Below are 72,089 nucleotides of genomic sequence, written 5' to 3' on the forward strand. Positions count from 1 at the left end.
ACTCGTTTTAAGATTTATTTACTCATTTATATTACTAAATATTGTTTGTTTGTTTAATTTCGGTTCGTTTTGGGTTTCTTATATACTTCAATAGCAAAATATTTTTTTTCGTTTTAAACTTGATTTGCATATTCAACTTAAGCTTTACTCATTTTGAGATTTATTTATTTATTTATATTAGTACCTGTCGTATTTTTTTTGCTATGATTGTTTATTTAATTTCTGTTCGTTTTGGGGTTTCATTTATTCGTTAATGGTAATTTCTGGGTGTTTTGAGTTTGAGTTATTGTAGGTTTCAATTTCTTCTGATCTTTAGTTTAATAATTTCTTTTTCGGAAAGTTTTTTTTTTTATTAATTAATAAAAATAAAGAAAGGTAGTTAAAACAAATAAATCACATGACTATTTATCAAGAAAACAGGCAACAAAAACAAACGGTGTCAATGCTCAGGCTCAGCTACCATGGACTATTCCTCATATATTACAAATCATAATTCATATAGAATACAATGGACTCCAAGGCCTGGGTATGAGCCTATGTGTTAAGACGGGTCTGAGTGCTTTCGAGTTTGGAATATTGTTCAGACGGCAAGGACTGTATTTCCTGGTTACTGTTCGACTTTAGAGCGGTTTGGCCAACTGAAATCCTTTGTATCAATGTACGTATTTAAATGTTCAACTCGTAAGCCTCACACTAAAACAAAATGAGAAAAGGCTAGACATATCTAACATTCCCTTCTCAATGGCTATCTTGCAACATAATCAACTTTTAGAGAGAAAGTATGAAAGCACTAAGAAACTAATTACATTTTTATCATTTGGCGTTAATTTATATTCCTTTAATTCTGAAATTAAATACTAAAATAAGATTTACTTCATCTATTTATGAACTGCACTTCCTGAAGATATCAACTATGAACAGACCAAAGTTGTAGGAGTACAAGACGTTTATTACTTCTACATAATTATACAACACAGGAAGGAGTTGAAATTTAAAACGCACAAATTTAAAACGATATTTAAATTAAAACGATATCCAACAGAAATAATGAAATTTAAGACGATATCCCACAGACTTTTTTCAATAAATGAACATGCCATTTTTTTCAAAAGCCAACCTTCGTGAACCATAGAAACTCCTCCACCTATATCTGACAAGTTTTTAAACATGATGATCTGTAAATCTCATAAAAAATATTCAAACCCCCGGACTAATCTGTGGTTTTGACGGATGTGTCATCGCTCTAGGGATTTTCCTTCTTGCCCAAATCCAAGTAAAAACTAAAAAAAGAAATCCAATCTTAGGTAAAATGAAAGACTCAATAATGCAAAAAGCTGATAATAACATTAAAGGTTCTCTAAATTTTACAGTAACCTTGACATAATTGTTATTGGAATGGATCGAAATAGTCATTATCGTATTTTTTCATTTACAATATCTCACCCCAAAAATTACCAGAGTTGCAGAACAACTTTTTTTTACATCTGTCATCTCCCAAAAAATTGACTCACTGATTAATACCTGGGGTGGCATTTTTAATACGAAATGTATTCCATTACAATAACAACCAGTGCTTATTGAACTTGCATTTTATTAAAATAGACAGGAAAATAATTCTTGTCCTGTAGAGGCAAACATATTTGCTTTTTGGTGCTACCATTAGAAGCTTAAGTCATGGGTTGGCATAGCCTAATTTGCATCTAAAAGTAGCAAAAAATACAGCAAATATCCTGCATGTATACAACAAGCAATTAGAACTCATACTATTTCAAGAATAAGTGCAGTAAGGACTTTGGGAAAGCGAAGTTGGAGTAAAAGAATGATGTATGAAATACATAAGGAACATTTCATGGCACTGAGTTTAACGGATACTTAATTGCTATTTTTCCGCCAGTCATCGCTAGTTTGGATATAGTTGAAATATGAGTAGAAAAGGTACGATTTATTTAAGAGATAGTAAGCCCACAAAAATTCAGTTAGAAAAAACCTACAAACCTGTCCTTAAAACAGTCAATAAACCAATTTAAATTCAATCCGATTCACTACTTGGATCGTACTTTCAGCTTCGGCGTTCATCCAGGATCCCGATTTCCAGAAGCAAACGCCAAATGTCAACCAATTAACAGGTTTTTTTTTAAATGGGAAAGTTTTGCAAAGATTAAAATAATTAACTATAAATGATTTCTGTTTCTCATCAGAATAAAAAGTTGCAATCGCAGTGCAATTTTCGCACTAAAAAAACACACAATCTTTGCGAAACTTTATTAGGCGCACTGTGAATTTTACACATGTGATCATAATTAGATTTTCAACTTTAATCAAAGTCGATTTGCAAAATACCGAATCCCTGTTTCTCTTACAAGCATCTCACTCTGAGAGCGAAAATCCAAATAATAACCTAGCGTCATTCGAAGGCAAATTTATCTCAAATATGGAGTGAACTTGAAAATTGAGCTGTAGCAACACAGAGGAAGGCCATATAAGGTTTGAATTTCCCCCTTCTACCCACCCACCAGAAAAAATTGTCATTGGAGTGGAGACTGATTTGGATTTCCCTCATTTTTCCTCCCCTCCCTATCCAAGAAATTTGCTTTCTCCCCCTTCAAACAACATAAAATTTTGACCCCTCCCCCTCACAGAAAAATAAATCAACAACTTGTCCAGCAATGAAAGAAGACAATACAGATATTACCAAAGATTCTACATTCAAACACCTCTACTATACTGGATATCAAGATCCCGTACTTCAAATAAATGAAGGTTAAGAGAGAAAAGTAACATCCAAGCATTTTCAGTATAATCTAAGGAATCTTTTTTTTGCAAAACAAAAAAGCAAAACAAAATATATTATTAAATTTCAAAACTTAATTTATTACAAACTCAGCTTACTGAAAGTGAATGCTACTTACTCTTCTTCTACAGAGGTACTTACTTGTACTTGGATCAGGACACAAGCTATGTAGCTCTCTACAGAGGTAGAGAAAATATGAGGTAGCCTACATGAAATTTGCAGTGTTTGAGATTTCTTTTTTTTAAAGCAAAATAGATTGTTGAAAATAAAGAAAATTAAAAGTCGCTGCTTACTTCTCCTCTACTAGGGCATCCAGTTTGGGTCGGCGCAAGGGTTTATATTCAGGAATTTCTGTTCTGGGTCTTCTTATCGATTTGGGACTAGGCGATTGTGGCTGATGTAAACGCTCAAGGCAATTGTAGGATTCAGTCTCCATCAGTTCTGCTTCCACTTCATCTTTCCTGCAAGAAAAACAAATTTCTATTAATTTATTATACGTAGCGTATACGATGCAATTTTTAAAGTCATTTGTGTATTTAAGTTCATTGTGTATCAATTGCGTAGCCTTGTAGTATAATGCATTAATCTATTAAAAGGCCCCTTCAACAGCGATACCATGCCACTCCTCTCAGGCTCCTACTGACCTACAGTTCCGTATATAGCACCTCAATACGCTTTGACAGTGCCCACCGGGGTAGGCATTAGAGAGCTTTCCGAAATACCGTTTGACGCAATTGCAATCGCCTTATTTTTTTACGGTAGCCTTAAATGATGGTAGTGATGTAAAATAAGGTAATAATCTTCCGTTTTGATTTTTGGTCTCTGGACTTTTACGGTATTCTGTGTACTCACGCTATATTGCTCAAGTGTAACTTAATACTTAAGAATCTCAGTAGGGATGACCCTATTGATCCCACACGAACACCATGTATGGGCATAGAATACTGACGCGAACACATGTGCTGCCATCTACAATTTAGTCTAACTCTGACTCCACACCATATATGAGCATAGACTCCCTAGGGGAAATGGATTTCCGAGAATTTGATTGCGTAATCGAAGGGGAGAGGAATTCCGAGAAATTGACTGCGTAATCGGTGGAGGAATTTTATTGATCCGATAACGGGAAACATGATCACGTGTCTCCTTCTAAACCAATCAAGAGGGCTGGTTACATATTAGCGGGAGAGGATTGCAGAGAATATAAGGAAAGGATTTTTGCTATAGTTTTTATTAGTCTGTGAATTGAATTCAAATGAGTGAGAACAGTTTGACTTTACTCATTTGGATATATTTGTGCTGATGATGAGTGGAATGTTTACCCTATCAGAAGTTGATAGTGGAGTTGGTAGCAATAAAACATGAGCACCAAACATTGCGGTGGAAATCACGAGAGGATCACGGCTTTGTCTGGAATGGGATGAAGTATGTGCAAGATATGTGATATCCATGAGCAAATTTAAAATGGAGGATCAATTATGTTTCGCTGCAAAAGTTAATATAGCACATGTGAATAGACTTCAATGTGCTTTAAGTGCATTAGTGAAACATATCGAAGACAATAAACTGTATCGATAATTGTACATGCTTAGTATTATTGTTGTAATTATCCAATAAAATTGTTTCGAAATCGAAAATGTTTCCTTTTTTGTTGTTGTTAGAATGTTAGGCTAACTATTCATGGTCAGTCTAGAGTCAGCAGTCAGAGTGAAAGGATTGAAAAATGAATAAATTTGGGAAAGAGAAAATTAGATCGAATCTGGTGTTTATGGAAAAACATTTGATTTTGGATGACGATTTTCGCGAGTTATCTCTTCAACGCAGGATATTCTCTCGGGGAACACTTGACAATATAATGAAAACTAATTCTCCCCCATTGGACTATTGTATGAAGCTTTGTCGATGTGACTCAAATGCTTATACTCAATTTACTGATATATTAATTGGAACAAAGCAGAATAATATTGTGGATATACTTTTGAAAATATTGCCATAGATTCAATATAGATGGCTCCCCCCACCATTCGTAAGAGGTGACGTCACAGAATTACTCCTCTCCCATTCCTCCAACCCTGAATTTATTCGTCAGCAGGGACGATCAGTTTCGTTTTAGCTGTGAGAGAGAGAGTTGACATCGGAAACCGAAAAATGTTCTATACATGTCCACTATGCATGTACTCTCTTGGCAGTTGGACTCAATGTGAGAATTGTACAATTATTGATGACTATAGTGAAAAGTGCAAATTATGTAATCCATGTAAATTACATAGAGGCTATGCAGTACAAATTAAAGGATGTAATTCATGTCTTGAAGAGATTTGTGACTCTCACCTAGAGGACATCTGTGCTCCAATTGTCACTATGACAAATGTGATCAGAGGGAGAATACTTACCCCGCTATGATTGGAAAGAATCCCAAACGTGATTTTAGTTTATTTCTACGATATCGGTATCGTCGTGGAGTTCAATTATTATGGGAGGAAGAATCTGGTCTACGATTCAACTGTTGGGCTTGCAAGACAGTTTGGTTTCTACGTCATCGTTGTGACGACACTGCCTATTATGACTATAAACCAAGTGATTTTTATTTGGCAGTTACCGAATGTGATTCACCATTTGAAAACACTATGTGATATTGCTTCAAATAGACAGATTGAAACTCGTGAATTTCATAATATGAATGCAAATAGTATCATTGACAATACAAAGAGATATGACAAGAGCGAAGTTACATTATACTGTAAAAAATGTGACCCTGACTTTGCAGTTAATCAAGATCAATATACAGTGAATCCAAATGATTTACCGGCATTAGTGGTTCACGACAGTTGCCTATACATCGATGAAGAAGAAGAAATCGAAAGTGAAGATTTAAAGACATTGTTGTATATACGCATTTTATTAATAAACAAATTCACAAACATTTCTTAAGCAATCTACTCTTAGGGCACTGAAATCAATATTACAAAGGTCTGAGAGGATGTTTTCCACTAGAAAGTCGTTCAGACGTGGATTGTCTACATAATGTTGAGAAACTGCTTGTAAGTATATCCGCGACATCGGAACACAAAATATAGTAGTGCATGGAAGCCACAGCTTTTAGTCGTCAGATCCTGCACTCTCCTCCGATTTTGAATAATAATTTTCCCACTGCTCTCAATATAGTTGCTGATGTGGGGTGTGTAGAATGTATAGGGTAGACCAAGAGGATCAAAAATTTAATCGTCTTCATTGTTTGAAAGATTCGCAGCCAGTGACCCGTCAGCACAGTCGACGGACTGCCATTAACAATAACTTAGCTAATGTTGACACTTTGAATTTTTCCAAGAACGACTGAGGGCAGACACTAAGATTTGTACTGGGACATGTAGGGATCCATATTAAATACATTAATTATTTGACTGATGTTCATGGTGGTATGTCTAGAAGAACACTGCCTTCGGGAGTGATTTCCCAATAGGTTTCATATTGATTTAGTGAAATTAGTGCAATACTCTCAGCCAATGGGTTAGCAAATGTACACTCTACACGCACACTCCCCGTACGTACTTTACTCATATCCTGCGTGCCAGACAAATCTAGTACAATGATACCATGTGTTTTAGCAAACATTTCTTCGGTTATACCATTTTCAAATAGTTGCGAATCATGATCTAGGGTTTGCATGGTCAACTCATACAATGTTCTATAGGATTTATCAAAAGATAGACTGATGAGTGGGATGCCGTTTACTTTGGAGACAAGAGGTGAAAGTCCAAACATTTCAAATTTATGTGGACATCCAGTCCACGAACCTATTGCACTAGAGCTTTTTACAAATGCCAAAGCGAGCTTTGATGGAATTTCGCCATTGATAAAGGATGAGTCGGTGAAGGTGTGTGACCCCATGGTAATATGACGTTGATTGGTGATTGTATGAGGAACAAATAGTTTAATATTATTTCCACTGACTCTCAGTTTTTCCACTGCCAAAGCAACAGAACTCATGACTGTTTGCGTACATGAAGTATTGCCGAGGTGAGGGAGAGACTTACATCAGGATTGGCAGCAAGTTCTTTTCTCAATATGAAATAGGATGGTGCAAGCGTTAATTTTATATCCACTTTAACATTTGGTGGTAGCCATTGGGGTATATTAAATATTTCATGATATATTTTTGCAACTAGATGTAATTCACTAGTTGTAGCATTTTTAAGTGCATCTGTACTATTAGTATGAGTAATAAATTCATATCCATTGGAGACGACTCTTAACCCATTGTATAACTTGGGTATCATTAACATGAACGGCATATAGTTTGTATAATTTGAGATTGTTGCTTGTGCTCACCAACGTGCTATTGATGTAGACACTGATTTGACGAAATAAATTATGTAATATACAATTTTCATAGGATATTCCATCGGCAAGAATTGGCAATGTATTATCGGATTTCCGGACTTTCATTCGTAAATCTATGAATTTCGAAGACATGTCCATAAAGTAGTCTTCATTGGAAAAAATTTGAAAGTGGATATTATCGGAGAGGGGTTGTTGAGGATAAAATTGTTCATAGTATCCATGCTTGACACTCACATCAACATTTTTAGCATTGAATAGATTCAAAGAGGTGGTGATTGAAGGTTGAGAATCCTTATGCGGTAGGTAGGACATCTTAGGAAAAGAAATCTAGTTTCGATGTAATAATTCTCTTCCTGGGCCTTATTCTTCTACTGTTTACAGTCCGTGTTGTCTTTTTCTTCCTTCTCTTTGACAACGGTAATGTATTTTGTTTCTGACCTGAGTAGATACTGATGCATGGTGCACTGTTTCTTGACCTTTTTAAACCTTTTCCAGTTTGTTTTAACCTTTCGCCAAGGGTTCGCGCACTGGACCTATATTTTCCGTAGCACTTTTTGAAAAATCCTTGCCAGAGCGCCAATCGTATAGTGTAGAGGAAGCAAAATCTGTTGCAGCCGGTACAATATTTTTTCTAGCCAGTGGTAGTGAAGAGCGAAACAGCTTAGCAAACCAACTGCCAAGACCATAGCCAGACATTGTAGTACGCCCTTTGTAATACTCCATTCCATTGCCCTGTTGTCTTGGGCCAAGAGTATTAACATAGCAGTCAATATCAGGACAAATGAATACCACTTTTCTATTAGACATCTTGTTGTTGAACGATGGGTCGAAAATGGCATGTAATCACAGCCAAACCTTTTGAAATTGCTATGGGATCACCTAATAAAGTTCGCAGTTTTAGCTGAATGATTTACGTATAAAAGATAATTTTGGGACTAAATTAAAGACGCTTTATATTGTTATGACGAATATGCTCTCAATTGCTGTTTCGTTCAAGAACTCGTTGGTGGGTAACATATGAACTACCAACCATGGATGTTTCCAGAAATGAGGTGTAGAGAAATATACAAGTGTCTATGGAGAAGGCAGGCGGGTAGTCAGCAAAAATAAAATTAGTGGTTCCGGCACTTTTACCATTGATTATATTGAGCTTAAAGCCAAGAACGTTCTTTAGATTATCATTGAGAATAACCTTTTCATCGCCAATAGGTAAACTAATATAGATCTTGCCCTCCTCCTTTTAATAGTTGAAAGGAAAAGCTCCTTTTTTGCGAGCGGAAATTCTATTATTAATAGAACGAAATAAATCATTCATACAGGTGAGTTCCTCATAGGGTAATTCAATATATGGATAATCCATCCAATTGATCTTTTGAATTTGTTCTTGATCACCTGAGGGTGGTGGCGGCCAATCATAGGGTCTAATTTTTATTTCATATTTACGATCTTTTCTCAGGATGTCGTAGGTATTTTTGAGAATACAGTCGACAAGAGCCACTTCATACTTTCCGTCATCGAATTTGATGGTGGGGGAGAGTTTCGTCCAAAAATCACTTGTTCTATTCAGGTCATTGTGAAGAGGATGAGAAACATTGGACATGAAAGTCACATAGAAATCATTGGGCATTGTTAATATCTTCAGCACTGACCCAAGAATCAAAATCAGAGTTGCATCCTAGCCAGCGAACAAGCAACTGTCTCTGGCCCCTACGAGTACGACTCTTTAATATCTTTTCAATTTGATAAATTTCACTAGTGTTTCTAACTTTTTGTCATTCATATTCATAAAAACCACCAAGAATCTTATCATCTTTGGTGTCTCGCAGTCGATATGTTGTGGGTTCGGTGTCCAGGATTTGGGACACTTTAAAAATTTCAGTGCTCCATAAATAATTCCCCTTTTTAGAAATATTGGTGGTTCTATTAATTCGACCAGTATCACCAACATTGAATTTCTTCTTCACATTTTTTTCTTTTTCACCATTGGAATATTACTTTAGAAAAGCATCAAATGTATTTTCACTGCAATGAACTTCCCGATGGCTTGAGTTGGACAGAGATCGATGGGGTCGATGGTTGTATATCCGCATGATTTTATCCAAATCAAGAATAAAAGCAGATGTATTTTTCAGTGTAGAATATCTTGTAATTAATAGACGAATCGTTCTTATCAATCGTTCAGCCAATGCAGCCTTTAACGGGCTGTGACTATGATAAAGTGTTGTATTATATTTCAATAGAACCTTTTGCACATGAGGATTAAAAAATTCACTACCACGATCCGACTGAATTTTTCTATAGCAATCCTGCTCAAGAATACTTTCAATGGCCTGAGCAACTTCAACACCTCTCTTTGACCGTAATGGAATGGCATAGGCATAGCGACTAAAGACACTGGTTGCCACTAGAGTATATTTGTAGGGTGCATTGTGACGTCGTTGAATTGCGTCTAAAGTTAAAAGATCAGTTTGCATTATATGCAGAGGGAAAAAGGCTTTAGTTTGTCGATATTTTTTGGCACGAAGCCTGCGATTCCGATGCAGTGTAAATCGGTTCATTCTGTAGATACTCCTTTGCTTTTTTTAATGTGCTGTCAGAGACAACTTTAGAAAGCGTTTTGGGGGAACTTAAACTTCCTGCTTCACCAATATTTTCATAGACATGTTTCAGAACTTCAACCATTTTGAACGCAAAATCCTTGTGTAATGTCCACTACGTCTTTTAATACAGAAGGGTGAATCAATTTGTCGTCGCTTTTTACTAGATGTCATAGGTGTTAGCGCTGACGCTGCTAGTATTTTACAATATTGAATCTTCTTCTTTTTTAAATGGTGGTGTAGGCGTTGCTTGAGGACTATATTCTCTTAGTTTCTTATGAATTGGCTTATTGACAATAAGGCTTTTGGGAAAGTTTAATGCTTTTAAAGAGATGTATAGATTATTTTAAAATGATAAATGTCCTTTACAATTCGTCACCATATCACAAATTAAATCAACTAGATTATAACTTTTTCCCTGAATTATAATTCGTTTCCCTGTGCTGTTGAATTGAACTTGATCATCACCACCAGTTTTCAACATGAGATATGATAATACTCTTTTACTCTGTTCTCGATAGGTCACTGGCAATAGGTTTCCAATTTTCGATACAATTGAGTTCAATTCCTTCTCCTTTGATAGCACTGCTGCTGCTGCTGCAGAATCTTGAAATGTTTCCTGTTTAGAAGGATCTGTGACGGCGACGGTAACAGCGGGTCTCTCACGATAAGGTGTATGTTTGTCCACACGTCACAATGCATCTTGAAGTAAAAGCAGTTTTTTGTCATCAGCAATATTCTCATCATTAATGAATTTGCTTAGATTGTCTTCAAAATGTTCGACGGGCGAGAGGACAAGTTTAAATGGCGTCAATTTATAGGGTTTAGTCATTCTATAGAAAAAAAATTGTTCACAAATCCTGCAATTATTGGCATTAAAAGGGTAAAAAAGCTACCGCCCGCCTGAAGGAGACATTTTCTTTTAAAAATTTGTCCCTTGTTTTTGCAAGTCAAGGCGCATACAGTGGAAGAATGCTGCTTTGTCTGTTTTCTAACACTTTTTGACAAGTGTATATTGCCCGCAGTTAAATTGAAACATAGTTCAGATATTAGATTAATGAAATCATTGTCAACACCATGTTTGAGTATAGCCTTCCTGAGTGGAGGTCTTGAAGTGCCTAAAACAGAAAATAAATGCCGTTGTTCGTGTAGTTTCTTCAGTGTCATAATGGCAACTAATAGCCTTTTCTACTGTTCACCGGAAGATATACTGTAATTTCTTTGTCGAAAATTTCGGTGACTACACGTATATCCTCGGGTGTGCTCTGATTAAGATCGAGCAAAATGTAACCATAGGGCTTATTAGTCACCTGAGTGTACGCTGACAGCAGAAATTTAGGGACGCCTGGATATATTTGCTTATTGAGTTATTAGTGAGCTAGAATCACGAACAACTCTGTAGATGATATAGATGGGGCAATTCAAAGCAAGGGTTCGCATACATTTGCTCTGATGAAACAGATTGTGTAGAACTAGGGTTATGGAAATCTGTTCATGATGAGAGCGAACAGTGAGCAGCTGTAGCATTTCCTGTGAGAACTGTTCAATGGATTCAGCCAAATCATCAATAATCAGCCACGAGTTTGGTTCAATACTATTGAAAACATCAAGTCCCCATATGAATTGTATTGGTATGATTGTGGCAATAGCTTTTATTTGATCATATGACTCCTGCTAAATACTATAGCAATAATAAATTTTATTTCTTTTTGCTATAAATATTCTATCACAGTTTTGAATTATTTTCGTTAAAAGTGACGTTTTCCTCGACATTTAGGAACTAAACAGAAACCATCTGAAGGGTTTTTTAAATTGATAAATGCTGCTATTGCGGTTCAAAAAAGTTGGACTACAACTAACCGTTATTAATACTTTTCTAATGAATAAGTAGTAGTAATATTTTCCCGATAGCTCTATCTAGTACGTTAGCAAGAACAACATTATTCAACATGAAAACTCTATTTGTTCAACATGAACAACATAAGAAACACTTGTTCAACAAGAACAACAAAAACAGTATTTCATTCATTTATTCAACATGAAAACTCTATTTGTTCAACATGAACAACGATAACACTTTATGTACAACATTTATTATAAAAACACTTCTGTTCAAACATGAACAACAACACTTATTGTCATAAAAACACTTTTTGTTCAGCATCACTTTTTGTAGAACATCACTTTTTGTACATTAGCACTTTTTGTACAATAGAACACTTTTTGTACAACAGGACTTGAAAAAAAACACACTTGGAAAACTTGGAACATGAACTTTAAAAAATAGCACAGTTGAACATTATGAATTTAAAAGGGGCCCCCTCCACTCTCCCGGGAGCCGCGAGGCCGAAGGCCGGCCACAGGCGGGACCCCCCAACCCCCTGGAAGCTACGGGGCCGAAGGAGGGGCCGAAAGCCAGCCAAGGGCGGGACCCCCCACCCCCGGGGCGATATGGAAAAAACTGTATACAATAGTCGCCGTCACTGCTGCTGCTGCTGCTGCTACAGGTTAGGTTGGGTTGGGTTAAGGTGAGGTTAGTTAATTTATGAAAGGGACTGGTTGGGTTAGGGTTAGGTTAGGTCAATTTATCCAGACCAAGTTGATTGCGATAGTCTATGCATTCAACTCGGTCTGAAATAAGGTAGTGGCCATGTGGCAGTACACATACACCATTCTCAAGCACAAAGACTTTGTCAGATATATATGACATTGAATTCTTTTCCACTCTTACAGTATAATTTCTATACTGTAGAGAGCGAATTGCAAGCACTTGTGCTCTCGACACTAGGCTACTTTCTACAGTCTCTGTACACGCTCATGTTGAAATTGCTCTTTACAAAATGTGTAGGCACCCCTTTACACGCCTGCTTTATTTTTCTACGCAATAAACTTTAGGAACCGGGAACACCCCCCTGGATATCAAATCACTCCCCGTCTCTGATTTTAACATTAGTAGCTGGTTGGGGGCTTGACGTTTCACCAACTCGGGGTAGAGGGACGGATTCCAGTTGGTGAAATCCATCCGCGAGCTGATGTGTTCCCCATTTTCTAAGTCTCCCAATAAATCCTCGTTTTTTACATTTAACAGCAAAGAATCTGTATCCCCATAGTAAACTTAAACGTCCCCCTCCCGTGGCCATCGCACCTTGAACACATTGTAAAAAAACGACAGCAGGCGCTTTTTGGAAATTTCTAGTACTTGACTACCTCCTGCTATATTCTTGTTCAGTACCACATTTCGCTTTTTCCTGTGTAGATGAAGCAGGCCAGCCTCTCTGCTCGTGAACGTTGTAAAATTGGGGTCGGCAATAATTCGTGCATACTCTAGAGGGTCAGTCACGACATCGCAACGAGATCTGTTCCGTACGCGTTCACACATTTTGCCGAACGCTGAATTTAGAATGAGTTTGTACATTTCCTTCTCTACTTTACTGTTTGCCCGAGAGTGTTTATCAACAAAAGTGTCGATAAACATCTGCAAATAGGGTTCCTGACTGAACTCCAGGACCCTATGTATTTTGGTGATCTTGAAACCATTGTTCACTATCCAGTGCAAAAGCACATGGTGAACAACGATATTCTCCTTAGGGTCCAGATCTGCAATCAGTTTTTGCTTAGAGGGGGTCCAGTGCATCCCCATATCCTCAACCAATGATCGATTGTAGGGGCTCAGTGAGTCCCTGCTCACTGGTCGATTGATACAGGGAAAAACAAAATCTCTGACTGAATCATGAAGCGCCAATGGAATGTGCCCGTAATTTCAAAGAACCATCCTTGTGGCCCATTGTCCTCGACTGTGGTAATGTCGGGGAACTCAAAAGGATTCTCAAGCCATTTATAGTTCCCACACGGCAAAGAGTAGTGAGACATTGCCGAGGGATATAATGAGTTCATGTCCAAGAACACTGCATTTGACTTTGCACCGGTGTTGCTGTTTTGTCCGCTTGGATCGGTTGTCAAAACGCGATCCCCATGAAAAACATACCCATCCCTCATTGATCTTGATCCTCATTGAGAAAAATTAAAAGGGCATTGTCAGAAAATATCACTATGGAATATCAAGATGAATTGATGAAAAACAAAGTGCCAGCAACGTTACTACCATTAATCAAACAGTCGATGAATCAAATAATAGCAAAGATGAAACGTATATTGAACCTGTCGGTGACACACCAGTAAATATTGTGTATGACTCAAGATGGAATAATGATTATTCTACCGATTACGAGTTAAGAGAAGACAATAGCTACAATATCAAGAGAGAACATGGTGAACTATTTTATGGAACAGATTCAAAATGTCCAAAGTTGATCATTGATATTAATAATCTATCATAATATATTTTGTATTAATATTCTACATAGCGTTATTTCATTAAAAGTATGTTTTGCAATACATTGTTCCTCTTTCAATATTTTTACAGTCAGCTAGCACATCAAACGATTAGAATGTCTATCAAAACATTGGAGATGCAAGAAACGAAATTCGCATACATCTTTCGACAGACACATGGGATAACATTGTTCTATAAACGGTTCATAATAAAAAAAATAGTTTGGACAAGAAAAAAAAACAACCTAAAATAATGTCGTGAAATCATTTTCAACACTCAGAGCAGGGGGGTGTTGGGATTGAATCATAGCGAAACAACTAATTTACTTTTTTTTTAAATGCGGCCCACAGACATTTCGTTCTTTTCACTGACTTGAAATTACATACAAAAGTGCCAATCAGATGTTACAATCCTTTTGTTTGCTCAAAATTCAACAAAGCAACGAGGGTTAGGCTACTTTATTTTGCATGTTATTTCTAAAGCCGATTAAGATGAAGAAATGTCTTCAACGTCAAGGCTATAAGAAAAAAAAAGTTCTGGATATTTTTGTCAGTTTGTAGTTTATGCACTAATATCGATATCAGTAACGATTCTATTTGAGCTTTCTCCAAGTTGATCAAATTTATCTCTAAACGGTTCATGATAAAAAATAGTTTGGGACAAGAAAAAAAACTAGCGTATATTTTTAGAGTAGAAAAAAAAATTCTGGTTAGTCTGAAGTTGATTGTCTGAAAAGTATTTTTTTTGGGGGAGGGGGATACACGATCGGCTGAAACAAAAGCAGAACTTCTAAAATCACAACAACTGAAGATCAGTAAATAATTCCGTTTTTTTTTTTAAACACGATTGACTGAAATAAAAGCAGAACTTTTAAAATCACAACAACTAAAGATCAGTAAATGATTCCTTTTTTTTTTGTTAAACACAATTGGTTGAAACAAAAGTAGAACTTTTAAACTCACAACAACTGAAGGTCAGTAAATAATTCCATTGTTTTTTTTTAAACACGATTGATTGAAATAAAAGAGGAACTTTTAAAATCACAACAACTGAAGGTCAGTAAATAAAAAAAAACCTAAAATAATGTCATGAAATCAACATGGTAAATGATTCCTTTGTTTTTTGTTTTTTTTTTGTTAAACACAATTGGTTGAAACAAAAGTAGAACTATTAAAATCACAACAACTGAAGGTCAGTAAATAATTCCATTGTTTTTTTTTGTTAAACACGATTGGTTGAAATAAAAGAGGAACTTTTAAAATCACAACAACTGAATGTCAGTAAATAAAAAAAACCTAAAATAATGTCATGAAATCAACATGCAAAGTCGACATAGCTTTATTTCATTTTTTAAGGTTCATTTAGACGAGGTTACGTGCGCGCACGTAACCAGAATTTCTACTCTAAAAATATACGCTAGTTTTTTTTCTTGTCCCAAACTATTTTTTATCATGAACCATTTAGAGATAAATTTGATCAACTTGGAGAAAGTTCAAATAGAATCGTTACTGATATCGATATTAGTGCATAAACTACAAACTGACAAAAATATCCAGAACTTTTTTTTCTTATAGCCTTGACGTTGAAGACATTTCTTCATCTTAATCGGCTTTAGAAATAACATGCAAAATAAATTAGCCTAGACCCTCCTTGCTTTGTTGAATTTTGAGCAAACAACAGGATTGTAACATCTGATTGGCTCGTTTGTATGCAATTTCATGCCAGTGAAAAGAACAAAACCTCTTTGAGTCACATTTAAAAAAAAAGTAAATTCGTTGTTTCTCTACGATTCAATCCCAACACCCCCCTGCTCTGAGTGTTTAAAATGATTTCACGATATTATTTTAGTTTTTTTTTTTTTTTTTTCTTGTCCCAAATTATTTTTTTTATTATTAACCGTTTATAGAACAATGTTATACCATGTGTCTGACAAAAGATGTATGCGAATTTCTTTTCTTACATCTCCAATGTTTTGATATACATTCTAAACGTTTGATGTGCTACCGGACTCTAAAAATATTGAACACATAACAATGTATTGCATAATATACTTTTAATGAAATAACGCCATGTAGAATATTAATACAAAAATATATTATGATACATTATTAATATCAATGATCAACTTTGGACATTTTGAATCTATTCCCTAAAATAGTTCACCATGTTCTCTCTTGATATTGTAGCTATTGTCTTCTCTTAACTCGTAATCGGTAGAATAATCATTATTCCATTTTGAGTCATACACAATATTTACTGGTGTGTCATCGACAGGTTCAATATACGTTTCATCTTTGCTATTATTTTATTCATCGACTGTTTGATTTATTGTAGTAACGTTTGCTGGCACTTTGTTTTTCATCAATTCATCTTGATATTCCATAGTGATATTTTCTGGCAATTTCACTGTCTATTATTACATTATTTTTACACAGGTAACAGTTTCGGCACGTAGCCAAGATATGGTTTACGATATTCGTAGAAGAGTAGGCCTTTCTTTTATTGACCTTCCGTTGAATGCTAATACCTAAAAGATGACGCTTGGATGTATCAGTTGGTAATATGTTACCTGCAACAGTAGCAAGGAGTTGTCCTCTATCATCAACGCTTATCTTTATGTTTGCATTCTCTTTGAGTGCAATCATCTCCGGAAATCTCAATCTTGCATATCCACCATTTGTACAATGGAATCTTTTTGGTATTCCAAAGAAATTTAATTCCTTACTGTCATGACAATGCATACATACATTTCCAATAGTGCTACCAATTGTACTTGTTTCATAGTTTAAATACTTCTCCTTGTTGGCATTCAATGCTACAATAACATTGTCATGTGAACACGCTTTATTAAAATGTTCCATCTTCACTTTTTTTTTTAAGATATGAATTATGTGTTTATCGTTACAATGTGTAAAAAATAATAATTTAATGCATGCAATAAACTAGGTAGTGTCGATAACCGGCCATAGAGTACCACTGGGAAAACCGCATCGTGTCTCTGAGAAATCAGAGATTAAAATTGTTAGAACCTTAATCATATTTTGAAATTTTAAGATATGTACAAAAAAAAAATAATAAAATAAAAAAATAAAGTTGAATGATTTCGAAATTTAAAAAAAAGTATGTTTTTGTGAAAAAAAAAATATTGAATTAGAATCATCAGTCCTCATCATTATGAGTATCCAAAACTGGACTTAAGTTTCACATTTGAACTAGAGAATTGTATTTTCCATAATTTTCTTACATGAAAGTTGAATGAAATTTCGGTATTGTGTATTCAAGAGGTGGAGAAACTTTTTTATAGTTTAATTTCTGATCGCGGGGGGTTGGGCTCGGTTGAAGTTGTTTTCACGTAAAAATCAATTTTCTGTCCTTTTTTAATTTTTTATGTTGCTCCTTATTGTCCCTTGAAGAAGCTTTTTTTTATAATTTAATTTCTGATCGCGGGGGGATGAGCGCGGTTGAAGTTGTTTTCACGCAAAAATACGTTAATCATTCTACTACTCGTAATCTAATTTCTTAAACTAAATAGTTATCCCGTCCTCCTCCCTCAGAAAGTTCAGAAAAAAAACACAATAGCCTTATCTGTAGTGAAGCATTTTTCTACTCGTAAACTCAGTTCTTAAACTAAATAGTTACCCTCTCCTCCCTCAGAAAGTTCAGAAAAAAAACACAGCCTCTATTTTCTGTCCGTTTTTAAGTTTTGATGTTGCTCCTTACTTTCAGTTGAAGAAACTTTTTTTTTATAATTTAATTTCTGATAGCGTGGGGGAGTGGGCACTGTTGAATTTGTTTTCACGTAAAAATATATTTTCTGTCCGTTTTTAAGTTTTGATGTTGCTCCTTACTTTCAGTTTAAGAAACTTTTATAATTTAATTTCTGATCGTGGGGGGCTGGGCACTGTTGAAGTTGTTTTCACGTAAAAATCTATTTTCTGTCCGTTTTTAAGTTTTGATGTTGCTCCTTACTTTCAGTTGATTTGGGAGCTTGGAGGACCTTTGAGGACCGGTGGCTTCCTTCGGGGCTGGGGTGGGGGGGGGGGGTCAGAGCCCTTTGGGGTTGTGGTAGGGGACCTCACAACACTGTTCAAATGGAACTTGTGTATTATAACGACCACCGAGTTTCACCCTCAAATCTTCTTCTAAAATCATCTTTTAAAACATCTTTTAAAATGTATCTATCTGTTTCACCGAAATAATTCCTTAAAATAATAATTTGTTCTGAAAAGATATAATAAAGCCTTAAAAAGTATTATAATGGGGGCTCAGGAGCCATTGGGGAACCGGGGGCCCTTTGGGAGCCCAGAGAGCCTTTGAGGACCGTGGGGCTTCCTCGGGGGTTGGGGTGGGGGTATCGGAGCCCTTTGGGGTTGTGGTTGAGGACCTAAAAAGACTGTTCAAATGGAACTTGTGTATTATAAGGACCACCGAGTTTCACCCTCAAATCCTCTTCTAAAATCATCTATTAAATCATCTTTTAAAATGTCTCTAACTGTTTCACCGAAATAATTCCCTAAAATAATAATTTGTTCTGAAACGATATAATAAAGCCTTAAAAAGTATTATAATGGGGGATTCAGGAGCCATTGGGGCACCGGGGGCCCTTTGGGAGCCCAGAGAACCTTTGAGGACCGGGGGGTTTCCTTCGGGGTTGGGGTGGGGGGAGCGGAGCCCTTTGGGTTTGTGAGAGGGAACCTAAAAACACTGTTCAAATGGAACGTGTGTATTATAGTTAGCACCAAGTTTTACCCTCAAATCCTCTTCTAAAATCATCTTTTAAATCATCTTTTAAAATGTCTCTAGCTGTTTCACCGAAATAATTCCCTAAAATATTAATTTGTTCTGAAAAGATATAATAAAGCCTTAAAAAGTATTATAATGGGGGCTCAGGAGCCATGGGGGGGCCGGGGGCCCTTTGGCAGCTCAGAGAACCTTTGAGGACCGGGGGGCTTCCTTCGGAGTTGGGGTGGGGGGATCGGAGCCCTTTGGGGTTGTGGTAGGGGACCTCACAACACTGTTCAAATGAAACTTGTGTATTATAACGACCATCGAGTTTCACCCTCAAATCCTCTTCTAAAATCCTCAATTAAATCATCTTTTAAAATATCTCTAACTGTTTCACCGAAATAATTCCCTAAAATAATAATTTGTTCTGAAAAGATATAATAAAGCCTTAAAAAGTATTATAATGGGGGGCTCAGGAGCCATTGGGGCACCGGGGGCCTTTGAGAGCCCAGAGAACCTTTGAGGACCAGGGGGCTTCCTTCGGGGTTGGGGTGGGGGGATCGGAGCCCTTTGGGGTTGTGGTAGGGGACCTCACAACACTGTTCAAATGGAACTTGTGTATTATAACGACCACCGAGTTTCACCCTCAAATCCTCTTCTAAAATCATCTATTAAATCATCTTTTAAAATGTCTCTAACTGTTTCACCGAAATAATTTCCTAAAATAATAATTTGTTCTGAAAAGATATGATAAAGCCTTAAAAAGTATTATAATGGGGGACTCAGGAGCCTTTGGGGCACGGGGGGCCCTTTGGGAGCCCAGTGAACTTTTGAGGACGGGGGGGCTCCCTGGGGGTGGGGGGGGGGGGCATCGGAGCCCTTTGGGGTTGTGCTAGGGGACCTCACAACACTGTTCAAATGGAGCTTGAGTATTATAACGACCACAGAGTTTCACCCTCAAATCCTCTTCTAAAATCATCTTTTAAAATGACTCTAACTGTTTCACCGAAATAATTCCCTAAAATAATACTTTCTTCTGAAAAGATATAATAAGGCCTTAACAAGTATTATAATGTGGGTTCAGGAGCCATTCGGGCGCCGGGGGCCCTTTTGCAGCTCAGAGAACCTTTGAGGACCGGGGGGCTCCCTTCGGGTTGGGGGTGGGGGGATCGGAACCCTTGGGGGCTCTGGTAAGGGACCTCACAACACTCTTCAAATGTAACTTGTGTATTATAACGACCAACGATTTTCACCCTCAAGTCCTCTTCTAGAATCATCTATTAAATCATATTTTAAAATTTCTCTAACTGTTTCACTGAAATAATTCCCAAAAATAATAATTTGTTCTGAAAAGATATAATAAAGCCTTAAAAGGTATTATAATCGGGGACTCAGGAGCCATTGGGGCGCCGGGGGCCCTTTAGGAGCCCAGAGACCCTTTGAGGACGGGGGTTTTTCTTGGGGGTTGGGGTGGGGTAGCGGAGCCGTTTGGGGTTGTGGTAGGGGACCTCACAACACTGTTCAAATGGAACTTGTGTATTATAACGACCACCGAGTTTCACCCTCAAATCCTCTTCTAAAATCCTCTTTTAAAATGTCTAACTGTTTCACCAAAATAATTCCCTAAAATAATAATTTGTTCTGAAAAGATATAATAAAGCCTTAAAAAGTATTATAATGGGGGGCTCAGGAGCCATTGGGGAACCGGGGGCCCTTTGAGAGCCCAGAGAACCTTTGAGGACCGGGGGGATTCCTTCGGGTTTGGGGTGGGGGGATCGGAGCCCTCTGGGGTTGTGGTAGGGGACCTCACAACACTGTTCAAATGGAACTTGTGTATTATAACGACAACCGAGTTTCACCCTCAAATCCTCTTCTAAAATCAAGTATTAAATCATCTTTGAAAATGTCTCTAACCGTTTCACCGAAATTATTCCCTAAAATAATAATTTGTTATGAAAAGATATAATAAAGCCTTAAAAAGTATTATAATGGGGGACTCAGGAGCCATTGGGGCACCGGGGGGCCCTTTGGGAGCCCAGAAAACCTTTGCGGACCGGGGGGCGGCCTGGGGGGTTGGGGTGGGGGGATCGGAGCCCTTTGGGGTTGTGCTAGGGGACCTCCCAACAGTGTTCAAATGGAACTTGTGTATTATAGTGACCACCGAGTTTCACCCTCAAATCCTCTTTTAAAATCATCTTTTAAAATGTCTCTAACTGTTTCACCGAAATAATTCCCTAAAATAATAATTTGTTCTGAAAAGATATAATAAGGCCTTAAAAAGTATTATAATGGGGGCTCAGGAGCCATTGGGGGGCCGGGGGCCCTTTAGGAGCCCAGAGAACCTTTGAGGCCGGGGGGCTTCGTTGGGGGGGGGGGGGGGGGCGGCGGAGCCCTTTGGGGTTGTGGTAGGGGACCTCACAACACCGTTCAAATGGAACTTGTGTATTATAACGACCACAGAGTTTCACCCTCAAATCCTCTTCTAAAATCATCTTTTAACTCATCTTTTAAAATGTCTCTAACTGTTTCACCGAAATAATTCCCTAAAATAATAATTTGTTCTGAAAAGATATAATAAAGCCTTAAAAAGTATTATAATGGGGGACTCAGGAGCCATTGGGGCGCCGGGGGCCCTTTAGGAGCCCAGAGAACCTTTGAGGACCGGGGGCTTTCTTCGGGGTTGGGGTGGGAGATCGGAGCCCTTTGGGGTTGTGGTAGGGGACCTCACAACACTGTTCAAATGGAAGTTGTGTATTATAACGACCAAAGAGTTTCACCCTCAAATCCTCTTCTAAAATCCTCTTTTAAAATGTCTCTAACTGTTTCACTAAAATAATTCCCTTAAATAATAATTTGTTCTGAAAATATATAATAAATCCTTAAACAGTATTATAATGGAGGCTTAGGAGACTTTGGGGCGCCGGGTGGTCACACAAAATCAGATAAAATGTTCTATGTTCCTTTAGTACCTACGCAATTAGATTAAAAATGAAGATATTTATGTAGAGTTTCAACTAGCTATGGCTAAGTTTCCTAAAAGATCAGTTATTTTCTTGCGAAAACACACAAAATCAGAAAAAATATTCAATGTTCCTTTAGTACCTACGCAATTAGACTAAAAATGAAGATAGTTATGCAGAGTTTCAACTAGCTATGGCTAAGCTTGCTAACGCAATTAGATTAAAAATGAAGATATTTATGCAGACTTTAAAGTAGCTAAGGCTAATTTTGCTATAAGACTAGTTATTTACTTACAAAAACCCACAAAATCAGAAAAAATATTCAATGTTCCTTTAGTACCTACGCAATTAGATTAAAAATTAATATAGTTATGCAGAGTTCCAACTAGCTATGACAAAGTTTGCTAAAGAACAGCTATTTTCTTGCGAAAACACAAAATCAGAAAAAATATTCAATGTTCCTTTAGTACCTACGCAATTAGACTAAGTCATCGCCCAGTTAACACTAAGATGTAAATTGAGTAACCCTTCTCGCAATAACGAACCAAACCAGATTATACCCACCTAACCAGATCAAAAAATGGCGGTCACACTAACTTGATTAGTAATTGGATTCAGATATACTACGAACGGACTTTCAGTCCTACATTCACGGGTTTCTGCAAAGTGTTATGGGCTTCATTGAAAAAATACCAGTTTAAAAAAAATTAAAAATAAACATGTATCCATGAGTTTGACCTCCAAAAAATGAGTGTCACAATAGAAAACCTGTCTGCCAAGCCATGTGTCATAATAGAAAACCTGTCTGCCAATCCATGTAGGGTTCATAGTAATAGCTAACTGACCCTGGTAACCCAATTACTTGAAAATACACACACATATCCATGCCTCAGGCTTGTGAAAGTGCATGTGTATTCAGTGCCTTTATCCCTGTAATCTCCAATAGTGTAAATGCACCACTCATTTTTTTTTCTCCACTAATATCCTCTCAAATAAACTATTCTCTCACTGAATTCAATTCTCCTGCTAATATGAACTAAAGTGAAAATAACTTCTTTTATCTGAATCAAAAAAGCAATCAAGTAGTTAGTGTGACCATCGCTCTCTTTCTCTTTAACCCCCCCCAAAAAAATGGGTGTCACATTAGAAAACCTGTCTGGTAAGCCATGTACCGTTCATAGTAATAGGGGACTGGCCCGTGGCAAGGCATATTACGCAATCACTGGTGAAACCTTTATATGACTTACTACTTTCATCCACTTTTCGGAAGCGCCCATGCTTCAAAGCCATATTTGACCACTGTCATCACGTAGCTTCTAATATTCTAATCTTGTTTGCAGACTTATCTTCCTATTCTTCCAAACTTTTTTTAACTGTGAAAAAACACCCTGAGCATTGGCTATTCTACTTTTAAACATCTTCACTGCTCCAACCGGCTTTACTAACAATACTACCGAGGTAAGTGAAGCTGCCCACCTGATCAATCTTTTCGTTACCCAACGTCACCTTTTATCTTCACTTGTTCCTAGCCATAGTGACTTAGTCTTCTTAACATCAATTTTCAAACATATTCTTGGACCCTGAACTCGCAAAACCTCTAAACGTTCATTCATTTTGCTCACACTTTCATCTAGGATGCATAAATCTTCAGCATAATCTAGGTCCATAAGACTTTTTCCTCCCTATTTGATTGCGTGGTCTCCCATTGCCTGTCATGTGCTCCTAAAGACAAAGTCCATCAAAATAATCCATATAAAGGGGGATAGAACACAACCCTGCTTACCTCCTGATTTAATACTAAACCAGATGCAAACCTCATTTCCTACCTTAACCACAGCAGTGATATTCTCATACATAGCCCTAATCACTTTAATGTATTTGTCTGATATACCATACAAGGATAAAAGCTTTGCTAAAGCTCTTCTATCAACAGAATCGAACGCTTGCTCATAATCTATAAAACTGAGGACCAACGGTGTTTGACAACTCATGGTTCGTTTACACATTGTGGAAATCCATGCAGAAATCCGTCCGTTTCTGTTCGAATTAAATAAAAAAAAAACAAGTTTTTTTTAACTAAAAGTAAGGAACGACGTTAAAACTTAAAACGAACAGAAATTATTCCGTATATGAAAGGGGCTGTCCCCTCCTCAGCACCTCCCTCTTTACGCTAAAGTTTTTTATTGTTTAAAAAAATAAGAGTTGTGAGAAAGTCAAACTTTAACCTAAAGAGTGAGGCGCTGAGGACGGCACAGCCCCTTTCATGTACGGAATATTTTCTGATCGTTTTAAGTTTTAATGTCGCTCCTGACTTTCAGCTAAAAAAAACTTATTTGTTTTTATTTCATTTTTGAACAGTTTTTAATTAATGCAGATTTCGATTCTGGCTCACCTTACAGGAAAATTTGCATATTAATTTTACTTTTATTTGGTTAAATGGCTTTCTCAAAACTTGTTTAATTTTATTTACGAACGTTTTTATTATTAATAAATATACGTAACTTACGAATTAACTTAAGTAACGAACTTCTATGTTCATAGATATTTAATACGTATATTAGGGGGCTCGCCCCCTAGTCAATACCTAATTCTTTACGCAGTAGTTTAAATTTTGTTCCAATTCTTTAAAAATGACCCCCTTAATCACAAATGCCGTTAATTAGAATAAATAGCTCTTATGAAAGTACTAAATAATCTTTGGCTTAAAGAGTGAGATATTGACCAAAGGGTGAACTCAATCAGAAACAAAATATTTTTCTGTTATTGTTAAGTTTTGATGTTAATCGTCATTTTCAGTTGGAAAACTTGTTTTTTTTATATTTAATTTCTGATCTTTTTTTTAAATAATGCAGGGAAGTCCGACACCCCCGTCATAGCAAGGTCCCTTCCCACATGTAAACTTCCTTCATGGACAGATCTTCCCAAATACCCCCCGACCCACCCATCCCCCTACTACCAGAAAAAATCCCCCCTGAAAACGTCTGTATACTTCCTAATAACCAGTACTATATGTTAACATTGGGCAAAGTTCATAACTTTCAGCCCTTTCCCCGGGTTTTCGGGGGACTAAATAATCCTAAAGGACATAGCTATCATATTTTCAACCATGCTGAACAAAACGGCTATCTCAAAATTTTGATCAGGTGTCTTTGGGGAAAAAAATGAGCGCGGGGGGGGGCCTAGTTGCCCTCCATTTTTTTTGTCACTTAAAAAGGGCACTAGAACTTTTAATTTCCATTCCAATGAGCCCACCCACTATATTCTAGGACCACTGGGTCGATACGAACCCCCCTGAAAAAAAAAAAAAAAAAAAAAAACACGTATCCGTGATCTTTCTTCTGGCAAAAAATGCAAAATTCCGCACTTTTGTAGATAGGAGCTTCAAACCTCTACAGTAGGGTTCTCTGATACGCTGAATATGATGGTGTGATTTTCATTAAGATTCTATAACTTTTAGGGGGTCTTTCCCCCTTTTTTCGAAAATCAGTCAAATTTTCTCAGGCGCGTAACTTTTAATGGGTAGGACTAAACTTGATGGAAGTTATATATTTCAGCATTGAATTCTGATTCTTTTGATGTATCTATTGGTATCAAAAATTTTCTAGAGTTTCGGTTACCATTGAGTCGGGTCGCTCCTTACTTACAGTTCGCTACCACGAACTGTTTGACTATGGCTAAAATAACGCTGCGTTTTAAGGCAAAGATTTCAAATTATTGTAACAGCTTGACCTAGAGTCAAAGGGGTGAAAGGACTTGTTGGTAGCCATATGGTGGATATGCCCTGTAGCTATCATCAAAACATCAAGAAGGGTATTATGTTCTTACCCTGCTTCTGAAAGCTGTTGAGCAGTAGAGCCAAATGACACCGTTTTTCTTAGTTTTCTTATAGCCTGGGTGCGCAGGATCGTACAAGCTGGGGTAGCTTTGAACCAAAGTTACAAGATCGTGTAGTTTTTGATAATCTATACTCATGGTTTTACTCATTTAAAAACCTTGCCAAGATTCCGTCCTGATTTGACCAAAACGTTGGGGAAAGATAGAGATTTTTTCTAGCATGAAAACGGACGAAATTTCCGCACAGACTGCTAAATCCGCATGAATTTCCGCAATATGTAAACAAAGAATCAGGCACTTCTCAATTATTGACCTAAGTGATTTGATGAATTAATTGTTATCTAAATTCCGTTTTTTAGAGTTTGGGTTATATTGGGCCGAGTCGCTCCTTATTTAAAGTTCGTTATTACAAACTGTTTGATAAAAAGATTTTGGCTATTAAAATTTTGGAGGTTTTTCTATCTTCTTGAAAGGGATATATCAGTGATAGATTGCATTTGCTTCTCTCTTTTGTTTACGTGACTTTTTTTTAAGGGCACACAGGCTTCCAGAACAACGTTAAACTGTCTTTTTATCATCAACGCTGGTCATGTCATAATTCAAAAATTTCAAAAACGGAAGTTCCATAGAAGAACTTCCCTAATCAAAGTTTTTTCTTCATTACATTATTGGTATTACAAATGGTTCTAGGCGTTTAGCCCCCCCCCCCTCAAAAAATACCTCCAGGAAAATATATTCTCGCTGAAAAGAAATTATTCCCGAAAATTTAATCTCCACTTAAAATTCCGACCCCCTGCGGAAAACTTCACCGCGAAAAATATCCGTATGTTTCCCAATAACACTCACGCTATAACAATAACGTTAACTTTTGATTCCGAGTTGGTAATAAGGATACATGCCTGTTTTTAGAAGTCGGAAGTGACTCAAAAAAGGTGCCAGGTTTTTATGGTTATTAATTATTTTTATTGGGACGGTCTACAGTCGACAACCATTTTTTTTCAAGGGATGATGGCGGAGATATGGGGTGGGGTACACACAAATGAGAAATGATAAGGGGGTACCCACAGTCCCAGACACATTATAATTATATTGTGGTCCAAGACTCCAAAGAAGGTAAATGACCAAATATATAAAACAGGATTTTTTTTTCTTATTCGAAACAAATTCAAGCCCAAAAGTAGCGAGATTTGAATAATGATAGCCCAAAAACCCGCCCCGCGAGTTTTTGTCACTTGCCCCGCAGAACTGAAAATTTAATGGACCAGTTGACGGGAAATAGCCCAACCTGGCAACACAGATTACAGAGTGGGAGTAAGGCTCCCCCTCCTCCTCCCTAAGGGGCCTTACTCACTATTATAAACCACGCTTGTATTTAAAAAAAAAACTAGTTCAATTCTCTTTAATTACCACTGAAAAAAACAGTTCACCACTCCGTCAGTTTAATGCTTATATAATACACTTTACCCTTAAATATTTTAATAAAATATAACTTTCCTTGAAACTTGACAAATTTCTACTCACATTCTGATCAAAGCCAGTGTAAATAAACATTTAGCATAATGGAAGCGCAAAAAGACCTTTTGTATAATCAGCTGATGACAGACCAAGTATGAAAATAGATTGTATCTGTAATCCCACAGTAGACAGAATATACAGCATCGACAAAGGCTATAGTCTCCACTAAAAATATATGACACAGATTTAAAGCCACACACGATTCATATTCCGCCTTTACGCACGCGAAATGACAATTGTTTCCGATCTACACACCACGATGAGCTGGCAACTGAACTAAGGTTCTGACGTATATGCCCAGGGTCGATAAGCGCGGTATCAAATATGTGTCATGTGTGGAAAAAGAAGTCGCTACAGTTTACAGTGCTATAATCCATTAACGAGGATTCTACAAAGACTGGTTTCCTTCAAACCATCTATTATGGATATATTACCATGGCACGCGCTGAAGAGTAGGTTTTTGTCTGATAGTTAGATGCCAGTAACACTTTTGCTAGGAACTAAGTATTATTTTAAAAAGGGCGTAAATAAGAATCTTAAATCATTTGTCAAAAGAATATATATATATATATATATATATATATATATATATATATATATATATATATATATATATATATATATATATATATATATATATATATATATATATATATATATATATATATATATATATATATATATATATATATATATATATATATGGAGGGAGGGAGGGAGGGAGGGAGGGAGGAGGATGGTGATATATGAAAGAATATTAATTTGAATGGACATGAATAATTGAAAGGGAAAATTGTATAGATTTCATCGAACCACCGTCCTTCATATAAGTTTAATTAATAATATTAAATTCTTAGCTAATCAAAGCGACTAGTCATATTTGACTTGAACATGGTATAGTGTTTACTCCGCTCTATTTGAAACCGTACTGTGCATAAATAAATTCCACTCAAGGATTTTATACTTAAAAGAGAAATCACTCATTAGTTATTATGCCCCTAGGCAGGGCACCATCGTAGTTAGAGAGGCCCTAGGCAGGACACCATAGTACCTGTAATAGCTACTGGTATGAGCAACCATCAGGCCGCATTATGACTATAGATAAGATCAATGTATGCATGGGTAGGTTCGTAGCATCAATGCCTACCCTGGTAGGCACTGTCGGAGCGCATTGAGGTGCAATGTACGGAACTGTAGAAGCCCGTAGGGAGTGGCGCGGTATCGCTGTCGGAGGGCCTCTTAATAGATTGATGGATTATACTACCCATTTACCAGCAGGTAGGTATGACTACATGAAGGTTTGGAAACGACTGGCTCAAATTGGCTTTGAAAAACGGTATTTTTTAGAAACCAGCTGCTATAATGATCGAATATTTCAGGGTACATTAAAAAATTGGCTATTAGTAGTGATGTCAATCCCTATCTATCACTGTTAATCCGGGCCGAGCCTAGCCTATCACTTGGCTTGTTTAAAAATCATATCGTAGCTGAAGGAACTGAGAAAAACTGTTATTGCACCTAACTCCAATTTGATTTATCAATCAAGAATCCTGGCAATACATAATGTAACTGGCTTAAAAAGCCGCAATCTCCTTCTTTCCTTTTTCTAGGTAATCACAAAAGAGTATTTTCGATTCCTTATTTTGAAAAAACCCTCGATTTTCAACATCTAAATAACTTGATCGAGTTCAGATTTGTCGATGAGTTTAGATTTTGATCATCTCTACGCCATTTTGCAGCCTAGTTGAAGGAGCAGCATATTCAATATTTGATCAGTTCACTATAAACTGGAGATTGTAGCTATTAATCTCAATCGATCCAAACAATAAAATATTGCCAGATAGATAATTACTATAAATTCTTGAGGAAAATAATCACTAGATTTTGACTGTTAACCTAATGTGTAATAGTACAAACCTTCCAAAGTCAGACTACTGGGGAAAGGTCAAGGGTCGGTGGAATTGCCAAACACAACGAACGAAGAACATTACACAAGTTAAGATTAATCTAAAATGTTACCCCCTTTAACATCAACAGTAAAGACAAAAATTTCACATAAAAATCTAAAATTTGGCAGTGGTTTTAACAGATATTTTATTTTTTCCAGCAGAGAAAAACCTGCCTTGTTGTTCTCATTTATGGGATGTCTGTAGATGGTGCTATTTTCTAATTTCAGAGGTACGATTCCTGAAATATGGCAGGCAGGGTGTTCGAAGAAAGGAGCACTCGACACTCCGAATATTTTACATTCTACCCAGTAATTTTCACAATATGCCTTTTTTGCTATTTTGATGAATATGCCTAGCCCCTTCTACCACTGACAGCACTTTCTTTAATACTTTATCAACTTCATGTAGCAAACCAAAGAAAACAAATAAGGAATTTTTGAAATACCATTTAGAAATATTGCCTGTAATATTCGCTATAATGACGCAATGTTCAACTCCAAGACTTTAAGCCAATTAAACCACCCTTGAAATTATCAACAATTGGCAAATGCTTTAGCGGCTCCTATCGACTAAATAGAATGCAACCAAAAATCGATACAATCATAGTGCAATAGCGTGGCCTAAGTAAAGAGGGATGTGGGCACAATGCATTATTTATTTATTTGTTTGAGGGCACTTCGTATAGAAGTTGTCGTATAAACTTCGAAAGGGGCTCATTCAATTGGGAAATGAGTGCAATTTTTAATATTCGAAAGTGATTGGGGGGCAACCAGCCGCCCCCACGCCCATCATTTCTCCAAAACACATCCAATAAAAATTTTGAGGCCATTTTTTTCAGCACAGTTGAAAGGTCTGGAAATTCTGTCTTTGAGGAAGACACCCCCCCCCCACAGCCTTCAAGGCTAGGGTTGTAAGTTGTGCCCTAGGGAGATATAAGGTTTTTATGGAAAATGGTGGTCGTATAAATTTCGAAAGGCACTTATTCGATTGGATATTGAAAGTTCTAGTGCGCTTTTTCGAAAGGACTGGAAATTATATTTTTGAGGATGACCTCCCCACCCACAGTCCTCAGGGCAAGGGTCGAAAGTTATACCCTGGGGGCACATAAGATTTTTACGGAGTGTGGATGTATAAACTTCAAAGTGGGATAATTGGATTGTAAATAAAAAGTTTTAGTGGCGTTATAAGAGTCAAAGTGATCGGAGGCCAACTAGCCCCCCCCCCCGTCCTCTTTTCCCCAAATAAACCTGATATAAATTTTGAGAGAGGCATTTTATTCAAAATAGTCTCAAAATCATATAACAAGGCCTTCAGGGTCGAAACAGCCCCTCAGAACGTGTGGTTAAGGGTTGTCAGTTATACCCCTGGGGCATTTTTTATTTTGGAAGGGTGTTTGTATACAGTTTAGAGGAAGCTATTTTAATCGGAAATTGAAACTTCTACCTCCCTCTTCAGGAAAAATAATGGGATAGGGCGATTAGCACCCCCCCCCCCCCAGAAACCCTCTTTTACACAAAATCATCTGATAAAAATTTTGACATGGCCATCTCGTTCAAAATAGTCCAAAGGACATACTATTGATATACTGTCATACTGGTTAATGCATTTAAAATGTTTTCACTTTTTTTACTTTGATAAATGAAAAAATATTAAAACTTTAAGGAATAAATATCACTTAATGAATATCAGACTGACAATCCACGGTTATTTGATTTTTTCAGTAAATTTCACATCATGTTCTGGTCCTGAGATGGCGTGGGGTTTGTTATCCCTACTCATTGTAATTTTTACTTGTTTTGAGTTTGACGTAGTGATTTATTGTAATTTCTGTTCGTGCTTCAGTTTTACTTATTCATTGATGGGAAATTCTTGGTAGTTTTACACTTGGAAGGCTATTTAAGGTTATTTTGGCTTAGTGAAACTCTTTACTTTCCTTTGAGAAACTTGTTTTGAGGATTTTTTTTTTTAATTAATCCTAAAAATATCAATGCTCAACAGTATTAGATAAGTGGAAGGATAGTCTTGAAATGTATCAATATTTCTTATATATAAATTTACTCCTTTGTCTGCCATTGCATGAACTGCAACCACGTCAATAAGCAAAGCCATCAAAATCCAAGTTTATGATCATACCAGTTTTTGGAATGGGGTCACGTCCAAAATGCAAATATTTACTCTAAGAGGCAGAAGGCTAAGGAAGCTTGGATAGAAAAGACATTAAAACCATTATAGTCGAGAAATATCAGTAAATACGTGCAGATCAAATTATAATAATATAATTGTAAACAACTGCCGAGGCCGTACCCAGGATTTTTTTTGGGGGGGGGGGGATACACAAAAAAACTCAAAAAACGCATAAAGAATTTGTTTATATCCATTTTTGGTACGTTTTTAAAAGTCAGACAAAAATTTAAGGGGGGGTCAAAACCCCCTTACCCCCCCCCCTCCTCTGGGTACGGCCTTGCCTACTGTACAATGTACATAAACAGTGGAGTAAAATAATGTGTCACAGAATCTTGAGAATGGTTGTAGATAGCCGTTGTTTTTTTTTTCTCTCTTTTGTTTTACTAAGTAATATACTATTATATACTACTATTATTATTACATACTATTATATACTATTTTTTTTAGTAAGGCATAATATACTATGTACTATACCTTTGCTTTTCTTTTGGCTCTAATAAAGTAGCATGTAGGACTTTGTCACCACGCCTTTCTTGTGCAGATTCCACAAGCGATGTTTTAGAAGCCCCATCATTCTGTATAATTAATATATTACTTGGTCCAGGAATATTTTTTAGACTCGAGAGATTTTTAATAGGTATATTTTCATGAATTATCTCGATATCGTCACTCGTCACTGCGGTTTGGTTCATCGATTTCGGACTCACTTCATCCATTGAAGGTGCTGGTAGATGTGACTCAACTGCAAGTGTTTCATGAGGTGATTCTTGTTTATCTAAAGTTGCTTTTATAATATAGGGTTTAAAGTGTTCATCAAGACCAAGAACATATTTTATTCGTTTCCGGGAAAAGACTGACTGTACCGGGAAAAGATTTGAACATGCTTTCGTTCCAATAGTCAGCATTTCAGCTTTTAGTTCAAGCCAAACAGGTTGGTTGTCAATAATAAAATGAACTTTTGCGATTTTGTCACTCACAAGTACAAAACCAAGTGAATAAAAGGAATTTTTTGCATAAACAATTCTGGTAGATGTCAGCGTCTGCGGTTTTTTACCAATCCAACCAAACTGAACGGTTTCTATGACTTCGTCTCCTTTTTTACATGAAAGCAACATGCAATGAATATTCCCAATTGCTTGCGTTGGGAATGACAACCATTGCATGCAATAGACTTTATCAACTGGTAACAGCAATGTTTTTCTGCATCGGCCAATCTTGCCAAATACTTGGAATTCTGTATCGGATAGGATCTTGTATTTAAAATCTTGTACTAAAAATTTACCTGCATTCTTTTTGGAAAAAGTTTCCTCCATTTTCTTCAAGTAAATTGAAAACCTTGCAGGAGAAATTGAACTTTTAGTCAGCTGATTTCTTGTTGCTGCATTGCGTTCTGCCTGGATTTGACGCCGATCTTGCTTCTTCCACCTTTTCTTCTTTCCTCCTTCAACTGGAAGGTCATTTGCTTTTCTTTTCACTGTTTTGACGAAATTTTCCGCATCTTCACCTGCAGGCGGATTTCCATTAGTTTTTACCATTTTGACAGCCTTCTCTGATTCGCTAGTGGTAGTCTCATTTGCTTTGTTTTCTACAATTTTGAGAACGCTCTCCGGTTTCACAGCTACGAGTTCATTGACTTTTCTATCAAGTAGTTTGCCAATCCTTTCGGATGGCGCCTCTGCAGTTCTCTCAGGCAGCTCCTCTTGTGCTCCTATGCTTTCTTTAGAAAAGTTGTTTGCATCGTTGATTAACGGTTTTTCCCTCCACCGCTTGCTCTCATCAAAGTAGCTTTCAATAAGTGCAAATTTTTTGGAAAAAGTTTCTTCCATTTTCTTCAAGTAAATTGAAAACCTTTCAGGAGAAGTTGATCTTTTAGTACGGTGGTCCACTGTAGAGAGCTTAGTCATTCTTTTCTCCAATTCGTAAAATGCTTCAAGCTTTTTATCGAGAGATTCCCGTGACGAATAGATGTCACGTGAAGCAAGATCCACGTCCGCCTTAAGCTTTGACATTGTTTCAAACTTCGACACCATTCTAGCTTCCATAGCCTTGTATGATTCAAACTTTTTCTCAAGTCCAATAAAGTCCTCATGTACAGCATTCATAGATTTTGTATCCGCCCACAAAGCTTTGAAATCCTTACCAAGGCCCTTCAGGCTTTCTTTCATACTTTCGAATTCCTTATCTAGAAATCTGATTTCTTTTTTTAGCTGATCATGTTTTTCAGAATATTTTTCAAGTATTTTTTCAAAACGATCTTCTTTTCCCGATACTTCACTCATCCCAGCAATGAGCATTTGCATTTCACCTTGCAAGGTCGAAACATCTTTTCTCAAACTATTCACTGCCTCTTGACTTTCATTTTGTTGCTTTACAGCCTATAAAAACAAAAATGTAAGTCTTTAAACAGTTTAAACTATTCATGCAAAATACAAAAACAACAATTAAAACAATAATTAATTCTGCAGTTATTTGCAAATTTTCTTGATTTTTCGTCTTAGCATATTGTAAAAACGCATCACTAATGATACACTTGTCATCCATAAGTAACATAACAGCTTTTACACAACACAAATTTTTACACAACTTTCTTGCGACATTTTTTAACCTTTACCAAGCAAACTAAAAAGAAAAATAAGGCAAACAATATATCCTTAAATATTGCATAAGATCTTTACCAATTAACAAAGAAATATGTTTGTTACGATTGCCAGTCTTTTCTTTCAGTTTTATGAGCCTCAATAGTATCAATATAAAAATATCACATCACTTATAATGAATCGCATCCTTTCACGAGGAAATATAAACTACATAATTATGCGACATGTTAAGCTGATCGGTATTGTGTTTTGTCAAGAAGAAGTAAGAATACAGTAGAAAATTAAGTAATAGAAGTCGAACAATAAGAGACACATTAAGGAACAATCGGAAGTTACTTTTAGTATTGGTTCTTCCGATCATACAGTTCCAAAATAAAAATTTTAAAGGAGAACAAGCATATGAAAAAAAAAAAAAAAAAAAAAAGCTCACCAGCAGTTCAACAGAAACACGACTCATTTCCTTTTTGAGCAGAAAAATTTCCTGCAATATTCGGTCTTCATTTATTCTTTCTTCTGTCTGACCTATACTTATTCTTTTTTCTCGCTGATACGGTCTTTCTTCTTGTTGATCTGAATTTCTTTGGACAAGAGCCACCATTCCCTTACTTCTATTCTTATAGAAGTCCTCTGTGTCTGCTCTGTAAGGTACGTTTTGCCTTCCAGTTGCACTTAGAGAAGGAGGAGGTGGAGGTACAAGGTCATCAGGGTTTATGTAAATTTCTCTATGAGAAGCAGTAGTATATTGAGAACTTCCAGGTGTTTCTAAAAGAGAAATTTTTTTTTAGGAGCTTCGAAATTAGCATATATTTCAAAACTAGATATCAAGAAGGTTTGAGGTTAAAATTTATTGTATAATATGGTGGATCACAACTTACAACAGAGTGAGCAGTCATTGTGACAAAAAACAACAATAGAGGCAAAGCAAGATTAGCAAATCTTAGTCTATTATATTCAGGGTTATTCAAGACACGAGGGGGCTGCCATTACACTCAACTCCTCACTCTTCGAACCAAAGTTTAACTTTTGAACAATAATACTTAGAAAATGATAATTAGCCTGAAAAAATAAAACCTCTAAACATTTAATGAGACACAAATAGAGTTTCTGTGAAAAATATAGATTTGCATTTGTTTTTTATATTTAGCCCCTCATCCCTCCCCAAAAATAGAAAGAAAAAATTCCGTCGTAAATACTTACACTTACTCAAAATTTTGGGCACCCTACTCAACCTTTTTTTTCAAAACTATAAAGAAGTGATTGTTTCTTGACAGTTGCCTGGTCTTTTTTTTGTTCCTGGTATCGATTAAAAAAAAGTTCCAAAGAGAAGTTGGTTGAATGTCTATATACAAACAAGCTGTCTTTCGCGTGCAAATAGTCCAAGTTCCATTAGAACTTGTTTTTCATGTCCCCAATATTTGATTGAGTATCGTCATTTATGTTGTCAAAAGAATCATAGGTTGAATATCGTGTCGTCTCGACCTTAAATGTAGGTCATATCGCATTACTACTACTACTACTACTACTACTACTAACAATTCAACGCAGCACCAAGCAGCCTGAGGCCATCACAACTACGCACGCTCCTCCTCCCACCAATCTCTTTACACCCTCCTACCCCAACCACGGACAACCTGCTTTCCATTTAGCCCTAGACGGTTGGCCGAAAAGGACAATCTTTGCCAACCTTTAATCTTTCATCCGCACAACATGCCGTAGCCATCTCAACCTTTCTCTCATTATAGCCCTAGAAAGCGGGATTGAACCACACTTTACATACAGTCTACTTTTTGAAATACGGTCAGTCAGCCGGGTATTCAGAATAATCGGCAATTTCCATGGAAAACATATAGCAAATCTTCATCCGCTTTTCGGAGCGCCCATGCTTCAGAACCATTGACCACTGTCATCATTGTAGCTTGCAATATTCTAATCTTGGTTTGCAGACTTATCTTCCTATTCTTCCAAACTTTTTTCAACTCTGACCAAACACCCTGAGCCTTGGGTATTCTACTTTTCGAATCTACACTTTTGCGACAGTCTTTACTAATAATACTACCAAGGTAAGTGAAGCTGTCCACCTGATCAATCTTTTCGTTAGCCTACCCAACGTCACTTTATCATCTTCACTTATTCTTAGCCTTATTGACTTAGTCTTCTTAACATTAATTTTTAAATCTATTCTAGCCCCCTGAACTCACAAAAGCTCTAAAAGTTCGTTCATTTTGCTCACACTTTCATCTAGGATGCTAAAATCATCAGCATAATCTAAGTCCAGGGTAATTTTTCCTCCCCATTTGATTCAGTGTTCTCCCCTTACCTTTCGTGTGCTCCGTATGACAAAATACCTTAAGATGATCCATATAGAAACTGAGGATCAAAGGTGTTTGATAACTCGGGCACTTCTCAATTATAAACCTAAGAGCACTCGTTTGGCATTTGATCTGTGACTATCTGTATAGTTTTAAGCCGGATTAACTTTGGACTACATTACAGTGGAATACAGTCCGTCAGTGATTACAAAAGTCTCAAAATAAGTGAAATAACGGACTGACATTTATGGACTTTATCACTATTGGATATTTTTGCTCACTCACATAAGGTGCTGTATTATCTTTCTAGTTCATCTATCAAAATTGTTTGTTAGCGTGCTGGTTTTTAATCTTCCCCTCCAAGAATTTTCCCTCCAAGTTTTAATCTTCCCCTCCAAGAATTGCAGTGGTGCTTCTACTTATTTATTCACTAACACTATCTAAAATTATAATTCTACAACGCCATCCATATTCCAAATTCTTAAGGTGCGTAAGTAATGAGAAAGTAAATAAGATGCATTTGTAGTGGTCTGCAGGCGTCTCAGGCAACAAGCAGAAGAGGGGAGGAACCCATCGCAAGGGCCGTACGTACCTGCCGGTTTTATTACCTTTAAATTGCAGGAAATAGGTGAATGGGTCCCTACTCGTCCCTTGTTCCTGGATGGACTTGATCTACCGTTTGCCTGTGTGGTTACTAACGAATTGGCGTGCTATATAGACTATGATTATTGATTGCGCATCGCGTTCTTTTCGGAGTAGATGTTATACTATATACATGGCTAGTTTTATTCATGTCTGTCCGGTGCTGAACTTTTTACAACAGTCAATTGCCAAGAATAAAGACACTGTGGTATGGTTTGGGCTCAATTTTTTGCAAAAGATCCAATTCAGGAGGCAATTAGTACCTGCAAAGTTGTATTAAAGGTTGACATACTTGAGAGGAGAAGAGAATAGTGTCCAGCGTCATTGTTTTTGTCGGACATTTTTGAACTGCTATGCTGCCTCAAAGAAAAGCAAGATTTGGTGCTACTTGAAATACTTGATCCATCGGACGTGCCTTCTTTTCCAACAGACCCCCCTACAATAGTGGCCTCGCGCTTCAGCGAATGCGTCTGGATGCTTTATTTCCTAGTCGAAAAACAGGAAACATGTTTGCAGAGTTCAAGCCCAAATATCTGGCCATTGACATCAGCTCGCCAATCCGCCTTTGTTCCTGTGGTGCTTTCAAATATTCTTAACAATATTAATATGCAAAACCCAACGAATCAGCGTGATTTTGAGAAGAAGTTTGGCTGTGCTGACAAGGTGAAACATATTGTTAGTCGCCGAAATGGACTGGTAGTCCACAAGGTTGATGAAGATTCTGCAGTGGCTGCAATACCTAATACTATGAAAGTTTGGGCAAAGATTAGAAGAACCGAGTACGCAGGTATTACTAAAATGGATACTGATTTTGATGTTTCTCAAGTCTCCGTGTTTGTTGAAAGTGTAATTTCTGCAACATGCTTCTGAAATTCAAGAGTTGGCAGCTGAAGTTTAAAAGAAATGATGACCTTGATCATGCATTGAAGTTTTGAGTGAAGATCGAAAACTGTTCATTTCGTGTCACTCGACCGATCGAAAAACCCAAGCAGTGTCTCAACTGCCAAGGATTCGGAAATTTCACTCGGGAGTGTTCAAACCCAACCAAGTGTAGTAGATGTTCGGATGATCATAGTAACAAGGATCATGTGTGCCAAGCAAACATAAAATGTGCAAACTGTGGAAAAACCGACAGAAGTAACAGCTTGATTTGTGTAGAAATGAAAAAGCACCTTCCCACTCAAGACCAAAGAAACAATGTTAAAGCCCCAGGGCGTTAAGAATTTATGTCAGTATTTTATCAGAATATGGTAGTTTTACAGAATATCAGAACTTTTATCAGAATGGCACCCGTGAAAAACTAGAAATTATTGAAACCTGTATAATACTTTTAATATTGCGCCTTGCTAAGCACCGTTTAAGTGAAAATAATGTGTCATTGTTAGAGCGTTCGTACAATTTTCAGTTTTTTCTCAGACCAGCAAATATTACAACTGGCAGACCTTCGGGTTGTTTAGCTATTGCGATAAATAAAAAGTTCGCCACTTCTTTGTTAGATTCGAGTGACATTTATACAGCTGTTGAGCTCGAATGTTTTGTATTGTTGTGTATTTATATGCCGACTAATCACCGTACCCATACTTCTGATAAGAAGTTTGCATCAGCTTTAACTTCACTATCAAAGGTTCTTCATAAAATTCAAGCTACCAACAGGTGGCTTGTCATCTGTGGTGATTTCAACACGAACCTTAATGACCCTTCTCTGCCGCTTACACAAATGTTTCTGTAGTCCCTTCCGCTTGGCATTTCTGTCCTACCTAAATATAAACCTTTCTCTTATGTTCATAACTCTGGGTCAACCAGCAACCTCGATTTTGTCCGGTCTGATCATCCAGAACTTCAACCTACCACTATTACCATTTCAGATGACATCCTATCAAGCGACCATCTACACCTCCAGTTAAACATTTACATGCCCACTTCAAAAAACAAACAAGACCCTGTTGGTTTACAAAAGTATTATGGGATCACATAGATATATCGTCCTTTTAGTACACGCTTGATTCTTTCTGATGAAAATTAAAATCCAGTTCCACCTTCTGTCACCTTCACTAAAAGGGAACCCACTAGATTTTGATTGCTTTCTAGCTCAATCGACGCTCGCTCTTAGGGTCACCTCTTCTGTATCTGTACCTTCGACAAAGGTTAAAACAGGGACACAGAAACATGGTTGCAAAGAAGAGGATGAATTGCAAGATACCAAGCACCGTCATAAGTTTTGGTTTCGGATTTGGGCCGACTGTGATCGTCCTCGCTTGGGTGATATTTTTTCAATTGTTAAGTCAACCAAACGTGAGTTCCGAAAAGCTCTCCGCCGTTGGGAAAAAAGACAGTTCAAACGGCAACAAGTAAGTTAAAAAATAATCCCAGCAGCTTTGGAGGAGATTTTCAAAACTGACATCAAGTTCCTCCTCGCAATCTAACCCTATCGATGTCGCTTTGTGGGAAAGACATTTTTCTTCGCTTTTCTACGAGGATCCCCCTCCGATTGAAGCTACACATAAGCATGCCCTCTTCCACCATATGTGAAATCTTGACCACCAGAGGACAATTTTCATTGTTACAGCTTTAGCTGTCCAGACCCGAATTCGTACAATGAGACTTAGTTAAAGACCCCGGGTTACGATGGGGTGCAAACTGAGCACCTGCTATACGCTACCCGATTTCTCATAGAGTGTTTGTCACCATTACTTCAGACTTGTGTTTCTCAGCAATATATTCCAACTGCTCTTTCGGAAGGTCTTGTTACCTTTGTCTTAAAGAAAGGCAAAAACCCGAAGGATTGTGAATCGTACAGACCAATTAATATGTGTTCTACAATTGGTAAGCTTTTTGAAAAGCTGAACTTCCAAGAAATAAATACAAAGTCCGACCATGGGGACAACCAGTTTGGATTTCTCGAAGGCTTGGGTGTGCAAAACGCAAATGCTACTTTTTTATCTACTTGAGATTGCTATAGGATGCTGAAAAAGAACCTGTATGTGTCTGCAATCGACATTTCAAAAGCGTTCGATTCCATTATCCATTCACATGCAATTTTTTTCTCTAATGAGAAGTAGAATAAACAGCTTTTTCTGCCGTTTCTTATGGAATTGGTATGGTAATGTGAACATACGGGTGTTGCTAGGTAGCCAGCAGAGCAAAACCATCAATGTTCGGAAAGGTGTGAAACAAAGCTCTGTGCTTAGTCCAGCTCTTTTAAATAATGCCATACGAACCGTTTCTGAAAATATTTCTCCATTTCCAATTGAGCCCCAAATTGATGTCAGACACCCCTGTTACGCAGACAATATACTTCCATTAGCAGATGATATTCAGGTACTCCAAAATACAGTTCATACAGTTTTCTCTTGTCTTAATGAGATTGGGCGTCGAGTCGTCTCCTCTAAAACTGAGCATCTTCTCTACGATTGGTCCCGAAAGCCTCCCATTATTATCAATACTGGCTCAGAAACTGTTTCTGCGTTATGCTCTCTGAATTATTTAGGTCTCCCGTTCGGATCAAATGTTAAAACTACTAAAACACTTATAGTCTCGGGGTTGGAATAAAAGCTAAGAAAATCATACGGACTACTTGCTCGAGTTAAAGGCCAGTCTCACAAAATAACCAGACTTTACAACGGGGACTTTACATGGGCAGACTTTACAACGCTTATTTCGCACCACATGTCTTCTTCTTGGTCCCTTTGTGGAGTTTTTTTCACAATATCTGAGCAGAAGAAAATTATATCTCTATTCTTCCGTTTTTGCAAATATCTTCTAAAACTGCCGCTTTGGACTCGCAACCAGTTCATTTTGAGTAGATATGGCATTTTTGGTATTTTTTCAAAAATGGACCAGCTTGTGGACACGTTCCGTAAGCGTCGAGAAAATATTGTCGACTTTCCACTTGATTACGTAGCTTAATTGTGTTGCTTAAGTAGCTGAGATTTTATTTGTTTTTCGTGACTTTTTTTCTTGTTTATTGTTTCCATTTCTATTCTATTTTTTTTGTACTCCTCTAAGTGCATTTCATGTATATAAAGAGGGCTGACATAAATTATTATTAATATTAGAACGAAAATTTGGTCGACACATCCTCTACCCTTTCTAAAACCGCAATGTTCTTCTATTATAACTTTGTCTAAAACATCTCACAGTCTAAAAAGTATCATATTACTAAATAATTGACTCTACAGACACCAGGCTATTACCTCGACAATTATAACACTCACTCTTATCACCTTTCTTATACAGGGGTTTAATTAGGGTTTTCCTTAAACTACTTGGCACTTCCCCTTTTTCAAAAATCATATCCATAATCTTAAGTAACTTATTTATAATCTCATAGCCACCATATTTAAGAAACTCATTTACCATAGTAACAGCACCCGGAGCCTTATTATTTTTTAATCATTTTACTACTGTCACTAATAAATTCTTTTACAAAAAAAAAACTTCCTTCAGATCCAAGGTATCAAAAACTTTTTCATTTTAGTCTATATCTTTTCCTGCAACTCTATCGCGGTTTAGCACATGCTCAAAATTTTCTGTCAATCTCTCTCTAACTCTTTCCTTATCACTAATTGTGCCCCTGTTCCTATCTTTAACCGGGACAAGTCTGGATTGACTATTCCCTCTCAATTTATTAACATGCCATTACAATATTTTACTATTATGCCCTCTGGCTGCATCTTCCAGATCCTCAGCAATTTTATCCATGGACTCCACTTCACACCTCTTTAGTTCATATTTTAATGCTTTCTCCACTTTCTTTACATACCTTTTGTTTTCATATGATCTATCACTCAGATAATTCTTGTAAGTCCCTTCTCCTTTCTATTAAACATAAAGCTTTTTCACTAATATTCTTAGCTGCAGTCCTAGCTTTCTTCCCTAAGACACCTTCAGCAACTTCACAAATTATTCTTTTTTTAAATTAGTCCAACCATCTTCTACATTGTCAAATTTTAAACTCCCTTGTTTAGTATTCAACAACTCCTGTAAATTTTCTCTGAAATTCTCATCCCGGAAGTCTACCAACATCATAAATTCCCGGGAAGCAGCTACCCTTCCCAAATTTCAGCTTTAAATTAACCCTAGACACTACTAGATGGTGGTCTTTATTTTTAGCATCAATAAAAGCACTTCTATGTACACTAGTATCTTGTATTGATCCTACCAGTCTTCGGTTTACAATAGCATAATCAATAGGGTTTGCTGTCTTATCATCACGTTAACTTATGGGCCATTTTATAACCAAACACTGTACTGGTCGTAACTAGATTATTATACCTAGAAAATTGCAGCAGTCTGTAGCCATTACTTTTTTTCTTTTCCAACACCAAATTTATCTAGGCTAGGGTGACATCTACCCCTATTTCTACCGACCTGGGCGTTAAAATCTCCTCATAAAAACACCATTTTCTACCTGGGATCTTGTCTATTGGCTCCTGTAACTTTAAATAAATTTATCCGAGTTACTAACATCTCCGCTAGTCGGTTCTACAGGAGCGAAAACTACTGTAACTGATACCCTGAACTTATTAGACATAAAATGAGACATTAGTATTATATTATTAATACCTTCCCCGCCTATACAAGACTTAGCAGCTTCCTTATTCATCATAAGCCCTACTCCCTGTCTATGTACTCCATCCTTCTTCCCTGAGTAAACAAATTCTATATCACCTAATTGCTTCCTACCACTAGGATAGGAGTTTTCTAGTTCTTGCAGAACAAAATCCTCCTCAGCTAGCTCTTCACTGGAAAATCATAGAGAGCTGTTTAATGGCTCATTTTAGAGAAAATTGCTACATCTAGTGCCTTTTGTAATTAAAAACAAATAGTTTTTTAAACTTTAATTTGTAAATAACGACTCTAGCCCATAGTAAATGAAAAATAAAATAAATTACAGTAAAGAATGAACACAAGCATATAATAACTGAAATATTAAAGTAAAGCCCACTTATCTTTATAATATACCACAATTTATAAAGGACATAGAATTTAAAACATTTCTTGAACGAGCCTTCCCCTTATTTCCATTGATTTTTCAAAAATTGGCTGCCCTGTGACATTTTTTTGGTATGTATAATCATTCCAAAGGCATTCTCAGATATCTTCATGAAAAAAATTAGCTTTAAATCCATTGATTTTTCTGTTTGCAAGCCACCCACAACGTGATGCCTCCCATGGTAATCCATGACACCGTGGCACACTATGGCTGACAAATGACACACTCTGGCATAAACTTTCATTCTTAAGACATTTTTCAGATATTTTCTTGTTAAAAATCTCGCTTTAAATCCATTAGTTCGTGTTTCCGCGAGCCAACTCTAACGTGATGCCCCCATGGCCATTCCCGGCCTGTGCAACTCCATGACTGGCCTGTGGCACCCCTCATCATTCCTAAAGCCGTCTGAGATATTTTATTGTTAAAAATCATACTTTAAATCCATCGGTTCGTGTTTTCTCAAGCGATACCCCAACGTGATGCCCCCCATGGCAATTTCCGCCACTATGGCACACTATGGCTGGCGCATGGCACTCAAAGACCCCTCATCATTCCTAAAGCATTTTTAGATTTGAAAACCAAATCTAAAAACCAAAGCATTTTTAGATATGAAAACCAAGCTTTAAATCTTTTGGCTTGTGTTTTCGCAAACCACCCCTAACATGATGCCCCCCATGGCAATTCCTGACCTGTGCCACTTTATAATTGGCTTGTATCACTCCTCATCATTTCTAAAACGTTCTCACATATTTTGACGATGAATATAAGAAGCGGAATTGCTTTGTTTTCTTTTCTCGCTCTTATGTCTCAACCAGGGTTGTTCGACTTTTTTCCAAAATAGCAATACCAAAGTGAAATTGCTTTGTTTCTTTTCTCATTCCTTTGTTTTAACCAGAGTTGTACGACTTTTTCCCCCAAAATTAAACAATACCAAAGTGGAATTGTTCAGTTTTTTCCCATCTCTTTGTTTCAAGCGGGTTGTTTGACTTTTTTCCGAAAATGGCAATACTAAAGCGGAATTGCTTTGTTTCTTTCCTCATTCTTTTGTTTTAAACAGGGTTGTTTGACTTTTTTTCAAAAAATAGCAATAATAAAGCGGAATCGCTTAGTTTCTTTTCCCATCTCTATGTTTCATCCTGGGTTATTCGACTTTTTCCAAAAAATAGCAATACCAAAGGAGATGGCTTTGTTTCTTTTGTCATTCTTATGTTTCAACCTGGGTTGTTCGACGTTCTCCCGAAAATTGAATTACCAAAACAGAATTGTTTTTTTCTCATTCGTAAGAGTTTAAATCGCAATAATGTGTTCTTAGATTAGTTTCCTCCTTAGGTTAAGCGGTCTTATGAATTTCAGACCCCTATGGTGAGTTATTTGTGTGGCTAACGTTGGGGATGGCTTGCAAAAACACGAATCAATGGATTTAAAGCCTATGTTTGTAATGAAAATATCTGAGAATACCTTGGGAATGATAATATGTTCCACAGGGATGTCACGGGGCAGCCAGTTTTTACAAAATCGGTGGAAATAAGGGGAAGGTTCATTAAAGAAATGTTTCAAATTCTATGTCCTTTTTAAACAATAAGAAAATATAAAATTAAAGACGAAAATTTTGCAATAAATCAAATGTTTTGCTAAAGGTAAGGAGCGATGTTGAAACTTAGGAGCCATATCTAAAATACAAGGAGGGGGTTGCCCTGTTTTTAGAAGGTAATTTCTGCATGTTTTAGAAGTTTATAATTTTACAGGGGAAAATGTATGGAACCAATGGTTGAAAGGAACAAGGAAAAGGTTTATTCAAGAAAATATCGAATACATTGTTTAATTTATACTCGTTCTCGGAGGATTACAAAGGTTCCCAGACCAAATTGAAAAGCGAGTACAAGATCTATTTATTTAAACTAGACCTAATGGTTTTCGTGTAGCATTTATATTTTTGATGTTTTGGATATACTTGTGAAGAATTTCGCAGCATTTACGTTGACAATCCTCGATTGAATGACTTTATAATGGAAAATAACCCTTTCCTGCCTGTGTAATATAAGTGTTTCAATATTGTTTTTGGTTTGTTTATTAAAAAATCTTGTATTACCATAAAAAGTCCTTGTCTTACAAAGCCATTTGAGAATCAAAAAAGAGTCTTGTCTAGCTCACGTTAGAAAGTCTAGCTTGCTATAATAACATTATAGCAAGCAGGTGCGCGTCAAATGTAACCAATTTCCAGTAATCAATTTTCTCCATGTATGTGAATTATTCCGGAGATAGGAAACATGCAATCCATAGCTTTATTGAACCATTTCCACTAGAAAGTATTTTCCAAAACATAACCAAATCAATTGCATATTGGTCCAGGTGCCTAAGTCACCGCTCCATTGGAGATATACCTGGTCTTACATTCGATTTCTAAAGGGGACAAAAATCTTTGATGGCGAATTATAAGGGTCCCTTGAGGAAAGAATCTTGAAGAAAAAAAAATCTTGAAGAAGAAAAACAGAACAAAATATCCAACAAAAAGAAATCTCGAAAAAAAGAAAAAAAAACGCATTAAAAGATCTTGAAGAAAAAATCTTGAAGAAAATATCTCAACAAAAAAAACGCCTTTAAGAAAATGAAATCTTGAAGAAAAAAAACTCTTATAGTATTGCGTAACATCCCACGTGTGCATAATCATTACGCAACACATGCGTGTGCGCTGTCATTACATAACACCCACATGTGCGCAATCATTACGTAACATCCATGTGTGCGCCGTCATTACGTGACACTCACGTGTGCACCATCCTCAGCTAGCGGGGGTTCCCCACTTGACTAGCGAGTTCTGAGCTCTAGCAAGTCACGCGAGACTACGTCATCCTCAATAAATATAACAAGTCACACGAGAATACGTCATTCTCAACGAAGGAAAAAACAATCTGATATTACGTAACAATCAAAGAAAACAATCTCCTATTACGTAACAAACACCAGCATTTTGAAGAAAACATTTGCATAAGTAAACAAACAAATTCTATTACGTAATATACAGGTGTCCGCGCAAGACCCTGGTGTGCGTAATAGCGTCTTGAGGGACTAGCAACTCTAACAGTATACCATCTATGGGCCTGGACGGACCTGAAGATAGGTGACTACTGCCAATAGTACCAGGAAATAGCCTACAATATATTCTGCTCCTACTAAACAGTATCTATCCATCTTACAGCCCAATTCATTTGAGAATAAACAGTAAGAAATCTGTTTTCTTTTTGGTGGTAGATAATCTACACCTTTATCCTTTTCATTAAACTAGAGTCTGGCTACAATAAGCTTGCCACGTAGAAATAAGCTAAAACAGCAAGGTGCAGATTAGTTGGCCCTTTAATGTAGGGTGCAGTGCAGAGGCCCTCTCAATGGAACCAGGATATGCAGTGAACTGATTTGTTTAAATGCTGCTTCTACTCGTTTTATGTTGCTTCCACTGAACAGTATAAGCACAATTTTACAGTCCAATTGATTGAATAATTTAAAGTAAGAGATCAATTGTTTTCATGGGGGGGAACTAATCTGCACCTTTGCCCAGGTTAACCAAGTTAGATCAGGGTAGGATCAGGACTATGTATCTGTGTATGAATGGACAATCATACCTCCCTAATGAAAGTATGAATTTACAGTCTAATACCATTAAAAAGTCATCCCCATCCTGAATTCCACTATCTTTTCTTATCCCTTTATAGTTTGGCTTATCAATACATTACATTTATAATTATGGTACTCAAACTTAAATCCAAATTTGTCACTATGACTCTTTATAATTCAATTCTTTATTCAACTTTTATTGCATATTTTTATTTTCCTTTGATGGTCGAATTCATTGATTGTAGGTTCTCTTTTTAATTTTTTCTCTGTCTGTGTTGTATAGCTTAACAGTTTTTCAATATATTAATTCATTCCCTTCAGTGAAGTTGATCATTCTTCCCATTTCCCTTTAAGCTTTCTTTAAGACATCCTCCATCTCAACCAAAGAACACAATTTGTATTTTACTGAAAAAAAAAACAAAAAACAAATGTGTATTGACACTTTAATATACACGTACTAATATTTTTTCCTTAAACTCTAAATAATTTTTGATTTGTTTAAGTTTAATAAGTGAAAATATTTCATCTACTCCAACCTTTCAGTTAATTACAAGTTATGTTCTAGTCTGTAGGTTATTTAATGATAATAATCACAATTGTTTTTTTTTGTTTTTTTTTCACTAACCGGTACAAATTACCTCAGTATAAGTAATTACAGCAATTTTTTTTACAGCGGTTCAAGTTCTTCAGCATATAAAGAACCAAAGAAACCCAGTTCAAAAAGAAAAAATGGAGGTTTTAGAAGATTCGTTAGACAAACTGCTCTTGGAGCAAACAAAGGATAGCCAAAATCCTGACTATGCATTTGGCATGTACGTATGTAATGAACTGAAGCAACTGGACAGGAAAAAAGCCATGGCAAAACGAAAGATACAACAGGTGCTGTATGACCTGACTCCAACCGAAAAGGTGCAGATCTGATTTTTTTTTCCTCCTTTATTTAGTCAAAAATATTTTTTGTCACGCTTTAAAAAAGCGACAAGCCTTTACTGTCATTTTCTTGTTTGACGAAAGGCAGAGTCAGTAGAAGATTCACTGGAAAACTGTTCTCAGAGAAAATCAAAGACAGTGAAAATCTGTTTACTTTTTAATAAGTTGATGAAAATATGGTTATAAGTACTGTTTAATGATACAACGAAAAAACAAAAGAATCTTGAATTTCAACTCCCTTGATAGTTTTGCGTCAGTTTAGCATAAAATGTATTTTATATTTCTCTTGTGGTTTGGTTATCTGGAACTTCCAAAGAGATGATCACTTTGCCAAGATAGCTGTCCATGATGGGAATTGAAATATTCTTGAAAGTTCATTTGAGTCTCATTGGCCAGGAGTGTGTGGTTATTGGACCGTTGCTGGCTCAAATGGCTGCTCCAAAAAGAAGGCTCTGATAGTCTCCATTGAAAGGTATAATTTCTACGTTTCTTTGAATAGTGTTTCTTTGAAAAAGCACAATAAAAAAGGCTTGAATTGCAGTACTCAAGAGCTTTCGACTACCAGATAGTTATGAAGGCATACACATGTCGTGGTTATGTTCTTGACTGTCTCTAGCTTATTACCTATTGGCCTGTAAAATATTCTCCAGCAAGCAGCTAAGACTCCAAATGCATTCTCGACGCTCTATGTAGCCCTTGATAATCTGTAGTTAAAAATTCTCTTAGAGCGTGATAACTCATGTTCGTTTTTGTACCATTGAAGGATTGTTTGTAGTAATAGAAAAGGTTTGCTCGTGGCGATAGAGATTTCTCCTATAGCGCCACTTATAGCGCTGGAGATTGTGTCACTAGGCTAGCGACGCTCTCAATCAATGAGGGAAAATTGAATATGTAGACATACGAATGTGGCTTCTTCTTTCTTGAGCTATCTGGAGATCAGATTCCTTTGGGAGCATTTACCATGGAGACTGGCGAACTAGTTACCTATTATCGGACTAGACTCAGACATATAAGAGAAACAAACACATGTAAAAAGATAATAGATTTATTAAACTTACATGCTTGGTCGCACAGGAACAATTCACTTCTATGACAATAACGGTGACCAAAATACAATAAATTCGTCTGAATCTCTCTAGTTCTAAGGTACTAATCGCTTCAAATCTGGATAGAGATTCTCATTAAAAAGGCACATTTACCCCACTCCCAAACGCAGTTCTTTCGTCCTGCGCTATAGGGACTGCCTGCCATTGGCTTACGTGGCCCAAGGACGCGAACCCTCGTCCAATAATACGTCTTAAATATTTTTGATGATTTAGGCGTTCACACGGTTCTTATCGTTTAAACGTCCTTAAAAATATTGTGCGTAGCACTTTTCTTATTGCTCACTGTCTTAGCGAAATCCAAAGACTGCAATTTCTTTTCTTTGCTGATTAAGGACTTTTTCCTTTTTGAAACTAGATTTAGCTTAATTATAGGAGTCCGAATTAAAGAAGGGACTTTATTTTGGTATTTCAAATACATCGTGTTTTACTCATGGTACATATCACCCTTCCCATGAAATAATGACGCCCCGTCATTAGTTACTGCCCATCAGGAGTTTTAAAATTTTTCAATTGTTTTTCTTATTTTATTCTACATCCCTATCTAAAATTCATCTACCGTAATAAGATTATTTTTGGTCCTAGGTTAGCTACTATACTAAAGATTTTTTTTTTTTCTATATCTAACACTTATTACTTTTAATTTTATAATAAGGTTGGGATTATTCTAATTTTACATTAATTTTTTTTTTTTGATTTTTCTGTATATATTAAGTAATAAATACTATATAACCAACGTTAAGTGAATAACATAATAATATTAAACCTAATTCTACTTGTGGTACATAAATGAATGATTTATAACATACAGTATTTGGTTCAACATATTCACTGATGACATTAAAACACCTTCACTATTGAGATTTTTGCATTGTCAAAGCTGTTAGGAAGTAACACATTTAGCTTCACATCTATTCATCACCTTTCGTGTCCTTAGTGTACTACACCCTTCTGTTGTAAATTACTGTCCTTCACTCCTTTTGTCGTGGCAAAAATTTCGAAGCACTTACGTTATGGTTTCTTCATGGAACAGTTTGAGTCTAGTTGTCTTTACACGGTAAGTTTTCCCTAATAGTCAACTGGGAAATGACCGTTAAATACCGTTCTAATAGTCAACTGGGAAATGATTCTTCACACTATAGGTTTTGGTGTTTTTCTTATCAGCATATCGTTTTTAGGATTTTGGGGCACATAGAGAATGTATTTTCGCGTAAAATTTTTTATTTGTGCCTTTTGAAATGGTTTGTTGTCATACTATAGTGACTCTCTTAATATATTGTCTTTAACTTCAGCTTCAAATATCTTCAACTATCATTTAACTTCAAATATCGTTAAATATCGTTTATCTTGTACTGCTCGATGGTGTTCTCAGAATTAAACTTTAAATTGTCTTTAATTTCTGCTTCAAATATCTTCAAAAGTCTTTAAGTGTCATTTAACTTCAAATATCGTTTATAGTGTGCTGATCGATGGATTTCTCAGAATTAAACTTCAAATTGTCTTTAATTTCGTCTTCAAATATCTTGAAATGTCTTTAAGTGTCATTTAACTTTAAATATCGTTTAATATCGTTTAGCTTCAAATATCATCACTATACTGTCAAATTATTCTGGGGTCCATAGTGAGTATCAACAGCGATATCTACTTATTTATATCTTGTACTGACCGATGGGTTTCTCAGCTTTTATCTTATTATTTAGTTCGTTGAAGCACTTGATACTGAGGCTCAAATATAGTGTTACCTGATACGTAATATGGTTCATGGTCGAAGAAACGACGATCGAAGGTAACTGTTGTTTTCGTAGACGAAGCTGGGATGGAAATTGCCTGAAGTTATGGTGAGTACTCTTCGCTGGTTGAGATATGATGAAAATAGATGCTACTGGGTCGTATCTGTACTGGGTAGCTTATTGTAATACTCAATGACCAAAGTGTCCATTTACTTTCCTGCAATAAAAACAACGCGGCAGAATCACATGTTCTTTGAAGTAAATACACATACAATAATTCACAAATTAATTGGGTTATAATTTCTTATTTATGAGACAGAATTAAATAAATACACTAATATTAGCACTCACAATGAAAATCTAAAACAGAAATTTCTTCAAATTTGTTTTGATAACGAAAATATCGATATTAAATAAACAGAATTTACCCTACATTATTAAGTTTGAGGTCTACTTTTACGATATTTTTCATGCCTGCATTGTTCACGCAAGTCCGTGCTGTTTAAGAAACGCATGTTGCAGCGTCATAACCACACGGTTTTACGCAAACGATACTACAATGAGGGAATAAGACATAACAAGGACTAGTGGAGACCTCTATACCCACTAGTTTTCTGATGTCTTCCCTATTTCTTGGCTTAGACGTTCTCATGTGGCTCCGGGTTTAACCTCAGCATTTTTCCGTAATTGCAAGTCAACATTGGTGCCTCATATTCGCTTTTCGAATAAGGTCATTACATGCAGGATTTCCAAGCTTGCCTCCGTAGATTCCAGTTAATGCTTGGCAAAGAATATAAGCTTAATGAAGAACTGACATCAATATCTTTTTAGAAGGCTATTGTTTGAGCAAATCCTTCAGCACTAAATAAATAAATATTATATTAAAGTCTTATTAGAATCCGTTAAGCGAGAAACACCTTCACATTAATAGGGACTTCCGTGTGGGTTTTACTTAGTCGCCATTGGACATACACAGGGTTTCAATCCATATATCTTAACTGATCAAATGGTTTTAAAATTTTACGTATTATTATTGAGATATAATTTCACATCCGCCGTGAAATTCTACATATAAACGTACCAATAGGTTGTTTGGTTATAGTTACCAATAGTTGGCTATTAGTACATATATTACTCGAGTAAGAAAAAAATGAATGATCATTGTTTATGCCAAAAATAATTATAATATGCACTAATATAAAATATTTAATATAATTAGACGCTTCTGTACTTTTTGTTTTTTTTTTTGATTTTATAAAGCTGTCAGATGTCTTTTCATTGCCAAAGTATGCAAGGAGTTTAAAAAATATATATCTTTTCAAAATACAAAATGTTTTGAATTATTAGTGTTTACATCATACGATAAAAAAAAGGTCTCTTTCTAAAAAGATACATGAAACTGTAGGACGTTTGTCCGGTTCTACTTGGGGGGAAGAAATAGAGGTCTCAGGAGGGAATCTTTTTGGTCGTCACTATATCAGAATTGGATAATTTAATATACATGTTGCTCAAATAGATTTCGCATAAACTAAAAAAGGGGGAAACAGGGAAAAAAATTTACAAAAATAAACGTTTTTCACTAAATTAAGCACAGTCTTTTCAAGTTAAACATAAGCCCTAGTCTAACTTAAATAAATTATCAGGTTCTAATTAGTTTAATTGAGATAATTTAATTTTAATTAATAACTTATTGAGAGATTATATTTTAATAAATAATTAAAGTAAAAATTGAGTACGAATTTATTATTATAATAATTAAATAAGAATTTGACTGATATTTTAAGCAAGAAAAATGAACAAAACGGCAAGTAAAAAAGGATGGTTAAACACTAAAAACCTAAAAATAGAGCGAAACACGATTCAGATCAAGCTCTAGCTAAGAATAGTGTCATATTATCGAATTTTTAAGTCAAGTTAGGCATATTTGATTTATTTTTTATTAAAAATTTTTTTTTTCAATCTTCACGTGGAAGTCAATTTCAGCAGGGATTCTACATCTTAGAAAACTCTTATGCCCGTTGTAGAGAGGAGATTTCGCCTCGACTTAATCCAAGTATAAAACCATTAGTAAAGATATCACCGTCATCACCTTGCAGTCTTCTTATTGGTAGAAATTAAACGATAAGTAAAAAATTTTTGTTTTGTTTTTGATGATATCAATTTTTGTTTGGACCTGGGTCGAATTTTCATAGAAAATTCGAGGGGACCTGAGTCAGTATAGGTAAGATATAACGTGACTGACTTGCGGCAATATGTCACAAAAATTAGAGCACAATATATGTCATAGATAAACCAATAAAATTAAAGAACATTTTTGTCACAGAACTATAGAACGGTGATCTCTCTGTTATTGTATACGTCAGAGATATAAACTAATGAAATTAAATTTTTTCGCCAAGGAGCTAAAGACATTAATGTTTCTGTTTCTCTTTGGAAGTAATGTTTAACACAGAGCTGTACGACAGCATACGTCATAGATATAATATAATGAAATTAAAAAGCTTTTTTTTTCTCGGAGCTATAAGAAAGTAAACTCTCTGTTTCTCTTTCAAAGCATTCAGATCCAAAAACTAAAACTTAGCTAGCTCACAGAAGTATCTATTCAACCTTTAAGTATTGTTTTGATTGGCCCTGATTGGCATAAAAATACTAATTTCTTACACTTGAAGGACTGATAAATATCCCTTCCTACGGTCGTTTAAAAAAATTACAAAAAACAATCATGGGCCTTGAGTTCCTACCCAGGCTTCCCACAAGACGTGGTCCAACGCGAGTTGTCGTTTTCAGTTGACCACTAGCTTCCTACCTTTGGTTATTTTCTGTGATCGTCAACGTTTTTACATTACTCGTATTATTTTTTTTTTTTTTTTTCATTAATATTGACTTGGTTAACTTTACTTGCACACTTTCTAATTTATTAGGGTTTGAATTTATTTCAAAGATTAATATATTTTAAATTTTTATTTACATTAATTATGAATATTTACATCTGTCAGGTTTTTTGACAGTTCTACCTGACTGTGTCGTTATTTTATCCTCTGTTTCTTTCATTTTTTTATTTTTCGTTTTGTCTATCGAAATAATGTCAAAATTTTTGTATTTTTTTTTAAAAAAATATTGCCCGTTTAATTTAGTTTGTTTACCGTGTGCGGCTGCTGAGGTCGGCCTAGATTTCCCTATTTCTTTAGCTACTATTGGGTCTGATTCAACTTCAGACTCTTCAGAACTGGTTGCCGACGAATCTGGATTGGAACTTTTAGAGGTGGTACTCTTTGTGGTACCACCTGCCATTACTTCGTAAATTTCCACTCCCCTGGAAGTAGAAGATTTATTCTCTAAGCCCTCACCTTGAGTTCTCAACTCGGGGGATTTGAAAGATTCTAGAGAGTTTTGGGAGGAATCAATAGTTTTTGCGGGGTTCCTCCATTGTGTGAAGGTCATGTCTTCAGGGGGATGGGGCATTATTTGCAATAGGGATTCCCCCCGTGAAGTCCACGTCCAGTCGTGTTTAGGTTTGACCTTGGACACAGTTATATCATGATATCGACCTTGCTGGTCATCCTTTGGAGTTTTAGTTCCGGGCCATGTACTTTGACTCGTTTTTATGGGAAAATGTATTAAATCCATAGCTTCTCGCAGGTTTGTTTTAGTTAAATCTTTGGGAGGAGTTTTCTTTACCGTACTACCGGGGGTTTCTACAGCTCTGTTTAATTCTTCCTGTAAGGACGGGGGCCTTTCAATTGGTGTTGCAGGGGAAACCATATCGTCTGGAAATCTTTTGGGGGGACATGGGGTCGAGAGTCTATCGGGGACAAAGTGGGTTTTTGGAGATATTGTATAATCTAACTCTCCCGCGCTCGCCGATGAATAACTTTTTGGACTTTTTGGAGTTTTTATTTCAGGAAAAAATCCTGGTATTAGGGATTTTTTCTTAGGAACAACTAGATTTTCCATTGCTAAAAATTCTTCAAAGTTTTGTTCATCACTTTCATTTTCAAAATAATCTTGTTTGAAATTAAAGGGTTTTAGCTCTGCCAGTCTTGACCTAGGGGGCTCATTTTTCGAATCTGACGAATCAGTAGAAGAGGGATGTGACATCCACCTCTCTGGAAATTTTGCTCTTTTTATTCGGCTTACATGCACCTTGTAAGTTTTTCCACTATCGGGGTTCTCCATTTTAAAGGTATCGTCATTATCTTACTTTTTGACTATTCTGTACGGCCCAGAATATTTGTTGGAAAGTTTTTTTCCTTCCGTTTTTGACTCGTTCTTTAGGTCAACGAAGTCTCCTACTTTGAAATCTATATTCCCCTTAACTTTGGGTTGGTTTCTTAGCTCTTGGTTTATTTTACATTTTTCCAACTCTTGCCTAACTATCTTATAAGTTTTCCTCATCCTGTTTATGAATTCTTGTTTATAATTTTCTGAGTCGTGATAAAATATACGAGATTAAAAAATCAAATAATAAGGGAGTATAAAGTATAGAACAAAAATTAAAAAAAAATTATTTTATATGGGTTTTTAGGAATAATCAGTTTTTATTAAGTTGGTTAAATAATGTAATAATTTATCCCAGTCACTCCTATTGTCTTTCGTATAAATAATTAGAACGTTAGAAAATATTTTATGTGTGTTTTATATTTTTCCATTAGCTTTTGGATGGTACGGCGCTGTCACCATTTTCGTTATATTAAGAAAAGTCATTAAATGTTTTGTTACTTTTGCAACAAAATTGCTCCCGTTGTCGCTCAAAATTTTATTAGGAATTCCTAATTGTAAAAATAATTTTGCAAATTCCTTACTTGTGGCATAAGCACCTTGATTTTTTAATGCTTTTGCAAAAGTAAATCCGGAAAAATGATCTACAACCGAAAGAATACACGTATGGCCTCTGCTAGAAACAGGTAAGCCTCCATTTGTCCCGTAGAGGTCAAATGAGATAATATCGAAGGGGTAATTTGCTACCGGGACCCTTCCCATTGGAGGATTTCGATAAGCTGGGGGGATTTTTCTCAAGTTACATGCTTTGCATGTATTTACAAATTCTTTAAGTTTTGTCAGTGCCGATTGTACGTAAAAGTATTGTTTTAACTTATGGAATGTTTTCATAACTCCTAAATGTCCACCTGTGTCCGCATGAAAATATTCAAATGCAGGCCCTATCAAGTTTTGTGATAGTACAGGTATTATCGAGGTTTGGTTTCTATTTGTCTCAGCAGTCACAATTCTACACAGTATTTTTTCATCAAGGTCGTAGTAAAAATTATCTATCTCTTTTCTAAGAGTTTTTAATTTATCAGGTAAAGCCTCATCATTCAAAAAATAATCAATTAGTGCTACACACATTTCGTCCTTTTTTTGCGGACAATAGTTAATCTTATTTTCTTTTACTGCGTCTTTGAATTTGTTTTTCTTATATCTATGTTTACTTTTAGCATTTATAGCGTTAACTTCATTTTCTTCAGTTTCCGACGGATCATTTTCTGGATATATACTCAAAAAGTCGCAAGCAGTGTTTTGGTTTCCCTTTAAATGTTCAAATTCATAATCTAGGTCTTGGATTTTCATAATCCATCTAGATAGAATTCCCGTGGGGTTTTTAAATGTGCACAGGTACTGCAAGCTTTTATGGTCTGATCGTAATATAAATTTTCTACCAATTAAATAATGCCTAAATTTGTCCAAGTTGTAGATAATAGATAGTAATTCTAAGTTTGTGGTGGAATAGCTGTTTTCGCCCTTCAATAAAGTTTTACTTGAATAGCATATAACTTTTTCTATTTGTTAAGGTGTTCCCTGTAGAGGGTTAGTGTTTTCTACTGGGATGGTTTGCGAAAGGATAGCACCTATCCCCTTTGAGCTAGCATCAGTGGTAACGATGAATTTTCCGTTTTCGAAATCAGGGAGTGATAAAATTGGTTCAGAAGTGAGCACCTTTTTGAGTTGGTCTAGGGAAGTTTGAGCTTCCTGGGACCAGGTAACATTATGGGAGTTTCCTTTCGTTAATTCCGAGAGGGGTTTTGCAATTTGGGAATAATTGCGTACAAATTTTCTAAAGTAGCCAGTAAGTCCTAAAATTCCCCTTAATTCTTTCATAGCTCTGTGGGGCTTGAGGTTTTCAACACATCTTATTTTATCAGGGTCTGGGGATACCTTTCCCTGGGTCAATACTACTCCTAAAAATTTAATTTTAGAGTGAAATAAATTTACTTTCTCGGGCAAGCATTTTAAATTGACTTGCCTGAACTTATCGAACACCTTAGCTAAAGTTGCTAAGTGTTGCTCAGTGTTTTCCCCAACGCATATAATATCATCAACAAAATGAATTATATTTTTTAATCCTCTTAACAGGTGCAATAGGGGTCTACATAATGCGCTTGAACTTGTTTTAAGACCAAATGGTGCCCTCAAGTATTCATAAGATCCATATTCGGATGCTGAAAATGCAGTTTTATGGACATCCTTTTCGGCTATTTTCACTTGGTGGTAGCCTTGGGTAAGGTCCAAAGAAGTAAACATTTTGTTTTTGCTTGAAATTGAGTCAAGAATTTCGTCTATTCTTGGTAGAGGGAATTTGTCGCTAACTACTTGTTTGTTGAGAGCCCTATAATCTATCCCGAGCCTAAGCTATCCATTATTTTTGTGTACTATGATCACTGGTGCGCTATACGGACTTATACTGGGGCGGCTTCTCTCGTTCCTTTATAATTCAGGGATTTTATTTTTTAACAACTCTGTGTGCTTATATGGCACACGATATGGCTGTTTTGCTACGGGATTACCAGTCGTTAAAATTTAATTCTGGTAAAAATGGATAAGCCCGAAATAAACTTAAGATTCAGAAAATAAATACATAAAAATACATAATAATTTGCATAATTTTTTTTTTAAGTTACATATACGTAATATGATCCATTTTAAATTTGTTTAAAAATTGCGATTTAGTTAAAGAATATTCGTTATTTGAAGTTTTAATACCGTTTACTAGGTTTCTTTTAGAATTTTACCATGTATTTAAATCATTTTCAGTTAAAAACTCGATTTGGACTAAACAAGTCCCCTTTTTAATTGTCATTGTATCGTTTTCATGGTTATTGGATACCCAAATAAAACCTACACCTTTGTCATAAGATATACTCTGGTCCTCGCATGATAGATTTTAAGGTATGTCAGACGGGGTCGCAAAACATATTTCTGACTCGCTAATAATTGCCTCGATTCGCTGTGATATTTGGATTTTTGCATCGGGGGATGAGGTATGATTGTTGTCATGATCGGACATCAGAAATCTGTCTCTTCATTTTCCTTGTTTATTAGATTCATGCTGGCGCTATGCTGCGCCATTGCGGAATCTTGTGGCGTCACGTTGGGTTTTACTATGTTTTTCCACAATTCCACTATTTTCTTAATTTCATTTGATCTGTACTGTCGCATATCTCCTATTTTTATTTTCTCAGATTCAATACTGTTATTATTTAAATTTACTTCATTTCTGCGATATCTTTCAGGATAATTGAATAAATTTCCAATTATGCCCTGTCTTTGCGAGACATGAGGTTCAAAATACTTCGACATTATACCGCTATAAATTTTGTTTAATGTTATGTTATCTTCGTAACCTCTGTTACGATTTCTTAAGGTAGGAATTTTATCCCCCACCTTAGCTGGGTTTAAAAGCTTCTCGTTGGCTATGTCTAATAGTAATTTATTAGACCTTAAAAAATTTGCCCCTATAATAGCTTCATATGGGAGATTATCGCATATAATAAAATTTGTCATGAAGGTTCTGTTGTCTCTTTTTACGTTTAGGCAAATTGACCCTTTTGCATTTAATTTATGGCCTGTGACACTTGTTAAATTGGGATTATTAGGGTTCTTTTGTCGCCTAATGTGCAGAGGCAACGTATTAAATACGTAAGAGTTTATGATATTTACAGTAGCACCACTGTCAACTAAGGCCGTAAAGTAAACGTTTTCTACACACAAATCATTAAATATAGGTAACTTGTTAATAATATCACTACAAGAAGGCACTAGTATTGTTTTGGACCTATTAAATATCCTTGGCACCCTCGGGGTCCAACTTATGTTTCTGAGGGTCCTGAAACGTTTCCCTGAGAATTTATTTCATTTCTTGGTGCCTTTAATAGATATTCAGACGTACTAGGCTCTGTAAGCATGTTTAAATTATTTACGCCTGCCTGTCTTCGCCATATATTATGATAGTAATTTTGATGTCTTGTGTCAATAACACTTGCTGGTACTGAGTGCCAGCGCCGGTGGCTTGTAAAATTTTCGTTTCTCATCGGCAAACTTTCATTATTTCTATACTGCATTCTCGCCTTATATTGGCCTTGGTGAGTATTTGGGTTTTCAAACCGATAATTGATGTGCCTGTTGGGGAAGGGGTTATACAAATTTGGTTGGTACGCATTATAAGGTACTGATTAGCGCACTCCCCCTTGGCTATAGCCAATTGCATGACCGGTGCTAAAATTTGTTCTTCTGAACAAATGGTTACCGTAATTTTGCGTATTACCGACAGCATTTCTTGGTATGGGATTGGTGACGTAGTGGCACTCTCTTGCTATGTGGCCAACACTATTGCAGTTATAGCACCTTATTATTGTAGGGTTAATGGGCTGAAAACGTACTGTTTTCTTCCTAGAGGGTTCTGGCGTTTTTTTTATTTGTGCTAATTTGGGGTTATAACTTTAAAATAAAATTTTGGATGTGTTATAGCCCTTGAATCTTTTGGTAGCGGGTTAGTAGCAGAGGTGGTATATTTTTTCATTAATATTATTAGCAACCATTTTATCAACTTCGATTAGTCGTTCTACCTCTTGGACTGCAAGGTCCAACGTCTGAATATTTTTGGATATTACTACTCTATATAGTTTTGGGGGTAGCCCTTGAAAAAAGGTATTTAGTATGATTTTTTCATACAGTTGCCCCGAACCACTTCCGTATTTTGCTTCTACAGAAATGCATATATTATCAAGGTATTACATTATATTTTGTGAAAACTCGAAGCTTACTACTCCCTGTTTTAATTTATTTATAGAACTGGTTTCTATAAATCTCTCTGTGAATGATTTTAATAAGTCATCAACCGTCTTTATTGGCAAGTTGGCGTTATTTCCTATGGTATGCTCGACCTGTTTTAGAAAGGTTAAGGCCTGGCCTCTTAATCGTAGTAGGAGCATGTCTCTTAACGCTCCAACGTCTGTTTTTGTTAATTGTACAAACTGGGTCAATTGGATATTAAATTCGTCAATATCTGATTGACCATTGTATTCCGGGATATATTTTGCAATTTTTATATTTTTTGCTACTAGCTTTTGCACTATTATTAATTCATTTAGATCGTCCATATTTTCGTTTTTTTTTTTTTGGTTATATAAAATTAAATTAAATTTTAATTAAACGATTTTTGGGTATGCAATTATATACTATTATATATAATGGGTTTACTATAGTAGCCTAGTGGGTATATGCCTAATAAATTTTCTTATATGTCTGTATCATTCCGAAAATTAAATTTGAATTACAAGGTTTAAATAGCCTAACTAGTTCGCAGTTTTCCTCCAATTTCCGACCGCGCCATTTGTACCATTGAATAATTGTTTGTAGTGATTGAAAAGGTTTGTTCGTGGCGATTAAGATTTCTCCTATAACGTCAGTTATAGCACTGGAGATTGTGTCAGCTAGGCTAGCGCCGCCCTCAACCAATGAGGGAAAATTGAACATGTAGACATACGAATGTGGCTTCTTCTTTCTTGAGCTATCTGGAGATCAGATTCCTTTGGGAGCATTTACCATGGAGACTGGCGAACTAGTTACCTATTATCGGACTAGACTCAGACATATAAGAGAAACAAGCACATGTAAAAAGATAATAGATTTATTAAACTTACATGCTTGGTCGCACAGGAACAATTCACTTCTATGACAATAACGGTGACCAAAATACAATAAATTCGTCTGAATCTCTCTAGTTCTAAGGTACTAATCGCTTCAAATCTGGATAGAGATTCTAATTAAAAAGGCACTTTTTCCCCACTCCTACACGCAGTTCTGTCGTCCTGCGCTCTAGGGACTGTCTGCCATTGGCTTACGCGTCCCCATGACGCGAACCCGCGTCCAATAATCTGTCTTATATATTTTTGATGATTTATTCGTTCCCACGGTTATTCTATATTGCTCTTCCTTAAGAATTTTGTGCGTAGCACTTTTCTTATTGCTCATTGTCTTAGCGAAATCCAAAGACTGCAATTTCTTTTCTTTGCTGATTAAGAACTTTTTCATTTTTGAAACTAGATTTAGCTTAATTATAGGAGTCCGAATTAAAGAAGGAACTTTATTTTGGTATTTCAAATATATCGTGTTTTACTCCCGGTACATTTTCTGGGAAAGGTCTCATTATATTGTTTCGTAATGAAAAAGCATGATCCCCAACAAATACAGGGGGTAAACTATGGGTTCCAATGACTCTTTGTGGGAGTAATTCTATTGTACTCTCTAGAAAGCTTTTTCCAAAAGAACTTTTTGAAAACACCCTAGATTCACTGGCGCTTCCTTCTACACCGATATGCACAACTATAAACTTATATGTTGCATCAGCAACAGCTAGAAGCACAATACTGAAGAAACTTTTATAGTTGTAAAACATTCGGCCTGAGTTTGTAGAAAATCTATTTCTTATATGTTTGCCATTTATTGAGCCCATGCAGTTCGGAAAGCCATATTTGTTCAAAAACTCTTGAAATTTGTTCAAAGTCTTCAATAGTAGGGGCCTTCATCATAATGGGTTGCAAGGTTTCCCGTATAGCTTTAACAGTCTCAGCTATTATTTTAGTAACAATGGACCTTCCAATAGAATAATGGAAAGATAGCAAAAGTTTACGATCTTCAGTGTCTAAATATCTAAATGTAAGAGCTAATCTTTCCTCTCCACTAATGCTTCTTCTCCATCTTGTATCCTTTTTTATATCTTATCTCTAGCAAGCTGGAATATATACTGAAACTGATTTGGCACCATTCGCATGTAATCAAAATACCACTGAGAATTCTGTTGCCTTAGATTTTCAACAGGAATTACATATGCCCCAACATTCTATCTTTTCTGAAGGACAAGTAGTCCCACCCACCATTGACGTTCTGGCTTTGACTCTCTTAGCTAAAAAAAGGGGTTTGAATTAAATCTTTGAAATTGAATAGTACAAACGTTTATTGGTCATTCAATTGGGGCTTAAGTGCTGGCCATCCCATCTTATTAAACAGAAATTATCACCTGATCTCAAAATTTTTTCTTTACTTTGTTTTTTCTCCACTAAAATTGCAATTACTGCATCTACTGTGAAGGGGACTATTCTGTCCCACATTTTTGATGGATATTTATTTTATGAAACAATTCGTGCGAACAAATTGTAAGGAAAGAGCAATGCGGTTCAATAGTAACCGGAACTTTAAGAAACAGAGTTTTGGTAACATTGGATTATCAAAAGAATAGAAATTTGATGCTCATTCAAAATGTAGGAAATTCATCAAGTTTAATGTTACCTACCAAAAGTTACGGAACACAGAAAACTTGCCATATTTTAAAAAATGAGGGTTAAATACCAAAACATCATGTGATCTTAATGCAAATCATACAACCAGATTCAGCATATCCGAGAGCTTTCTTTTGCATTTTCGGCCAGAAGCATGATCATGGATGCGTGTTTTTTTTCTCTCAGGGGTGATTGTGTCGAGCCTGTGATTGGGAAAAAATCGATCGAAATGGTGAAAAATATTACCCTTCTTCTCCTTCTGCGAAACACATGGACAATAGCAGCTGTGGTTGGGGATAGAATCATTCTAAGACAAAACAACTTGTATAGCTTGCACTTATTCCGCATGCGATTTTTCCACGTTCAAAATGCGTTTTTCCGGAAAATATTCTGCGATTTTTTTGCAAAGAGAATGCAGATATCGTGTTTCGTTTTCCCGCTATACGCAGCATGTGGGAACAATGGGTCAAGCTGGCTTTTTCGTCTGTCCTAATTAGTTGGTTTAGTCATTCATCCCGTAAAATTACCCCAAAAAAGGAAAAAAGAAGAAACAAGCTTAGAAAGACTCATAAAATAAGAAAAGGATTTTTAGCTGATAGTTTGGGTCAGGGGCCCAACAATGGAGTTTAGAGATGAAACAATAGGTTAGGAGAAAAATATTCATCTGATAAATCAGATTAGGGGTCTAATACCTTCCTCCTAACATAAATGGCCAGCACAACACCCCACTGATCAGAATCTCAAAGGTAATCAAACAGCGACAAAACTTATACACAAATAACACACGTCCAACTCCAACATCTCAAATAAACTTTCCAATCATTCATCATTCATAATCGTTCAAAATTCAAACTATAGTGTACAGAGCGAGGTGTTGAGGAGGGGACAACCCCCCTCATATAAGTAATAATTTCGTTCGTTTTAATAAATTCATTTTAAATCTTAATGTTGCTTGTTTAAAACTTATTTTTCTTATTTAATCAAGTTGAAAGCCACCTAGAAACAGACAGTTTTCAATGGTTTATTCTCTCCCATTCTTGAATTGGTTCTTCAGCCCTTGGGACATCTCCATGATTCCAATCTATTGTTAAAATATATTTTCGTACGAATATTCGCAGTAGGAAGGTTCCACCGTCTTCTGAGAAAGGGCAGCTATGCGGAGCGAGTTGGTGCAGGAGCACCCGTTTACCTTGCAGCTAATAAAATCTGACATAAAATATGTTCGTTTCAATCATCTAGCAATGTAATATTTTACTAATATCTTTCACCATAAATCGGATAATTATATACGATTCATAAGTTCATATTGTACTCCCCTTCGTTGTTGTGGCATTACTACCCCTCACTTAGATTGTCTTCGATGGCTCGGTATTTCTATTACCTCTTCCGAGCTTGCGCCAGTCTCAGATATTAATACGAAAATTCAATAAGGATATGCTAAGATTGTTGCCAATAGAGGTAAATATAATAAACTCGCGTTGGTCAAGCTCTACTCAACTTTTTGTGACCATTCAATTCTTTTTACTTCAGGAATTTTCCCCCTTCTTAAGAAAATTGAATTAAAAAGAAGCCGAATTAATTATTTTAGATTTTATAAATTTTTGTTGTTTCTTCCACCTTGGACTAAAAACAGGGTAATTATTAATAAATTTCTTGTTTCTGATACTACTGTAAAAGTGGAAGCACTACACAGAAAGCTTTCAAATACCGCTTGTATCCGTTTTTCTCCGCACATCACCTTATCAGTTTTTTTAAGTTGCAAGTTATTTTTCCTTAATTTGTTTGTTTTTCTCACTTTGGTCACTCCACATTTTTTAGTACTGTAAAGAGTGAGTAAAAATCAAATAATGATAACAATAATGACAGCTTGTGTCCATATTTCTGTATGTTACTGCTTATTAGATTCTGAAAGTTGTAAGTTTTTTTTCTCTTCTTCTTTTCCCCCTCCCTTTATGTTATTTCTCTTTTCTTTTAGTTTCTTCTAAATTTTATATGTTACTCTGTAACTGGTATTCTTTGATTTCTACATTGATTTGCGTTGCATTTTTATGTGTTTCTCTTCGTGATACTCCACGTATTGTACCTCTGTATAGTGTGGGTTAGAAATAAATAATAATTATTATAATACTAATTGGTAAAACAAAATCCCTCCTAAATCCAATCCTTATAAAAGATTTGATACGGCCTTATCCTCTTAATATACATGATCTGAAACCATTTATTAATACCAGTGATTTCAGCAGGGGAGTGGGCATTTTCTCTGCAAAATTGGTTTACCTGCAACCCCTTAATAAAAAAATCTTTTTGTGGTATTTTCGTTGAAAAGAGGCGTTTCCCCCCTTATATCAATGACAGGGGATCTAAAACGAACAAGGAGGGATGGTCAACCCTTTTCCATCAATCAATGCCCAACATCTCTCTCATCAAGCTCTGAAAGTTTCGACTTTATGCCCTAAGCTGTTGGTGATTAAGTCAATTTAAGATTAAAATAATTTTTTACAAAAAAGGGTTCAAAGCCGTATCCGGGAGGGGAGGGGCTCGGGGGTTTAACATAACATGAGAGGTATTAAGGAGACCTAGACCTACGAAGCAACAAGTGTGGTTTCTAGTAGAGAGGCATATTGACATTTAAACGGGACAAGGACCGGGACAAGATCACAAGCCTATTTCTAGGCCAATCAGGGAGCTATAAGTCCGACCGGGACGAGGTGACATCACTTGACCTCCAATGAGTTTACCATGAATTTGTGTAACAGGATGTTGTCGAAACTGCGTATTATCTGTTTTGTCACAATTTCATCTTATGTAATAGGATGATATGTAATTGACATAGACATGAATTACGTTGAACTTATAGAGCTTCGATTGTGTAAGAATTCATGACAGAAAAATCAATAGGCTTCATGGAAATTTAAATGTATATGTGCACAGTTGCCAGAACAAAGGAAACGTCAGAGATTAATTGACATTTTAGGGGATTAATTAAAAAAAACTTTCCGAAAAATAAGTTTTTCAAAGAAAAGTAAAGGCCATTTTAAACTTAAGCTCAGGAGATACAATACCTTTTAAAATTAAAACTAAAAACGACCATAAATTACTATTAAAGAATAAATGAAACAAAAAACGAACAGAAATTAAATAAACAATAATAGCAAAAAACATACAAAAAGTAATAATATATATTAATAGATAGATCTTAAAGCGAGTAATGCTTAGATTGAATATTAAAATCAAGCTTAAAACGAAAACAAATAGTTTGATATTAAAGTATAAATGAAACTTAAAACGAAAAGAAAATAAATAAACAATCAATACGAACAAACATACAATATAAATTAATTTAAATGAATAAATAAATCTTATAACGAGTGAAACTTAAATTGAATATGCAAATCAAGTTTGAATCGAATAAAAATAACTAGAAACAAGAGTTTGGGTATCGTCTCACTGCAGAAGCCTAAAACCTACTGCGTCATTGGCGCTTTACTGAAAACAATTCTTTGAAATATTTTCACTTTTGTAAATTTAAGGAATCAAAAATTAATTAAGATTTTAGGGAATAAATATCAGCATATATATTTTAAATTGACAATGCACATTTTTTTCTAGTAAATTGAATTGATGTTTTTTTTCAGTAAAGAACAGACTATGTTCTCGCTTTTAGAAGGCCTAGGGGTTTTGAAACCTACTCGTATTAATTTCTGCCAGTTTCGAGTTTGACTCTCATATTTATATTAGTTTTTGTTCGTTTTGAGTTTATTTATTTATTGATATTGATTTGGGGTAGTTGTATGCTTGGTAGATTATATGATAGTCCGGACGCCAGGTTTTGAAAATGTGAACCATCCCATGATGGAATGGGGCTGCTACGAGAATTAGCCTAACCCCCACTCCCTATATTGACCATATGGATTCAAAAATACCGATGGCACTTGCTTGCGAGTGGTGGAACACTCCAAAACTTGACATTTTATAATATTTTGGTGTTTCATGCAAGAAAATGCATGTTCCACAAAGTTTGAGGTGCAGTTTTCCGCTCAAATAGAAATGCCTAGAAGCCATAGAATGTTTTCATAAAAAACTAACACGATTAGTTACAAAAAATGGAAGAGTTAAAAAAAGGTGGCAAAACTATATGAGTTTTGAACAGTCTTGGAAAGTATAAACAAAATCAAATTGAATACTAGATATATAGTAATATTAATTGTTGAAAGATCCATCAGTTCAAGATTTTTTTTTTCACTGTAATTTTTATTTTAATTTTCAATGCTGTAAGAACTGGAAAAAAATAAATTTGTAATAAACGAGTAATTCATTTTCAGTGAAGCACCAATGACGCAGAAGGCTTTAGGTTTTTACAGTTAAAGAAGGGGCCAGTATCCAAATTTTGCTTGTAGTGAAACTATATTTGTCTTGACCAATCTTGAAAAGAACTAATAAATTAAACTGAATATTTGATGCATAATGATATTAATTGCTAAAGGCTCATCAGTTAAAAATTTTACTGTAATTTTAATATTTATTTTCAATATTAAGTACAAAAGAAAACATTTGTAATATAATTCGTTTTCAGTAAAGCGCCAATGACGCAGTAGATTTTAGGCTTCTGCAGTGAGACGATACCCGAACTCTCGTTTGCAGTTATTTTTATTCGATTCAAACTTGATTTGCATATTCAATTTAAGTTTCACTCGTTTGCAGATTTATTTATTCATTTACATTTATATATTGTATGTTTGTTCGCATTTATTGTTTATTTAATTTCTTTTCGTTTTAAGTTTCATTTATACTTCAATGTGAAAATATTTGTTTTCGTTCTAAGCTTGATATTCATTTTCAATCTAATCATTACTCGCTTTAAGATCTATTTATTCTTTTATATTATAACTTGTTGCATGTTTTTCCTGTGATTGTATCTTTAATTTCTGTTCGTTTTCGGTTTCATTTATTCTTTAATAGTAATCTCTGGTCGTTTTTAGTTTTAATTTTAAAAGATATTTTTATATCCAGAGCTTAATTTTAAAATTGAATTTACTTTTATTTTGAAAAAATATTTTTCGGAAATTTTTTTTTTAATTAATTTTTGTTCGTTTTTGATTTCAAAAATTTTCTAGTTTTTAAGGCATGGGGGGGGCTGCATACTCTCCGATTATTCTTGACTTTAAAAAACGGATCTAGAACTTTCAATTTAAATCGAATGAGGCTTTTTTCAAAGTCTATACGATTACATCTTTGATAAAAACCTTATATATGAACAATAAACAGCTTGCATAACTTGTGGACAGCGATTGACAACAATGAATGGATTGAAAAAATAGCTCCAATAAGGGGGTTTAGACCATTTCACTTGCTGACACAAAGGGATCACGACTGTTTGGAATTGACCTTAATAGGAATTTGTGTGCCAAAGCAATTTTGCATCTATCACAGAGTATGTGTTTTAAACTTATAATTGGATAATTATAATAGATTTCCTACGTGTTCTTCCCATACAAAACCCCTTCCCATAAGTTATGAACCCCCGTTAATAAGTTATGCCCCAGGGCATAACTTACAACGCCTACCCCTGGGCCCTGGTGGGCTGTATCGACACCGCAGTTTTTTGTTATCAGAACTTTGAACTATTTTAACAAAATGTTTATCTCAAAATTTTTATCTGATGCATTTAGGGTGTGGAGGAGGGAGAGGGGCTAGTTGCCCTTCAATCTCTTTTGACTCTTAAAAAGTGAACAAGAACTTTCAATTTTCAATCGAATGAGCCTTGTCTAAAGTTTATATGAGCATCCCTTCCATAAGAAATAATATGAAGGATTCGGAGAATCCTTAAATTACAACCCTTGCCCTGAGGGCTTTGGGGGAAATGTAATCCTCAAAGACCTAATTTCCAGAACTTAAAACTACGTTTAATAAAATGGCTGTCTTAAAATTTTGATTCGATGTGTTTGGGGAAAAGGTGGGCGTGAGAGGGGGGTTAGTTGCCCTCAAATCACTTTCTAAGGGCACTAGCCCTTTGAATTTTCAATCGAATGAGCCTTTTTTTAAGTTTCTACGACACTGCCTTCTATAAAAACCTTATATACCCCCAGGGCATAACTTAAAAACCTTGCCGTGATGGTTTTGGGGGTGTGTCCTCCTCAAAAATATAATTTGTATCTGGAAATCAACTACGCTAAACAAATTGGCTATCTCAAAATTTTGATTGGATGTGTTTGGGGGAATGATGGGCGTGGGGGGGGGGCTAGTTACCCTCCAATCACTTTTAACTATTAAAAAGGGCACTAGCCCTTTCGATTTACAATTGAATTTGCCTGTTTTGAAGTTTCTAGTGCAATGCCTTCTGTAAGACTCTGACATGCCCCCAGAGAAGATCTTAAAACCCTTGCCCTGAGGGTTGTGGGGGAGTGACCTGCTCAAAAATATACTTTCCATCTGCAAATCAACTACGCTGAACTAAATGGCTATCTCAAAACTTTGATTGGATGTGTTTGGGGGATGATGGGCGTGGGAAGGAGCTAGTTGCCCTCTAATCACATTCGACTATTAAAAAGGGCACTAGCCCTTTGAATTTCCAATCGAATAAGCCTGTTTGGAAGTTTCTACGACAACGCCTCCAATAAACGCCTCATATGGCCCCATGGCATTACTTAAAGCTCGTGCCCCGAGGGTTGTGGGGGAGTGTCCTCCTCAAAAATATATTTTCAATCTGGAAATCAACTACGCTGAACAAAAATGGCTATTTCAAAATTTTGATTGGTTTTGTTTGGGGGAATGATGGGCGTAGGTGGAGCTAGTTGCCCTCCAATCACTTTCGACTATTAAAAAGGGCACTATCCCTTTGAATTTCCAATCGAATGAGCCTTTTTTGAAGTTTCTATGACAACGTCTTCTATAAAAACCTTATATGCCCCCAGGGCATAATTTAAAACCCTTGCCCTGAGGGTTGTGGGGGATTGTCCTCCTCAAAAACCTGTTTTCTATCTGAAAATCAACTACGCTCAACAAAATAGCTCTCAAAATTTTGATTTGATGTGTTTGGGGGAATGATGGGCATGGGGGGGGGGGGGGCTAGTTACACTCCAAAAAATTTAGAAAATTAAAAAGGGCACAAGCCCTTTAATTTCCAAACGAAAGAGCCTGTTTTGAATTTTCTACGACAACGCCTTCTATAAAAACCTTATATGCCCCCAGGGCATAACTTAAACCCCTTGCCCTGTGGGTTTTGGGGGTGTGTCCTCATCAAAATAATATTTTCTCTTTGTAAATAAAATCCGCTGAAAAAATTGGCTTTCTAAAATTTTTGATTGGATGTGTTTGGGGAAATGATGGGCGTGGGGGGGGGGGGGCAAGCGGGCTAGTTACAATCCAATCACTTTCGACTATTAAAAAAGGCACAAGCCCTTTAATTTCTAATCAAATGAGCCTTTTGTGAAGTTTCTACGACAACTCCTTCTATAAAAACCTTATATGCCCCCAGGGCATAACTTAAAACCCTGGCCCTGAGGGTTGTGGGGGAGTGTCCTCCTCAAAAACATATTTTTTAACTAGGCATAAACTACACTTAAGAAATTGGCTATCTAAAAATTTTGATTGGATGTGGTTAAGGTATTGATGGGCGTGGGGGGAGGCTAGTTGACCATTGACCACTTTCTAATATTAAAAAGGGCACAAGCCCTTTAACTTCCAATCGACTGAACCTGTTTTGAAGTTTCTACGACAACGCCTTCTATAAAAACCTTATATGCCCCCAGGGCATAACTTAAAACCCTTCCCCTTAGGGTTGCGGGGGAGTTTCCTCCTCAAAAATATATTTTCTATCTGGAAATCAACTACGCTGAACAAAATGGCTATCTGAAAATTTTAATTGGATGTGTTTGGGGAAATGATGAGCGTGGGGGGGGGGAGGGGGCTAGTTGCACTCCCATCATTTTCGACTACCAAAAAGGGCACTAGCCCTTTAATTTCCAGTCAATTGAGACGGTTTTGAAGTTTCTACGACAAAGCCTTCTTTAAAATCCTTATATGCCCCCAGGGTATAACTTAAAATACTTGCCCTGAGGGTTTTGGGGGAGTGTCCTCCTCAGAAACATATTTTCTATCTGGAAATCAGCTACGCTGAACAAAATGGATATCTCAAAATTTTGATTGGATGTATTTGGGGGAATGATGGGTGTGGGGGGGGGGGGCTAGTTGCCCTCCAATCATTTTCGACTATTAAAAAGGGCAGTAGCCCTTTAATTTCAAATCGAATGAGCCTGTTTTGAAGTTTCTACGACAACGCCTTCTTTAAAAACCTTATATGTCCCCAGGGCATAACTTAAAACCCTTCCCCTGAGAGTTGTGGGGAGTGTCCTCCTCAAAAATATATTTTCTATCTGGAAATCAACTACACTGAACAAAATGACTATCTGAAAATTTTGATTGGATGTGTTTTGGGAAATGATGGGCGTGGGGGGAGGGGGCTATTTAAACTCTAATCACTTTTAGTATTCAAAAGGGGCCCTCGCCCTGTATTTTACAATCTATTGATAATATGTTGAAGTTTTTATGATTATACCATTTATAGACTCCTTATTCTCCCCCAGATCATAGCGTAAAACCCTTGCTCCAATGAGCTTTGGAGAGTATATTCCTCAAAAATATATTTTCAATCTGGAAATGAACTACGCTGAACAAAATTGCTATCTCAAAATTTTGATTGGATGTGTTTGGGGAATGAAGGGCGTGGGGGGAGGCTAGTTGCCCTGCAATCACTTTTGACTATTAAAAAGAGCCCTAGAACTCTCGATTTCCAATCGAATGAGCCCCCTTTGAAGTTTCTACGACGACCCCTCCCGTATGAAGTGCCTCTGGGAAAAAATAATAATAAAACTTTGGAGCCGTATGGCCTTTACTATAGGCAACGCTACAGCGCTGCCTCTGATTATTTGAGCGAAACAGTTTGAGACATTTTAGGGGATTATTTGGGCGAAACAGTTTAAGAAATTTTAGAGGATTATTAGGGGTGAAACAGTTTGAGACATGTGACTTGACCTAGCTTTACTTCTCGACTTAGGGAGGTATAATAGACAAGTACACAATATGGGATGTGTGTGTTATAAAAAATATTTTTTAGCATAGGCGCCAAGAAAAGATCACATGACTTTACCTAGCTTTACTTCTCTGCTGTGGCCGCTATAATAGACAAGTACACAATATGGGATGTGTCTGATATAAAATATTGTTTAGCATTGGAGTATGCTTAGAAGTGGAAAGTAATTGAGCCGTAGGCGCCAAGAAAAGATTACGTGACGACCTAGCTTTACTTCTCAGCCATGGTCGCTATAATAGACAAGTACACAATATGGGATTAGTGAGGTGGCTATGGATTTGAACCGTCAAGGACCGCAACCACCAATGAACCTAGCCACCAAGGACCTCAACCTCCAAGGGTCCCCTCTCCCGAACCTCCAAGGGGACCCCTCCTTCCTACTTTTTGAGCCCATCCCCCATTTTTTATACATTTTTAAAGTATTTTTGAACTTTTTTTATTTTTTTTACATGATAATTTTATTTCACTTTTTTCCATGTTTTAGAATAACATAAAACATACTTAAAAATACTTGAACCGTCAAGGACCGCAACCCCCAATGAACCTAGCCACCAAGGACCTCAACCTCCAAGGGTCCCCTCTCCCGAACCTCCAAGGGGACCCCTCCTTCCTACTTTTTGAGCCCATCCCCCTTTTTTTATACATTTTTAAAGTATTTTTGAACTTTTTTAATTTTTTTTTACATGATAATTTTATTTCACTTTTTTCCATGTTTTAGAATAACATAAAACATACTTAAAGCATAAAAATTTTACATTTAAGCTAGATTTCTTAACGTTTTTAGATGTGTGTTATCTGTGACCTATGTTTCTCTTGTGAGCAAAGTTTCTCATTTGAAACGTATGAGTCAGAATTTTTCTTTTACTGTTTTGTCGTGGTTAATCTTGTCAGTGTTACCTCAGCTGATGTTTCAAAGAGCATTTTGGAATTTTCTCGTTTGAAACGTATGACTCAGAATTTATTTATACTGTTGTGTCGTGGTTTTATCTTGTCAGTGTTACCTCAGTTGATGTTTCAAAGTGTATATTGGAAGTTTCTCGTTTGAAACGTATGACTCAGAATGTTTTACACTGATGTTTCGTAGTTTTATCTTGTCAGTGTTACCTCAGTTGATTTTTCAAAGTGTATTTTGGAAGTTTTTCGTTTGAAACGTATGACTCAGAATGTTTTTATACTGTTGTGTCAAGGTTTTATCATGCCAGTGCTACCTCAGTTGATGCTTTCAAAGTGCATTTTGGAAGTATCTTGTTTGAAACGAATGACTCAGAATTTTTTTATACTGCTGTTTCATTGTTTATCTTGTCA

The 72,089-nt window shown here is 36.1% G+C and overlaps 1 protein-coding gene across 1 annotated transcript; it reads right to left on the reverse strand.

Moving 5' to 3' along the window:
• Positions 1-928: 928 nt before the first annotated feature.
• On the reverse strand, positions 929-37,118 carry LOC148953179 (uncharacterized). The gene is made up of 5 exons (XM_089087898.1): positions 37,070-37,118; positions 34,257-34,588; positions 31,704-33,604; positions 3,085-3,252; positions 929-1,280 (listed from the first exon to the last, which is right to left on the reverse strand). The coding sequence occupies exons 1-5, from the start codon at positions 37,116-37,118 to the stop codon at positions 1,244-1,246; spliced, it is 2,487 nt and encodes an 828-aa protein (XP_088944024.1). The 3' UTR covers positions 929-1,243.
• Positions 37,119-72,089: the final 34,971 nt, after the last annotated feature.

The sequence above is a fragment of the Artemia sp. Qi Xiang Cuo genome, chromosome 4, assembly GCF_049724085.1.
Source record: "Artemia sp. Qi Xiang Cuo chromosome 4, ASM4972408v1, whole genome shotgun sequence".
NCBI lineage: Eukaryota > Metazoa > Arthropoda > Branchiopoda > Anostraca > Artemiidae > Artemia > Artemia sp. Qi Xiang Cuo.

Bases quoted from the DNA above. Each gene is read 5' to 3' on its own strand.
- LOC148953179 (XM_089087898.1), bottom strand. From the start codon at position 37,118: ATGTCCGACAAAAACAATGACGCTGGACACTATTCTCTTCTCCTCTCA. The intron at 34,589-37,069 runs GTATGTCAACCT...TTTCTCTTTTAG, and splicing joins CTATTCTCTTCTCCTCTCAA to AAACACCTGGAAGTTCTCAA. The intron at 33,605-34,256 runs GTGAGCTTTTTT...TTGTTTTTATAG, and splicing joins GTGTTTCTGTTGAACTGCTG to GCTGTAAAGCAACAAAATGA.